Source organism: Leguminivora glycinivorella, chromosome Z (genome assembly GCF_023078275.1).
Source record: "Leguminivora glycinivorella isolate SPB_JAAS2020 chromosome Z, LegGlyc_1.1, whole genome shotgun sequence".
Lineage (NCBI taxonomy): Eukaryota > Metazoa > Arthropoda > Insecta > Lepidoptera > Tortricidae > Leguminivora > Leguminivora glycinivorella.
Genome location: NC_062998.1, coordinates 44,086,599 through 44,153,813, shown reverse-complemented (window position 1 = coordinate 44,153,813; position 67,215 = coordinate 44,086,599). Strand labels below are relative to the sequence as shown.

At 37.8% G+C, this 67,215-nt stretch overlaps 1 protein-coding gene across 1 annotated transcript; it reads left to right on the top strand.

Moving 5' to 3' along the window:
- The first annotated feature begins 26,005 nt into the window (after positions 1 to 26,005).
- Positions 26,006 to 51,262, top strand: LOC125240494 (sodium-dependent nutrient amino acid transporter 1-like). Its single transcript, XM_048148388.1, has 8 exons — positions 26,006 to 26,027; positions 37,013 to 37,185; positions 40,822 to 40,959; positions 41,286 to 41,405; positions 49,233 to 49,418; positions 50,010 to 50,153; positions 50,422 to 50,550; positions 51,095 to 51,262. The coding sequence occupies exons 1-8, from the start codon at positions 26,006 to 26,008 to the stop codon at positions 51,260 to 51,262; spliced, it is 1,080 nt and encodes a 359-aa protein (XP_048004345.1).
- The last annotated feature ends 15,953 nt before the right edge of the window (positions 51,263 to 67,215 follow it).

Below are 67,215 nucleotides of genomic sequence, written 5' to 3'. Positions count from 1 at the left end.
TGGGAAATTTATTTGAGGAAATGGAATTATTAATGATGGCCGTTACTATAGGTAGAGTAACGGGCAGGGTCATACGTAACATTTTCATTGAGATCGAATCGTCTCCACAAGCGTTTGTTTTGATTGATGAGATAATTTCCATAATATCCTTTTCTGAGCATTCGGTTAGGTCAAATTGACTGCTTCCGTATTTGTTACTAATAAAGTAGTTATACGTATCAAGATCAGTATGACCATTATAACACTTTAAGTTCTCGCGCTTTGTACACATATTTAAAGTCACACACAGGTCGAACGCGATTAATTAACATTATTTTTACCTTTTTTCCCAACGTTTCGGCCAGGTTGCACTGGTCGTGGTCGCGAAACGTTGGGAAAAAAGGTAAAAATAATGTTAATTAATCGCGTTCAACCTGTGTGTGACTTTAAATATAGTATGACCATTGCCTGGTGTATCAAGAAAAGAGTCATTGATGGTGTCTGGATTGTTGTGCTGTGGACTGTGGAATAAGAACGTTGTTTGTGTCAAATATGGTAGAACGTTTAAGGTACATCCACATTTTGTTTGGGCTCTTTATATTATTATTATTGTACGGCCATATATGCCTTAAAGGCTACATTTTTTATGAAATCATAAACCTGGATCATTTCAAAAAGGTTACCTAGGGTATTTAGATGGGATGAAATGTCTAGAAAATGGTGCGTGCCGCGTGTGATCCGTTCGAGAAGCGTTTGAGGCTGGTAAAAAAGTTAAAGCTGGAGTTATTCCAAAACATTTGTTGTGAATATAGTATATAAGTGTGCCATTCATAAAATATAATGATAGCTGTAGTAAATATTTTGTTAATTTGTTTTATTCGATATTTGTACTGTATTCGAAGTTATTGGACATGGTGTAGAACCACAACATCTTATTTAATTCGGTGTTCGGCCTTATAGCCACAGGAAGAAGGGTGCGGTTCGATTAGGTAAGTTTTAAGATTCCGTACCAAAATAGTACAAAAGGAACCTTATGGCGCGACCCGGTGTGTCTGTCAGAAATCATCTCGAGATTACCTGTCAATTGTAGCCAACCAGCGGAAAAATAAAACTAGAGTCCTTACAGTAAAATCATGTAAGTAATATAAAAATAAAATACTGGGTGTCCCTAAAACCAACGCCGTAATATATATAAATCCAGCCAATATAAAACCAAATGAAAAGGGTAGTCATAGGGCTCACGGAAAAAACTGAATTTGATGCAGAAAACAAGCCGCTTTGCACAGTGATAATACAGACCAAACCAAATGATTTCATCTGAGGAAACACAATTTTCATCAACTGGAATTCAAGATGGAGGACACTTTCCAAAATAGCGTTGGCATATTAAAAAAAAATTATAGACTTCTTAGAAGTCTCATAACGCCTGCACCGGTTTTGAAGATCGGAGTGTTTATCAGTCGTATTGAAACCTTTATTCATAAAAAAACTACATTATAAGAAAAATAAAGATGGCAGTCAAAAAAAAAAATATTTTCTCGTGAAATTTACTACCTAATAAATTGTGCTAGGGCATAGTTCAGTCTCCTTTCCTTTTATAGCACGAAATACAACTCAAGATGGTTCATCTTCTACATTAGATCCACAGTAAACAAGTTGGTTCTGGACATGCTGAAGCCAATCACGTTCATTTTTCCCCACATGATTAAATGTTTCTGCAAAGAGATAGTTAAATATATAACAAATTAGATTTATTAGAACATAACCAATAGGTATTCAGATAATTTAGGTAAGAGTACGAACCCGAAGATGTGATTCCTGTCGTTAATATCTCAGAGTCTTTGGCTGGTGCTTTGTTGTTTAACACAAAATCCGGTACCAAAGCATAATCTTCTGGTAAAAGTAGAACGCCACCGTTACTTCGGCATTCAACGTCTTTGTAATTTCTAAGAAATATCCTGTCTTGCCCTCTATTCGAACGTTGCAAGCTTGCAAGTTGAAACAAAGATATGCTTGTGTCGTGAAATGATCCGGTAGATAGATGTAGTGTTGCTTAGGTTGTGATGAATGTTATCAATGGCTAAATAATCCTTTTTGCAGATTGGAAGGATAAAAAACATTTTCTTTCTTTGACCTTTCCACTACTAAATGACAGAATGCTGAGTTTATTTATGGAAGAAACAGAAATCTTAATTTCGTGCAATTAATAAGATTAGTCCTATGTACAATGGTACAACTGGCTCACATGGATTTTTGTTACGAATACTTTGAGGCAGAATTTTACCAACAAAAACAACTCTCAGCGGCCAGTGCGCACGGCGGCAACTAATTAATCCGAACTAGGGATTGCAATCCGGTCTGATATCCAATCCGGCCGGATCCGGCCGGATTGGCCTTGAGGATGAAAAGTACCCAAATAGTAACTTTTTTTGTATGTTTTCAGCATAATATGAGAAATATGATGGTATTTTGCTTCACGATTAATAAACCAAAAGTTGAAAGCTTAGAAATCAACATTTTTACCAGGTAACAAGTAAATTTTACTAAAATAATCAGTCGCAAATAAAATTCTTTCGTTCTTTTTAAACTTTCATAGGATAACAAAATTATTTTTACTGTATTGTTTTACAGTAATACCTATAGAGCTTTTAAAATACAATTAAGAACGGACATTATAACATTACCTACATGCATTATGAGGTAACTATATAAAAAAAGATAATTATGTTTTGTGTTATTTTACAGTTAACTTTTCCCACACGCAAAGAACTAAAAAAAAACTACAGTAGCTAAATTAAAGTCATCAAGAGTAATTGACCTTAGTATTATTTGCTATTGATGAAACCACAATCTTACTGGATACCTTTTAAAAATGTTCATATTTAAGCTTTGAATTGTTTTTTTATGATTCTTGTAGCAATGTGCCCTCATACTTCTTATATCATGCTGAAAACGTTGTTGTTCTTGTAGTCCTACATCACCACAGAGATGCAAAGGGCCTTCTCAAGCTCGCGCCATGCCAGCTACCCTCGTGGCCTCGCTCCAGCTCGACCCGGTCGCTCGTAGTTCATCCTCAACGGACCGCTTCCATGAGTTTACAGGGCGCCCGGAGCCAAGGCACCTTCTAGCGGCAGGTGATTTCCAGCCGAAAGAAATGGTTGCGTTATTTCGTTAGAGGGAACTCTTGGAATTGTGTGCTACCAATGTACTTTTTGTGTCGCGATTTCTTCACTAATGGGTGTTTGCTGGCATATACTCAATAGGTCTTGATTGCGGATAGTGTTTGGCCAGAAAACGCGAAGGATCGACCTCAGTGACATGTTAACGAAAAGTTTTCTCGTATGGCCCTTTGTTACTCTCCACTATTCCACATTTTGCATCCAAGCAAACAATTGCACAGATTTCACTACAGATTCAAAGACGGAAAGTTTGACGCGTCACTTGAGCACATTATTTTACTTCCAAACGGCCTAGTAATGCAAAAAACGTACGTATTAAATTATTTTTTGATTAGAAATCAGACTGGATTGCAATCCCCTGTTGAGCTACGTTAAAATAATAGCGTAAATGTTATTTTTTGCACTATTCTAACATATTAAATTACATTACCGGATCCGGTACCGAATCCGGCAAATTTCACCGGATCCGGTAGCATGAAAAAAGCACCGGATCCGGCCGGATTACCGGATCCGCCGGACCGGATTGCAATCCCTAATCCGAACGCTTAGATATCAGTTTTTGTTATTAAGGAGGTATGGAAAATGTCCAATATTTTAAGAGGGGGAAACGTTTCAAAGTGTAGATAATAGGGGATATTACGTCTTGCCCCTTTGTCACACTTGTCAATCGCACGCAAGTCGCAAGTGTAATAGGGAAGCACCACCGTCGAGCGTGGATTCCAGTGGGCCCTCTGGAAACAACAATAACATTGTAAAAAATGTTCAAAAAATCTGTTTCAGGCAAAGTATGTATAAGTTACTCTATAGTTTATCGGGTCTGGGTTTGTATGGAACCCTCGGTGCGTGAGTATTTATTCTTTTTACGAGACTTTTCCAATCTAAGGATATATTTAGCGTAACTACTTATAGATTGATTTAAACTAATATGATTTTCACCCTGTTATTAAATCATCGGGTTCCACGAAGAATAACTTCATGTTATTTGATTAAGTCCCGTTTTAATGTAATAAGACGTAGCGTAATTTACTATAAAATGTAATATTGTCATTTAACCATGTCACAATATAATTTTTCATTTTAAATATAATTTGAATCGTATATCAGCGTCTTATAGTATTTATTCACACTTCACAGCTTGTAAAGATTCTTATCGATAATTTTTCAAAAATACATTTTTTGAGTAATTATGTGTATTTTAATTATTGCATTAATTAAATCCGATCCTATAATATTCTGCTACAAAACGGTTTGGAAAATACCGCTTACAGCGAGCTGCTGCTGCCTTTATTTATTGTAAATTTGTTTCGTTGTGGTGTAATAATAGTAGATTGTACGACAAGGGCATAAAGTGATCCATTTTACCTTTGGTCCGAAAAAACATGGTCCTCGGAGGAAATATAGACATGGTCTGACAATCATTTATTGACTTTATATGAGACCGTAATTAAGATGCCATATAAAGTTTGTTTTAGAATAAAGAATTAATAATATAATATTGTCAGTAGTAAATACTAGAGGTATGAAACTGATGTAATCTGGGGGCACGGGAGTGCCCCCTCCAAGTCGAGCATTTATTAACCTTTTAATTTTTAGGCAAATAATAACAATATTGTAATTGCAAATAGAAAACGTTATAAATTATTAAGTGCAAAGTGCTTCGTCCATTCGAAAACAGTGTGATAGCAAATTATAGAAAATAAAAGTGGCAGAACATACATCTTAGGGATCCCTACTAGGGATGACGACTATTAGAGATTAGTCTGTCTATTAGATCGTCTAAAAATACTGAACACATATTTTTCGCTTTTTGTAATTAATGAAAAAATACAAAGATATATCATCAAAGTTCCTAAAGTATCTATAGAGCATCTAAGTTCCGGAGTGGGGGCTTGTGACGTCACTTCTAAGTAAAAATTGTACCTAGGCGTGACGTATCACGCGAAACTTCAATGCACTGTACCGTCGTCATTTTTCGTTTACGAGAAAAAAGAAAATATACGTGTCTAAAATTCTTTGATAATCTAACTGATGGACTAATTAGTTTTTTTAGTCGTCTCGCCTATTGTAGAGTGGACCCACTGCTTTTGAGGTGTCCTTGCCAATGGCAGACAGAACCAGCTGTTCTTCCTCACTTATCTCAGGTATACTTATTAATCACATCTTCAGTGACAAGAGGGGCCCCATTGGCTGCCGCATTGCTTTGCCTTAGCTTTGCGGCACATATCGCGCTGATATTTACACTTAATGTATAATTGACACATGCATTATTAGGTACTTACATAATTGTTTAAAATTGATAAATCACATTCTATTCAGGAATGTTGCATTTTTTTTAAACGTAAGCTTCTACCCTCTGAATTTTTTCCATCTTCCAGCCTGTCTCGCATGGCATGTCTGTAACAAGTAAGAATGATCCGTAGGTACCCCGCAGCGATTCCCGAATGTCAAAGCAGATCTTCATTTGTGGACCTACTGCTTCTGAGGTGTCCTTGCCAATGGCAGACAGAACCAGCTGTTCTTCCTCACTTCCTCCATCATCGTCCTTGCGTTATCCCGGCATTTGCCACGCGTAGCATTTGGCGTAGGCACTAGTTTTTACGAAAGCGACTGCCATCTGACCTTCCAACCCGAAGGGTAAACTAGACCTTATTGGAATTAGTCCGGTTTCCTCACGATGTTTTCCTTCACCGAAAAGCGACTGGCAAATATTAAATGACATTTCGCACATAGATTCCGAAAAACTCATTGGTGCGAGCCGGGGTTCGAACCCGCGACCTCCGGAACGAAAGTCGCACGTACTTACTGCTAGGCTACCAGCGCTTCTTCCTCACTTATCTCAGGTATATTCATGACATATCCAGTGACAAGAAGAGCCCAGTTGGCTGCCGCATTGCTTTGCCTGGCTTTGCGGCACATGTCACGCCCACCTTTTACCCATGGTACCACAGGGGGACTACGGGTAATTTTTTTCCCCGTAGACCCACTGCTCTAGTTTTAAGTTATCTTTTTGAATACGAAACTTGCCGTGGGCCCACGGGTCATACCCGCGGATAAGTTATTTCCCCGTAGATCCACCACCACCATCAACCAATGCACATGACATGCCTCCTTCACAACTAACCAAAACTTTTTGGTTACTTATAGAATTTATTATCAGCGACGCATCAGTTTAGACGGGTTATACTTTCGACAACGAAAACTAATTTAAAATAAGTGGGTTATGTAACAAGTTGTAGAAAGGTGGGTTTAAAAAATAAACGCATACTAAATATAAACCTAAAAAAAACTTTATCAAACAAAATATTGCTTCTAGTTAGGTACCCCAACAAAAAAAATCTATTACTTATTATTATTGTAAAGTTGTTACCTAATTTAATTAACTGTTTCAAGTTATAATTAGTTATTATCGTATTTTTTCTAACGCATAACCAACTGTTATATCTCCCGCAATGAGCTCCATCTGAACTTCTCTTATAAAATCGTCATTAACAATTTCGTGGTTTGCTCTCGACTTGACTGGTGAATTATTTTTAAAAATAGTCAATTTCTCCAAATGATTTAACAGCCTCAGTATATTCGTAATTTTATTGTTTAGTTTTTTGTTAATTTTGCTGTTCCATGATTCACACACATTGTTTGTACGGTGTCTGTTTGCAAAAACACTAATCACATTTTGGATATCAGAGTCCACATAGAGCAAAAATGTTTTGATTTTATTTTTTGCTGTGCTATTAATATATGTAATGTATTCTAACTGTATGTAATCCCAGCCACCTCGAAAGTTTTCTTTGGGCAGCAGAGGCAACGCCGAGCACAAACCAACCAACCTCTTTCTGATTTAGTTTTTTTTTGCCAAATATTTGTCTAGCATTTCGCCACATAGCTTTGGACCAGTAGGCCTAGCACATGACGGCCGCGGGAGTATGTCGCCGCGAGATAGACTACCCGTCCTTATGTCATTAATACAGTTAGAAGAAGACGTGGCATCTATCTCGCGGCGACATACTCCCGCGGCCATCATGTGCTAGGCCTACTGTGATAATAATATTCCACTATTTTATCGACTACTTTTCAAATAATGTTCTTTTAATATGTATTATAATAAAATTGTACGTGTATTACGTATTCCTTTATTTATCTCTTTTCTCTAGGTAAGAGATTTAAAAAACGCATACAAAGTTAATACAAAATAGTACATTGCCATACTTATGAGTGCGGAAAAAGGAAATTTGAAACGAGTGGCGATAAACTAAAACACGAGTTACGAATTCCGTCTTCGCACGATGTTTTACTGTGCAAATTACTTTAAAACATATTATATTATATTAAGTATATTATAAAAGGCGGCAGAGAAATGAATCAACGGAATATCTGCGCCGTCAGCGCCGTGTCCAAGATCACCGCCTTCTGCAACTGAACCTTAATCGAAACGCCAATTCTCAATACGGCCTGGCGTAGCGGTTGATCTATTATCACAATGTCAGGCTTATTCACTACAAAATAAATACTACAATGGTCCTGCCAGTCAGTGCTGATTAGATAACCGACGGTACAGTCAGCAGTTTCGCCGCTTCCTCCATCAGCTGTACTCCGCGCGCAGCAAAAATCCAAGCGTACTTGAAGCCCTGGGTACATAGTAATTCCTTGTTTAGTAGAGACGGCGGGTTGATGGGATTTGATGCTGCTTAATCCTAAGCGAAAGCCTGGCAAAAGAGAGTAGAAATTAATAGGGGCGCCACCGTCTATGTAAACCGTTTTGCATATGGCAACTATTGAGTCACTTTGGTATGAGAGCAGTAAGTGTTGATAATGTTGATATGATAAAAAATAGTTCTATTTCTACTTTATTTTGCCAGGCTGTAGCTGAGCTAAGTCAGACAGCAGACAAAGGGCCCCCGCTCGGAGTATCGTTCCTAGTGCAAAGGCTATCCATGGTGACACAGGTTGAAAATGAAAATGCAACTAACATCATGGGTATGGGTAACGTACGCACCGAATGCGGCAGGCAGAGAGTGGTTTGATTTTATATATTTGTAGTAATCATTTTTTTTATCAGACTGGCTATTTAGTATTTACACTTATACTTACACTTATCATTGCCGGCAAAGCACTTGGAAAAGAAGTCGTTTATTTTGGGCCTCTTAGTTTAAATTACAGAATTATACTCTTTCTCACAAGTCCATCATGTACTTATGTCTCTAGAAGTAAAATTTAAACTATAATCGCGAGGTCGTGACGATCTTGACACTAGCGCGCAGCGAATTTTAAATGAATTACAGTCTATAAGTAGGTGCGAAATACTCGTTGGTCATCGGTTCGTCTGTTTTAACACTAATCGCCAGTGTTCAATTCAAGATAAGTGGCAGCGATTTTTACAGTCTCGCCGGTGCAAATGTTATTTTAAACTTTAAGTTCGATGAAACTATGATGTTTACTTAACCTTTGCAGAGGCGGAGCTATGAAAATCGTTGCCAAATTATCTTGGCCTGGCTCTTGGTCTAGCAGGATCTAACTAGAGGACTGTTTGATGCCTAGGGATCTTCTACAACTAAGTATTGAATCAAAGTTGAAAAAAAAGTCAAATCAAGTTTCAATTCATAGAGCTCAGGTCAATTATAATACTTACTAAATATGCTAATAGTTCCTGGCCTGTTCAAGGCAGACTTGTAACCTATGGATTATATTATTAAGCATTGCCTTGGTCTGGATAATATGAGATGAGTAATATGTGCAACCAAATTATTGCCCACGGAATATAACAGTTTTGTTCAAATGTGTGCGAAGAGTGGTCCTGTCCAATTTCAACAATTTAGTCTCATACTTGAGGCGAATATTGTAATATACTTCGATGATGCTCTTCATTAGAAGATATCTGTGACTTTCCAATGGGTCTTGATCCAGAATGTGTGTTTCAGATTGTCGAACAAAGTGTGATTAATATTTCGGAGAACATGGAGTACATTTTTCGCGAACAGAAAGTCGTCCATTTTTTTACCTTTCATATTTTTTCTAAAACGGTTTTCAGCGTTGCAGCAAAGTGCAATGACGTCATTCGATGGGTACGGTAAATAGCCATCGTTCGTTGTAGAATAATCTCTTTTGACGATTAAGCATTTCGTAAGAATATCCGAGTCAGATCTATTGGATAATAAACTTTACGTACATGTGTCGCAATTAACTTTTTTTGCTAATTATATTTTTGGCTACATTGCCAGATATATAGGAAACAATCATCATAGTTACTTGCGACGTTGCTGACGTATGGTCAACGAGTACGTTTTCTTCACGAATGTCAGTGTTCATGTCCGAGTTATGGTCATCTTCAACTTGAAGTGGGCTGTTTTTTTGGGATAATTCAATAAATATTTTGTTATAATTTGTGAATCCGTTTATTCTGTCAATAGTTGGTAGTGTACTAGCCGACAGGATGGTTATTTTTTCTAGTTCCAGGAAATTGCTACTTTCGCTTATTTTTATTTCAGTGCGACAAAAGCAACCTTTTGTAAGCAGCGATGAAATTCCTTACAGTGGGATTATTATTAAATCCCCCCTTTGATCTGATGGCGCCAAAAAATGTTTTCAAATGGTCTTGCGATAATTTGTATGTCGGTAGAAATTTCAAGTGACATTTTTCTATATAACTCGCATAGAGCCATTTGAGCGATATGATGTTGTTTACAAAGCCCAAAAAAGTCAAAAAACCTAGACGTCTTTGGGTATTTGTCATCAGTGTTCCATTTTCATTATTTAAAGAAAGGAGATAGTCGTACAATTCATCTAGTTTGTTAAACACGTCTTCTTTATTACCAGAGCAGAGAGGTTTTTAGGGTTCCGTACCAAAAAGGTACAACAGGAACCCTTATGGTGCGACTCTGTCCGTCTGTCTGTCCGTCTGTCACATTCCTAAATATCTCGAGAACTACTAATGCTATCAACTTGAAATTTGGAATAGTTGTGAACATTGTAAACCTCTACAAACGGAAAGTATAATTTTTTTAAATATATTAATTTTAATTGTAGAAAATGGCCAAAATGAAAGGGGGGCAAACTGTAAATTTCTAGTTACTAGGTCAAGTGGGGTATCGTTGGAAAGAGCTCAAATTGAACGTAAATAAGCTACTTTTTATAATTTTTTTTGTTGTGGAAAAAAAATGAATTTTGAAGGAAAATGTAAAAAAAAATACCGTTCCCCCCCCCCTTATCTCCGAAGTTTACCAACGAAAAAACCGGCCAAGTGCGAGTCGGACTCGCCCACCGAGGGTTCCGTACCTACAAAACTATTAGGTACTTTTACGTTACTCACATAAGTCTAAAGACTGGGCTAGGCTAGAAGTATAGGTTCTCTAATGAGCATAATTGTGTTTAGCGCCACCTCTCGACGAATTCGCGAACTAATTAGCACAGCTTGCGTGAGGTCTTTTATAATGTTAACCAAATTCAACATTTTTTATTTTATTTTAAAGTAGGTGTTTTATGTAAAATTTCGTAGCTATAAATTTTAACACCTTTATTCATAAACGTACACTAAAGTTATCCAGCCCATAAAGTTCGTTTGTCCCTTTCTATCACACCAATACGTCGGAAAGGGACAACCGAACTTTATCGGCTTGATAACTTAGTGTACGTTTATGAATAACGGGGTGAGTATTACCGTACTGTAAAAATGTAATGTATACGGATTAATGAATTTAATATAGATAGGTAATTATTGATATGTGGCAAAACGAAGGAAATTGTTTACACAATAAGTATCTAATGATTTTAGGTACTTATTTTAAAAACTCTAAAAATGTCTATTGAGTTTCTGTCGCAGACCACCATGTGGCTTCTGCATATTCTGCGCTGTGATAGAGTTGCCATAGTAGGTATGTATATATTGTATAATAGGCAATAAGAGGCAAAAAACATATTGTGCTAAAATATTTAAAATACCTACAGTCATTTCCGAAACGTGTGAATTCACGTCAATACTTTCTTTTATCAGTATTACACGGAGTAGGTAAACGTTTCGTGGCAGCGGCAGCGCACACTGCAGAGAGCGCACGTGGACACCGGCGCGGCGCCACAGAATATATAATAGCACAAGTAAAGAAGGCCCACTGCTTTGATGTTTCCGAAATGCCGCCTTTTTAAATACCTACAATATTCTTACAAAGAAACGAGCCGCACGTGCGCGGCGTCCGGTGATAGGGTTACCAATGGATCCAAACGAATTAATACTCACATTAAATGTTATATTATTATATTCAAGTCTTGAGTATTTTCTAGGTATATACGCTGTATTTATATATTTTTGTTCAAGGTTCCAACATCACAAGCCTTATTGAACTTTTCCGTGGGACTTAATCAGTAGTAGATCTGTATAAGAATATCTTTTGGTATTTATTTTATTCAATATGTCTATTTAATTAAGTATTATTAGCCATTCCACCCGCGGACAACGCTTAAAAAACCTCGCGACGTAAAGTAACAATAGAAAGTGCGAACGTGCATTCCGTGAGAATGTGCGCCACCCCTGAGTAGGCCGCGAACTCGCGGCCACAGCTCGCGGCCGCCAGGATATACTTGTAGCGCGGCGCGGCCCGTCACACGCGCCCGGCGGCGTTTGGATGTGAGCCGCATGGCATGTGCCGCTGTGCCACACGCTGTCGGTCGCGGGTGCGTGGGTTTTCTGACCCTTGGTCACCCGTCGTCGGCGACGGGACTCAGAAGCTCTGGGTGGCTAGCCGAATGGCACAATCGCTCACGAAACGCTCACGAAACGAAGCGCTAGTAGATATCTATCTCTATCGCGCTTGCGTATTGGCGCGACAGAGCCAGCGGCGTATCGCTTTCGTTTGGCGTCGGAGAAATGCCATTCGGCTACGGGGCCAGGTAGACTGATTTTTGAACTGTTGTGTTGTGCTCTGATCAAAATGAATGCAAAAATACTTACATTGTAATTCTTAGAGGAAGAAGATTATACGCGACTTAATCCGTCCATATAAATATTGATATTACCCAAAAAAAAGAGACAGTCAAACGATATTTTTGTATGAAACCGGCAAAAAGAAAGTGAAATTTTTAACTTGGTACTCAAACACTTGCATTGTAGTAAAGAAAAAATTACATCATATATTCGATTAAGTATATCGAAAATAGTTCACAGAAGTACAATTCATCCATTGAATTACTATGTACTAACATACTAGAAATTACACCCCAAACAAAGTCTGTGCTCCGGCCGGCAGCGCGCGGCGCATGCGTGGGGACTGGGGAGGTACCGTGTCATAGAGTAAGACTTGACCAATGACCACCTAGACGCGACACTCTTAGTGTAGACCTTTTTTTATACTTTTTGTAAAATACTAACCCCCTTATTCATAAACGCACACTAAAGTTATCAAGCCGATAAAGTTCGTTTGTCCCTTTTCGGCGTATTGGTGTGATAGAAAGGGACAAACGAACTTTATCGGCTTGATAACTTTAGTGAACGTTTATAAATAAGGGGGTAAGTAGTTTAATTTTAGCACTATCATACATTGTGCTATGTTTAAGTTCTACTAAGTCAAACAAAAATACATTATTGATTTTTTTCATATACCTACTTTAATTGCCCTTGAAGAAAATCATTATTGTATGAAAATATCGATTACAACTCGTGTTAGAACTGTGTAGTATTCATAAGTATAACGTGAAATAAATTTAACATTTCTCTTTTATATATTACAAACAGAATATAATCACAATTACTATACTTCATTACCTACATGTCAAGTCTGTGCGATTATGATGCGATTAATCTATGATTTCGTTCAACAAAATGGCAGCGATAGCTTCGCGTTTGAGGAGCGCGTCCCTTCATTGAAATAATTACTTAAATAAAGCTCGATTAACATAGCGTGTATACTAACCGATGAAATGTGACACGTCAGTTTTATTCAATTTTCTCGTATGGCTTAAACAGCATCTTGTTGCGCAGGAAGGCATTTTTACATTTTATTTGTGTGCAGGCAGAAACATAAGTCCAATGGACTTATGTTTGTAGCGCAAACGTTTTGCTCGCAGTGTCCTCTCTAGTATTACCTCAATGAGTTCATCATAATCTTTAGTGAAGTCAGTCATTTTCCATATCAAGACGCCACCCGCCGTCCGTTGCTATTGTACAAAACGAATACAGACCGTCGCGTGCGGCGTGTGACCTTCGCCCGTCGAACCACCCGCCGCCGGCGACGTTTCAAAGAAACCACCCTCAAACATTTCCGAACAAAACATTCGAACGTCGTCAGTCGCGGACCCGCGTAATTAAAACCACAACACGTTCTATGAACATTGGTCAAGTGCGAGTCGGTTTTCGACTTTTCCATACAAAGAACTCATGAGCGCCTGAACGACTGTGATGGCAAAGTTAACTTTTCGCACTTTCAAGACTTTACGTATATATCTCGGAAACCATAAGAGATAGAGCAAAATGGACTACAGATTTGGGCTGTCGTTGGCACAAATTCTTTGTTTTCGTCAACAGAGACCTTTTTTTGGACCGATTTGAACAAAATTTTGCTCAGTCCACTTACAAACGGTCTTAAGCGCCTCCTTTTTAGTAGAAACTTAAGTCATTTTGGCAAATGAAAAAAAAAAATTGAACAATTTCTAAAAAGAAAAAGACAGAAATGAATTTCTTTCTACCTGTCCATCACGCTTACAAAATTTTAAGACGTTTAGTACTGCTTGCAGCGTCAGTGAGTGAAAATCTTAATTTGAGTTTTTTCTCGTAAGTCCGACTTACGCTTGACTGTAGATTTCTAATAGGTTTTCCTGTAATCTACAGGTAGAGGGCTATCTCGTGTATTTTTTTGAAAATTTTACGCTAAGTAGTTTCGGAGATAAGGGGGGGAATGGTCATTTTTTGTCTATTTTCTTAAATTACTTCTAAAGTACCAAAATTAAAAATTAAAAAAAAATATATTTCAAATGCTCATGAAATGCTCTTTCATTTGATATATAACACAATATAGTTTTAATAACTTTGATTTTTAATTTTCAAGTTTACCCCCCAAAAGTGACCCCTATGATTAAATTTCATTTAATTAAATTACATTTCCGTCTTTGGGCCACAGGTTTACATATGTGTACCAAATTTCAAGTAAATCGGTCCAGTAGTTTCGGAGAAATCGGCTGTAACAGAGGGACAGACAGACACACGAGTGATCCTATAAGGGTTCCGTTTTTCCTCTTTGAGGTACGGAACCCTAAAAGTATGAAAATTTTAGTAATCATTGGTTTTATGCTAAATATTACAGGAAAAATATAATCGTGTTTGTATTTTGAATACTTTTTTTTTATTCACAAAAAACTTTTCAGATTTTTACTTTCAATTTACCCACCCATGCGGATGCATATCGTACTTCAAATTAATACGAGATGTTACGTAAACCATCTTCTGTCCAATAAAGTTAAAACTGTTTAAATCGGTTAACATTATAAAGAATTATCCCTGAAAAACCAGGTCGCGCAAATTAGTTAGCAAATTGACCGGGAGATGGCGCTATACACAATAATACTCATTAGTGCCTATACTTTTGTCTTCTAGTCAAGTCATTAGAGTTATATGAAAATATGAGATTATTTTTACTAGGTAGTTTGAAAGAAAGTTTGTACGGAACCCTCGGTGGGCGAGTCCAACTCGCACTTGGCCGGTTTTTTTTTAAATTTGAAGTTGTTCAAATTTCGGGAATTGAAAATGTCGAAAATTTCACGGTGGCTGTAGAATTTTGAAATTCAGGGATATTCAGGTCCTTGTCGCAAATGTCAATGGCAACACCGAAAGATCTGCTTAGGAGCTAGGCAGCTAGCCTTACTTTAATTTTCTGTCTTAAAGTCAATGTGCCGAGCGGACAATTTGTTGGCGAGATGTAAACCTTCACGCTGTTGTAGGAGATGCAAGTGTTCAATATATTTGTATTCAATTTTATATCCCGAGCTGTCATAAAAATCTGCGCAATCCGCAAAACAGTTTTTCACCAGTTTCAACAGGTGACATGGATCGAAAAATATGCAGTATCTTTTGTTATCATACCAAAAATAAGGTCGGTATGGGGGTGCAGTGACTGATCCACCAAGCAATTTTACCATGTTGAGATTTGATGCAATCCCATCGAAAGTTATCCCGATGACGTCACAATTTGTATCGTTTAATAAATCTAGGTATGTTTTCATTACTTTCAGTAGTCTAGCTTTTTCTAAAGCCGTGAAGCTTTTTGCTGGGAAGAAACTAACAGGCAACTTCCAATAGCCATTTACAGCTATTACCGTGAAAACAAGAATTTCTTTTGCTACTTCTATCTCATCACCATGTAAGTCATTTCCGATATTAACATAGCCTAATGATTTTTACCAACTATTTCTGGTTGTTCTCTTATTTTTATTTCATCAAATGTAAGATTTACAATAACCGGTCCGTGTTTTGAAAGCTCTGTTATGGTGTTAAAAGATTCTTTAGTAAATCCTGGTTCACAGTTTAATCGGGAATACCACTTCCTTAATGTGCTAATATGTGGTAAGCACAGGTCGAATTTGTCTCTTAATATATACAGATAGCTCTTTGGGCTGTAAAAATGCAAGGTCAAGGCCAGTTTTTTCAAATCGTCGTCATAATTTGCTGTGTGATTGAGGGGCCCACCTGTTGCTCTGCCATTTACTCTATCAATCAGTTTTTGGAGTAAATTATTTCGGCAGGCGACTTCCACTTCACTGAGGTGATTTTGTAGGGGAGAGCTGATAAAGTGATTTGGGAGATTTAATATTGTTTTTCTACTCCAGCACTTAAATCTGTCAATTAGATTATTGTCAGCGGTATCCAAATTAAGTTCATTTGAGTAACGATGAGAAAGTCTATTTGTCTATAGGTTCATAGGATTACTGCTAGCAGTAATCATATGAATATAGGAGTTCTGTTAATTTTTTTTTAAAAGCACAACTTCCATTTATCAGGTATGTTTTCATTTACAGTAATAAGTAACTTTTAATAAATAATATAATATTTAGGTTCATAATTTAAATCAAGATGAAAAAATAAACTTAAATGCGTTTTACATATTAGATATTGCAAAACAAAGGTAAAAATCATAAGTTTATCCAATAATTTTACATTCGACATTTAAATATTCTTGAACGCAACCACATTTTTCGTAATTGAAAACCGGCTTATTTTCTATTTCTCTTGTCTATGGTATGTTTGACATTTGTAAACTTATCACGAAACTATTTGAACTATTTCGGTGGTGTGTAGTTTGTTTTAATTCGACGTTATTGTGCAAAAACATAAGTAATTATGAGTGATTCTGGTGAAAAATTCACTTCCGAAGAAATCAAGGCTATGGGCGCTCAAAGTGACTGACAATTTGTTACATGAAAAGTCAGATAAAGCGTACCAAAAATGTTATGATTGTTTTGACATGGAAATTGCAAAAAAATGTTTCAACTTTCTCTGAAACGGCGTTGTTGGCATATTTTGAAGAATTGTGCAACAAGTTCTCGCCATCAACATTGTGGACAGAATACTCAATGCTACGACGATCCACACAAATATTCCCATTCATTACATGAAGTAAGTAACTAACCCATTTTATTATTCTCGAATAGGTATGTATGTGGCAGTCGTAGAAAAAGTATAGTATACAATCGTAACATTATGAAGGCTATAAAAGTCTCGTACCTTACTTAGGCCACTCGGCAAGCCTTCGTGGCCTAACCGCGGTACTCAACTTTTATAGCCTTCATAACGTTACCGTTATATAATATACTATTTGCACCGCCGCGCGCCTGCCGTCCTATGAAAACTGAATAAACTATTGTGTAATAAGTTATTTTTTATATTTTCTTATTGATTGGGTTTTGTATCAGCTGTACATAAATATTGTAGGTTATTAAAGTTACATACTGTACACCTATTTTTTACTAATTTTGCACGAAAACTATATTGGGCGGGTTGTACATATTATATAACTGTGTGAGCTTGACAGCAGTACTTATGGTGTTATGCCTTGCTTGAAATGAAAAATATCGAAGAAATTAGAGGTAGTGTAGGTCAGGAAACTGCTACCAATTTTTAGTAGGTACTTGTAATATGTTGTTAGGTATGGTAATGGGTAAAACTGTCTGTAGACAGTGGCGCCGGCCATCTACTTCAGCGGAAGGTTGTCATAAAAATACTTACCATAGTTACCATTTGTGCATTAATGGAGTGGTAGTGCTTCCGACAGTACAGGTGCTCTTCTTGCGGACTGAATATTTTGAAATGACTACAATCCATGCATCCAATCACTCCCGGGATACTATATTTACTGTAAAAACTGTAACGACATTGTTTATGGCTATGAGGGAATTTTAATAAGGTTAGTATTTCAATCTAATATTCAAAGGTGTATGTGAAGTCCCCAATCCGCAATGGGCTAGCGTGGGGACTATACCTCGAGACCTCTTATGCGTGAGAGGAGGCCTGTGCCCAGCAGTGGGACGTATATAGGCTCAATTATTTATTAGTTCAAATGTAGTACATAATGTAGTTACAGATACGTATGAACGTAGGTCCTATTATCGTTTCACTGTTCTTACTATTACCCGGACTGCGCTTCCTTAGGTGCAGGCTGGCTGGCCTTTTATTTTATACCTTTGTTTAATGGCGTCCCGTTCTTCGCGAGTAGAAGGGAATTTAATATATTGGTTGAGGACACTCGGGCGATTTAAAGCATTGGTCACCTCCTCTAAGTACACACTGACAGCTTCTTGAGACACATGGTGTGCCTTCCCTGTTGCCCTCTGGTCGCAACCATGCGCGTAAAATATCAACGCAGATAAAACCTGCAAAAGTTGCAAATTTCAAGGGACACACGTTACAATTCTTTTAATCCTGTTTCCTTGAGAATCTGGCACAACTTTGTAAAAAGTTGGCCTCGCTCGTGGATTCCAGCGGGTCGCCGATTAGGCTTGTGTCGTTCACGAACTATGAACTGTTAGGAATAAAATCCCATCAATGACCGAAATGAACTGAATCTTTCCGTGGTCTGAGAATCGGTCTTTGCTCATTTAGTTCAGTATAGGATCGACGAGCGCGAGCGGTTTAGATCGAGAACGAATGTGTGACTGCGCCGACCGAGAGCGAGAGCTACTTAGCAGAGCAACAAAAAAAGTCAAGTTTTCATATTAAACTTCGGTTACTTACAACCTTTCGGCCCGGAATGTTACTATCTGTGGACTATTCGTATAATTTTGACACTATTCGGTCCCATTCGTTCTGATCTTTCCGACCGCAGTGATCGCTGGTCTGGCTGAACTAAATGAGCAAAAGACCTAAAAGAGCGAACTAGTTCATGGGAGCGATTGAACGAGATCGGAGCGCTCCGATCAACGAACGAAACGGCACAAGCCTATCGCCGATCATGTCCCTTATACTTGCTTGGAATGATGCTTGCTCCCGTCTCTCGTCTTGATGGGCGGCTGTGGCAAGCATACTCCAAGCAAGATAATTTCTACTGGATGCCATAATAAATATTAGGTAGGATCACGGAGATATTGATCACGGATTAATTAATAATGATAAATTGATTAAATTGTATTTTTGATGACATTTGTCAAGTCTTGACAGCACCGAGTAAGCGGGCCTACCACTAATACCGAAGTTATCGAAATGTGAACATGCGTCTCTTTTACTCTTATTAGTAACTAAAGTGAAAGAGGAAGAATCCCGTAATGCGTATATTTCGGAATTCGCAGTAGACCCTAATGTTGACAGATTTCGATAGGTAAATTACATTTACTTGTGATTTTAGTTCCATCGCGTAAACCCCAGAGGCGAGAGATAGAAGCAGCTTCTTTGGCGTGAAGTTAGGCACTATATATTGTAAACAAACGTAAACTCATTCACTTTCTGAGTAAAGTAATACGACTCTCACTTGGGCCGCCCATGGTAACCGTACTAATTATTCATGAATTACTTCCTTTAAAGTCACAATTCGTTTTTTCATACGATTATTTCGTGCTCTTAAGCTCTTTAAGGTTTTATTTTTTGTTTGTATTTTTTTTTAAGTTTTTTACATTTGTCTTGTAATTTTGATTTTGTTGGCGATCCAGGTGTGGTACCTGAAGGTCCAGGCTTCGGCTCAACGGGAAATTTTGATGTTCCAGGTGTAGTTATATGTGATAGGTACAGTCAAGTGTAAAAATATGGGTGCGTACAACTTATCAAAAATATGTCCCATAGCACTTTATGTCGGCGGAATAAGGTCTCGGTACATATTTTTGAGCGGATAAAATCGATACGTATTTTTGCACTTGACTGTACCTAATAGGTACCTAACTACAATAATATACATTATGTGGTTTTCCGTATTACCTTATGAAATTTCTAGCGAAAATTGCAAATTAGGGGGCGGTATGAAGCAGCGTTACAAATACGTTGGCAGTGAATGCATCACTTTACTAACCTTTCCATTGGAAAAAAACAGGCCAAGTGCGAGTCGGACTCGCCCACCGAGGGTTCCGTACAAACTTTCAATAGTTGAATCATCAAATTTTAATTCATATAACTCTACAGACTTCACTAAATTCCTCAAGACTCAATTTCCCACATAACAAGTAATATTTAATATACAATTTTATTACATACTAAACAACGTCCAAAGAAAATCAAGACAATTCGACTTCAATAGTTTACGTTACAACATTGTCGTCAGGACGCACTGTGGAACGAAATCCGGCTCTCGAAGACATAGGAATCGAAGTTGTTATTTTTAACCGACTTCAAAAGCAAGAAATAAACTTTAAAAAAAAATCGCCTTAAAAAAATAAGCGCGTTAGAAAACACGGACAAACTAAAAATACTTCTACTTTCAAAAAATACGTTTATTCCCCAAAGCCAGCGTCCGCCGGCTTCCCGCGCATGCGCGCAGTATCGAAAAAACTGAAAACGCATTGTTTGGCTCTGTAACCATGGCAACGCATTGTTATAACGATACTGCGCGCGTGCGCGGGAAGGCTTTGGGCAGCTGAGCTGACAGTGCAAACCTTTGCGTCAAAATACAGGAAACAGTGTGAATTTCACGAAAGTTATTCAAAAAAGCTATTAAGAACTAAGTGCATGGTCGTAGAAAAAGTATTGTATGCAACGGTGTTTAACTGCGTCAAAAAATACTCGTGGCGTCTTAATAACAATTTTCGGCTTCGCCTCAAATTGTTACCCACGCCACTCGTCTTTTTTGACCTACTTTAAACCCCTGTTGCATAAAATACTATTAAGCTATTAATTTGACAAAATATCGTTACAGTATTTTATGCAACTGGCGTTTAAAAGAGATCAAAAAAGGCGAGTGGCGTGGGTTGTTATGTTAATAAAGACGCCACGAGTCTTTGACTCAGTTAAACACCGTTTCAGACAATACTTTTTCCATGCACTTTTTTCATGCAGATTTTAATAGTTTTCTAGAATACACTTCGTGAAATTCACACTGTTTCCTGTATTTTGACGCTACTCGCTTGCACTACCAGCGCCCCAAAGCCAGCAGCGCAGAAATGTTATTATAACAATGCGTTGCCATAGTTACAAAGCCAAACAATGCCTGATAGAAGTTGCATTTCAGTGACTTTATAATCCTACTAGGTCATTATGATTAGATTAGATTAGATTAGATTTCTTTATTTCATGATAAAAATTACACTATAAATTTGCTACATGTCAAAATTATGTTTATCTTCTCATCATGATCGTCAAAAATTACATAATAAATTCCAAATAAAAATAATTGTGTCTCCCAAATGAGGATCGTCATTTACAAAGAAAGAAAATACACATGCCAATGATGCCAAGCTAAATAAAATTAATAAATTAAGTTACAATATCATGAAATTATCACGAAGCAAGAAAATATTATATAACAGAGAAATATAGGTATAATTATATCATCGGTCATTAAAAATTCAAATCCATGTACTCATTTACAGAGTACATGGGGTTATCTAACAAAAGGTTTCTCAATTTGCGCTTAAATGCTTCGTCACATGGCTCATTTCTCAGATCGGCAGGTAAGTGCTCATAGTAAGTAGGGCCGATGACTCGAGGGTTCTTTCTTGAAAGTGCCATGCGACGGGGGACTGTTCTCAGACGGCCTGTAGATCGAAGCTGTTTGCCCGGAAAGTCTATGCGTGCAAATTGGGATATATTATGTCTAACATACAGCAGTACGTCGAACAGATATTGTGAGTAGTGCGTCATTATACGTTGAGAACCGAAGAGCTCTCTACAAGGGTACCTGTCTTTTACACCGGCAAGTGTACGTATTGCGCGTTTCTGCATTATAAGGACTCTTTTTGCATCAGTAGAATTGCCCCAAAGCAGTGAGCCGTATGCCATGATAGAATGGAAATGCGCAAAGTACACCTGCTTTAAGGCTTCTGCCGAAATAAGAGGCCTCAGTTTTCTCAACGCAAACGACGCACCACCCAACCGATCACAAAGATTGTCTACATGAGATAAAGGTTGAATAAAAATATAGGTAAAAGTGTATAAATAAATTTATTGTCTTATTAGGACACACAATACGTGGCGCATCGCATCGCCATGACACCCAGAGTGATAGAGTGAGATAGCAAGAATACCTATCTCACATGCATAGACAAACACATATAGAAACTTATTACATTGTTTATCACACCCCCTTTCTATGTAATAATGTTTACTAACTAACAAAAAACAATACCATTATACCTTTAACTTAAAAGCAATTAACAACTTGACACATTCTCAAAATAAAGAGCACAAAAAAACAAAATTAGTTATTCAGGCCACACATCTTCACAAATTTTGACAACATGTTATTTTTCAGGCACTTCGTGAACATGTCTGCAACCTGATCCTCCGTTTTTACATATTTAACAACAACCTTATTATTTTCTATTATTTCCCTAATAAAATGGTGTTTAATATCAATGTGTTTCAATCTTTTTACACTGTTTGTATGAGCCACTTTAATCGAAGACTGGTTGTCACAATAAATCACAACTGGAGACACATTTCTGAAATTTAGATCATGACAGATATTAATCAGCCAGCAGGCTTCAGTACCAGCCATCGTCAGTGATACATACTCACTCTCCGTAGATGAAATGCTTACTGTGCTTTGCTTTTTCGAGCACCAAGATATTAAACAATTACAAAAGCTAAAGCAAAACCCAGTTGTCGACTTTCTATCTCGAAGATCTCCTCCCCAATCTGAATCGCAAAACCCTACAAGCATTTCATCATTGCATTTAAACACCAATTTATAATCCAATGTGTGTTTGATGTATCGCAATACTCTTTTTAAAGCTGTTAGCAACATTTCACTAGCCGAGTCTTGGTACCTGCTTAGTATAGACATAGCAGCACAAATATCAGGCCTAGTACCTAAAGCCGCATACATCAAGCACCCAATGATTTGTCTGCAAATATTTACAGTACTACTGTTACATTTTTCACCTTCAAGCACTTGAGTGTTGAAATTATAGTCCATGGGGGTACTAACAGGTTTGCAATCATACATATTAAACCTTTTTAAAACTTTTTCAAGATATTTCTTTTGACATAGTTCAGTAACTCCAGTCTCTAAATTTTGGTTGACATTTATTCCCAAAAAATCTGACACTAAGTCCAAATCTTTCATTTCAAACTCCTTTTTCAAAACTGTTTTTAACCCCATGACCTGTTCCTCATCAGTACCAAAAATCAAAATATCATCAACATATATCAGTAAATACATTTGTTTCTGACCTTCACATTTGGAATAAAGACAGCAATCAGCCTGAGATCTCTTAAACCCTTCCTTAATCATGACAGAATTGAATTTGTTATTCCAATATTTGGGTGATTTCTTTAAGCCATACAATGACTTGTTTCATTTCACAATATTTTTATTATCTTCAAATGCACCCTCTGGCAATCTAATATAAACATCTTCCTCAATTTCCCCATACAAAAATGCCCCTGTCACATCCATTTGATGGACCGGCAGACCTAGTTTAGTGGCTGCTGCCACGAACAGTCTGAAAGTTGCGAGCTTGGCAACTGGTGCATAAATGTCATTCAAATCGATATCATCATTCTGTTCGAAGCCGCGAGCTACTAATCTAGCTTTATATTGACATGATCCATTATTTGTTTTTATTTTAAAAACCCACTTACTACTAATCACTTTGTCTCTAACCTTTTGATCACAGACTGTCCAAGTGTTATTGTCTTTCAGGGTTTGCAGCTCCCTTTGCATTGCACTTTTCCACTCTGACACATTTGCACTATTAATTGCCAGTTTTAGGTTCATCACTATCACTCATCACATTATTACAATTACACAAGACAGAAGGCTTCTTGACTCGCTTTCCCCGACCTAAAGGTTCCTCAACTTCTCTTGTCTGGACGTGGTCATCACAGTTGTCAACCTGGACAGAACTGTCCTCAGCCTCATCATAGATAGAGTCTGAATGGTTTTTTGAGCTATCTTGAGTATCATCAGCATTTTGTACCTGACAGCTGGAGTCATTTGTCCCATCTTGACCCTGCAGTTGAGTCTCTTCATCATCTTGGCTAAGCACTTCACATGGTATCATTAAACTATTTGGGATAAGTGAACTTTTCTTTACATTGCCTTCAGTCACAAAAACAATATCTCTTTTTGTTTCAACATCATTCTTCTCGGGAAAATAAATCCTATACCCTTTAGTGGTTTCTGCATATCCAACTAAAAAGCCTTTTTCTCCCTTAGCGTCCCACTTGTGTCTCTTGACCTTCGGAATATGGGCGTACACTGGTGTTCCGAACACTTTAAGGAGATTTATGTCATAACTTTTGCCTGTCCATAACTCGTATGGAGACTGTTCTTGAACTGAGCTTTTCCCGGTTCTATTTAACACGTAGGCAGCTGTGTTAACAGCTTCCGCCCACAGACTAATTGGTAAGTCTTTCGATAGCAACATTGTCCTGCCAGCTTCCACTAAAATGCGATTTTCAATTTCAATTTTGCCATTCTGTTCCGCTGTATATGGTATCGAAGTCTGGTGTATTATTCCCTTTGCAGAAAGGAACTCTTTCACATCTCTATTTAGAAATTCTGTTCCACAGTCACTTCTGAAAATCTTCACCCTGTTACCAGTCTCAGTTTCTGCTTGATTAATGAAGTTTTTGACGCACGCCTTTATCTCATCCTTGCCTTTTATGAAATACACTTTCCTGTACTTAGAGTAGTCATCTTTAAATACTACGTAATATCTGGATCCTCCAATTGACGGTTCTTCCATTGGCCCACAAGTGTCCACGTGAATGATCTCACATGTTCTTGTGCTCGCATTTTCGCTGGCTGGGTAGGGCAAGCGGTGAATTTTGCCCTTTAAGCAGCCCTCACATGTATCGATTTGGGTTTTATTTACTTCGATATTGTATTTCTTGAGCACATCTTTCACATACGTCATATTTTGGTGAGCTAACTTTTCGTGCCACTCGTGTAAATCAGCGTATTTAGAACCAGCTACATTGGCTGTACATGTATGTAAAAACCGAAAATTAAAATAATACATGCGTCCACTTCTTTCGGCAATAGCCATCAATTTATTATCTTTATAAAACTTGCTTTCATTTTCGCCGGTAACAACAACATAACCTTTTGACGTAGCACAGAAAACAGAAAACAGGTTGGTTTTCAATTCCGGAACGTGAAGTACGTTCTCTATGTCAGTCTCGATCCAGTCTGTTCCGTTCCAGACTTGCACTGCCATCTGTCCTATACCGTGCACACGAACTTTCGCGTTGTTTCCTACAACTACGAATTTATTGTTAACGCGCGAATACGACGAAAACAGTTCAATGTCACGACACATATGCTCGCTCGCACCTTGGTCGACGAGAAATTTGGTGGTTTGGTAATCTTCACTGTCCATACTATCGACCACAAAAGCATTTCTTTCTTTGCTTTTTCTATAATGACACTGGCTTTTTAAATGTCCCGGCTTATTACAAAAGTAACATTTCAAAACTTGTCGACTATCCTTGTGATGCATATTCTCATTCTTATTGTACCTGCATTCACTTTGGTAATGTCCGACGCGGTTGCAAGAAAAGCACTTAATTGACTTATTTTCCACTTTCTTTGCCACGAAAGCTGACGTCGACGGCAAATTCTTATCTTTTTCTTTTATTCTCTCTTCTTCAATCTGAAGTCTGGCCGCTAAGTTATCATACGTCTGCTTCTCCTCGGGAGCAGACTCCCATGCCGAAACAAAATGATTATAGGCTTCAGGCAACGACATGAGTATCTTAGTTATTACGAATTTATCAGATATGGTTTCGCCAAGCTGTTTCAGCTGGTTCTTCATCTCCTGTATTTTTGATAAAAAGACGGCCATTTGCACACCCTCTTCAAATTTGTACTGGAAGAAGCGCTGTTGAATTATGTGTATAGAAGTTTCAGACTTCTGTTCATACACACTCTGCAGTTTTTTCCACATTTCTGCTGACGTTTCACAAGCCAATATGTGTAACATGACTTCTTCCGTCATTCTTGTCACCATGAGCGCCTGAGCTTTCGCATCTTGCGACTCCCAACGTGCTCGTAGCTTTTCATCTTCTGGCTTCACGGTCGTCCCGTCTACTACTTTAGACAGACCCTGCCCTTTCAGTGACACCGAAGTTTGGAATTTCCACACATTCCAATTTTTGGAACCTTCCAGTTTAATTGCAGTACCTACTGCTCCTGCACTCTGTGAAGAGATCTTCTCTTCTTCCATCCTGTAGGCCCTCCTTCCTTGGTCGAATACTTCGACCAAGTATTCCCTTCCCGGTGCGAAAATTCAAGATGGTCGCCGCCCCGCAAACCGGTATTTTTGAAAATGTTTTGGCGCTACAGTTTTCCCCCTTTTAACCTATATTTTCTTTTCTTTATTTAGTTAGGTGCCTGGGCCCATAACCAGATAAAGGTTGAATAAAAATATAGGTAAAAGTGTATAAATAAATTTATTGTCTTATTAGGACACACAATACGTGGCGCATCGCATCGCCATGACACCCAGAGTGATAGAGTGAGATAGCAAGAATACCTATCTCACATGCATAGACAAACACATATAGAAACTTATTACATTGTTTATCACAACATGGCACTTCCAATTTAGAGTATTGTCGATCAGGAACCCTAGAAACTTACTCTCTTCGCACATGGTCATTGGAAAGTTAGCCATGCAAGGTGGTGGTTGAACCTTTCGACCAGAGAATAACATAACATTCGATTTGGAATAGTTAAGTAACAGTCCATTTGCTGATAACCATGACTGCAATTGGTGGCAAGCGTCATTAATGTTTATTGCCAGCTGGTCATAAGAACTTGCACTAACCAATACAGTCGTGTCATCCGCAAACAATACAGGCAAGCCAGCTTCAATGTTCGACGGTAGGTCATTTACAAATAACAAAAACAAGGCATTTCCAAGGGACGAACCCTGTGGAATACCTATATTTATGCTACCTATGTCAGACTGAATTGACTTGCCGTCAGTGAGTATTTTCACGACTTGTTTGCGGTCTGACAAAAAAGAGGTAAACAGCTCATGAGCTGTACTATCCATTCCGTACATCTTCAATTTCTTCAGCAGTAATTCATGACTAATGACGTCGAATGCTTTTGACAAGTCACACAGTATTGCGGCAATCTTATCCTTATCGTCTAAACCTGTCATGATAGAATCGAATATCCTATACGTCGCGGTGGTTGTCGACATTTTTTGTCGGTATGCGAACTGGTTTTCCGTAAGTAGGTTATTCGATTCTAAATGAGTCATAAGGTGAGACGACAGGATTGATTCTACCATGGTGGGTACTATTGTAATAGGCCTATAGTTGTTGACGTCACACCTGTCGCCCTTACCCTTGAAGACTGGACAGACTCTCGTGTTTTTCAGCACATCTGGATACGTACCAGTTTCAAAGATAATGTTTATGAGGACGACAAGTATGTCGGCAACAACCGGCCACAAACATAGAATAATTTTTGGTGAAATGTCAAAAGCATCAACGGTATTCTCCTTTTTCAACATGAAATGCAAGGTTCTGGTCAATAAATCACGGGTGACGACTGGCAGAGTGTAAGAGGGTATATCAACAGTTTCTAAATGCCTCTTAAGATAGTGTGTTGATTGCTGCGTGTCATTCTGTATGGCGTGATTGCTCCCTATACCTAGAAAGTGTGTGTTAAACGTGTTTGGCAGCTCAGTACTCTTCACATCCATGTTGGTGTTCGGATCGCGTAAACAAATGTGAGTCGATCTTACTTTTGTGCCTATTTCCTCATTAACAATCTTCCAAATTTCCTTCGTTTTATTGCTGCTAGAAGCCAACCCACTCTCAGTGTGATCTCGACGAGCTTGTAACGTAGTGGTCTTAATTATGGAAGAGTAGTGTTCAATACAGTCAGTCAATATGGGATTGTTAGGGTACTGGCGTCTAATTTCGTGAAGGTCATTGTGTTTGCACATTAAGTCTGCCAAATCGTCATTTAACCATGGTACAGTGTTATGTTTTTTATTAGTAGAGGAGTGGAATGAGAATTTGTATGGGGGGGGTCATAATAATTCCCACAGAACCGAAGTTTGGTTTTTTTAGTTCTTTGTGTGTGTCTTTTTGACATACTAAAAATATAGTAAAATATATTTATGCAAAATGCGTTTTTTCGACCGCCAAAAGTTGTATGAAAAATTACTATGGAAAAAAAATCCTAAAATTTAAAAATCGTCTCTGGTATCAACTTATGGGGAATTAGGGGGCAAATTTTTTTATAGCGTTGATGTTTAGCAAAAATATAAATATTTTTCACTATTTTGGTAAAATAAAAAATGATAAAAATCATAAATTTGATGAAAGGAAGTAATTAAAACATAAATTTCAGCAATGTAATTTTTTTCATATGCCCCACACCATGGTAAATACGGGTACGATCCGCCTGGTGATTAACAGTTACGGTAGCCTATGACGCCTGCCAATCTAGAGCCTCCACATGCGCGTTGCTGGCCCTTTAGGGTACCTTTCCACTAGAGATGCGCAACGTGATAGTGTTTGATATCCACCAATCATGTTCACTGTTCACAAAGCGTAGCGCTAGTAGGAACGGGTTCGACTAAGCTGATTGTGGATATCAGAAGCATCCATAACACATCTCTGGTGGAAAGACACCCTTAACAGTCCTCAGATAGCTTGCAGGATAACGCGCGACCTCGGGAGAAAAATCCTCCTAAGCCTACATCGAAAACAGATGCCTTAATCTCGCTGTCCAAGGCTCTAAGTCACGCGGCCCCGGTAGCCCAAAGCGCTGGCTGGACGTCGTGGGAGCGGACATACAAGAGAACAATCTCACGTCTAAGTATGCTGGAGACCGGGCAAAGTGGAGAAGACTGACCGCTAGGCCGGGAAAACGCTAGGTTGAAGAAGAAGAAGCCGCAGTGTGCGACCATATACGGGTCCAGGGTGTGTGGATGCGCAGATTTATGACTAGAAAAACCGATGATTATTAGGTTTTGGTTTTCTCTCGTGTTCGATATAATGCTTTACGACAGTTTTTTTATGGGATGCGACAATTTATATACTTATATTGAACCCCACCAAAATACAAGTTCATGGTAAATACGGTTACCCAATAGGAGGATTTTTCTCCCGCGGACACGCGTTATCCTGCGAGGTAGCTGAGGACTGTTAAGGGTGCCTTTCCACCAGAGATGTGTTATGGATGCTTCTGATATCCACAATCAGCTTAGTCGAACCCGTTCCTACTAGCGCTACGCTTTGTGAACAGTGAACATGATTGGTGGATATCAAACACTATCACGTTGCGCATCTCTAGTGGAAAGGTACCCTAAAGGGCCAGCAACGCGCATGTGGAGGCTCTAGATTGGCTGGCGTCATAGGCTACCGTAACTGCTAATCACCAGGCGGATCGTACCCGTATTTACCATGGTGTGGGACATATGAAAAAAATTACATTGCTGAAATTTATGTTTTAATTACTTCCTTTCATCAAATTTATGATTTTTATCATTTTTTATTTTACCAAAATAGTGAAAAATATTTATATTTTTGCTAAACATCAACGCTATAAAAAAAATTGCCGCCTAATTCCCCATAAGTTGATACCAGAAACGATTTTTAAATTTTAGGATTTTTTTTCCATAGTAATTTTTCATACAACTTTTGGCGGTCGAAAAAACGCATTTTGCATAAATATATTTTACTATATTTTTAGTATGTCAAAAAGACACACACAAAGAACTAAAAAAACCAAACTTCGGTTCTGTGGTAATTATTATGACCCCCAAGGCTATATCTCCTCTACTATATATCTAACCCTCTTAATTGGAAAATGAATGTTCATATAGTATGTCAGTATATTAAATAATTTAGTAAATTTAAAGTTAATGTCAAGGTCAATATTATAAATAAAATTAAAATCATAATTATCAATGTCAGTATAAAACGAATGAAATGCATTTGCATTAAAAAAGCGGCGCTCAATCATACGGCGCTCAATCATCAGACTTTTCCGAAATTGCATAAGTCATGGTTTTATATTTGTTTCGCTTTAGAGATTGCAAACTGATTGATTTGACTTTATTGTCATAATGTTTTTTATAATATGAGGCAGCATTTAACCACGTTTCCCACTTAGTTATTACCGGTCTGGGTGGAAGAGGAATATTTCCACACACTTGCCGAAATAATGTTGTCCTTGAAATTATTTTCAAATATTCGAATGTACTTATTTATTTTGCTACCCTTACTGAGTGCCATGGACTTTGAAAGTTGATATCGATGTTTACTGATGAGTTCAGGTCGCATCATAAGTCGGCACATGGTCGGCACCAGGATAATCTACCCTGGGTTGTTTGTGTTTTCATCTCTTTTGCAACATTAGACTACCAGGTGGCTCTGTTGCTGTATTCTCTGGCATTGCTTCTGTTTCAGGGCCGATCCAGCCAGGAGATTGTTTTTAAATGGATCTCAAATTTATTGCGCTTATTTTGGTCTAACGGTACTCTATACTTGGTCTGGCCGCACCTTTATTTTTTTTAATTTGTGACGTTAGAAGTCAATGACAGATTCAACAGACAAGAGATTGAATGTAACGCCAAACATTAAAATTACAAATAAATCAAGTATAATGTATTTACTATTTTTGAGATGATTTATCAATTTTAAAAACATTGAAAAATGCGCAGGACAAGTAGTTGCCGGTCTGGGAGCAGACTCTTCAGCGATGAAGTAAGTTAATTAAAATATGTACATGTATATTCGAGTAAACATAAATACCTATCCAATTTGTCACCAGATCAGGCCTGTGCATAAAGAGAAGTTATGTTAGGTATATGTTACGAGTATAATATGTTGGTTGCATTATGCTCATACCGGTATTTAACGATTTATCCCTTTCCACAAAGACTAAAAAATTATGTAATGGCTGTAAAACAAGTGGTCATTGGTCATAGAATGGACTTTTGTAATAAAGGTCTAAAGCAATAATACTTTTATTGTTGAACTTTTAAACTACGAACATGATTTGTTGAACCAAGCTTTAACTACTAAGTTAACTCTCATCATCGTAACTGACGCACCTTCGATATGATATTATTATTATGTGTAGATAGGTAAATTTTGTGTTAAACGAATGAGGATTTGTTATTTAATCAAATATTCACGACATAATTGCTATCATATTATGTCGTTCGAGCAAAACATATGTAAATTAAGCTTATTGTTATTGCTAACTAAGAAATTGTCCAAAAACCTTTTTAGTATAGTAACTTTTACTTACTTTTTACTTTAGCTATGTCGAAGTAAAATCTACTTTGTTTCAGGCATTAGACAGGACTTACCATTTCAAATGGAGAAGCATACGAAATATGTTGTATTTAACTTTTACATATAGCTCCCATCCGCCGTTTTATTACCTGTTTAATGTTATAATCAGTAAACCAGGTGTAATATAATATTATTTATAAATTAATTTCATTACCTATACATAGATATCCAATATACATAATTATGTATGTATATTTGTATTAAGTCTTGTGTTTTGGAAGTTGGAAGTGTGTATGCGCGGGCAATGTGAACGATGCGTGATGGTTGCTGCTCCATTTGAAACTATAAGAAAAATATCTTTTCTCAAACATGGTATGAAATATTGGTGTTATGTGCCTTACAATTAGCTGAGAAGTAGGTATGACGTTCCAGGTGCGGCTAGGACAAGAGGTCGATATTGGAATTTCATACAAACCTAGCAGGCTTTTTTAATTTCCAGTCATATGGCCGCTGTACACATGTGGCTAACGGTTCCACCAACCCTTGGTGGAACCCCTTGGCCAAGCGTGTAGAGGGCTACTTGGCCGTATGTTGACAGTTGGCGCAAACGCTGGCCGGCCAACCGACTGGTGTCGGTTTTTTGTCCACACATCAAAGGATCTTGGCACACATGACCAACTGTGTTCACACGTTGGCGCCTCATTCAGTTTGTCGTCATCCGTCCGAGAGGACACCAGTGAAATATTTACGAATATAATAAGTTTATCTATGCCAATAATAGTGTTGATTTTAGGAAATAAAATAAACTTGCAAATGTTTAATGTATTGCCTAAAAAAGATAAATGTGCTTATCAGAATATTCAAAAAATTGTTAATATTTCAAATAATTTAATTTTACTACGGGGTTATTATTTTTTAATTAAATTTTGCTGACAACGTAAATGACCTAGAATTTCCTAGCCTTTTCCATTCCACGTCCATCTTTCATGAAGAGCCAATGCCAAGTGATTGATTCGCCAATGTGTAAGCAGCGGCTCTTATCTTGGCCAAGGGGTTCCACCAAGGGTTGGTGGAACCGTTGGCCACATGTGTACAGCGGCCAATAGATATGTGTGACATAACATCTAGGTATTGAGCCATTAAAAAGAAAACTATAATGGGCTTTACAAACGTGCCGACTGCAAGTGGTAGGTGGGCCTATGCAATATTTAAGTTTTAGTGCGTATTGATACTTAATTGTGTTTTTTTTATTTCTGTTTTTTTATTGATATGTACGAGGTTAAGAGGGCTTTCATGTGGAAAATAGTGAAATCGTAAGCAAGCGTTTAATCATAGGTGCCGTGTGTATTATCAAGTGAAAGGGGCTTTGCGAGTAGTTTACAAATATATATAACATATTATAGCACCTTTTCTACTTGGGCTAACAAATTATAAGAAAATGTCGAGAAGTGGTAATAATTGTGCCAGTGGAGGATAAGTTTTCAAAAAATTGCCAAAAATATACAATAGAAATTTTGAATCACTAAGGCATAACAGCAATTCAACCCCTAACCTCGTGGATCCCTGACAAAATTTTGTGCTTTTGGATTTGGAACTTTCTTTTATTCTTAAAGCCGCTGTACACATGGTCCCAACGGTTGGGCCAACCCGTGGACCAGCCCCTTGGAAAAGCGTGTAGAGGGCAACTTGGCCGTATGTTGGCAGTTGGCGCAAACGCTGGCCGGCCAACCGACTGGTGTCTGTTTTTTGTCCACACATCAAAGGATCTTGGCACACATGGCCAACGGTGTTCACACGTTGGCGCCTCATTCAGTTTGTCGTCATCCGTCCGAGAGGACACCAGTGAAAGATTTACGAATATAATAAGTTAATGCCTATAATAATCTATGCCAATAATAGTGTTAATTTTAGGAAATAAAATACCCAATGTTTAATGTAATTACCTAAAAAAGATAAATGTGCCTACCTATCAGAATACTCAAAAAATTGTTAATATTTCAGATGATTAATTTTATTATGAGGTTATTATATATAAATTAATTTTTGCTGCCAACTTAAATTACCTAGAATTAATTACCTAGACTTTTCCATACTACATCCATCTTTTATGAAGAGCCAATGCCAAGTGATTGGTTCACCAATATGTAAACAGCTTTTCCAAGGGGCTTGGTCCAAGGGCTGGCCCATCCATTGGACCCATGTGTACAGCGGCCATTAAAGTTCAAACCTTAAGGAGGATAAATGCATGACCTTGATAAAGGTTCCATTTAGCATTACGTCTAGTTAGATTAACGTCAGCTTATTTAAAGCATATAGGTTCAATCTAATCAATTGTTTAAATAAATAGTTGGTAATTGCATCTAATTAATGATTTTTTATCTGATACAAAATCAGTCGTAACTCTGAAAGGGATTCAGTGGTAGAGGCATAGGGACTTTTGATCAGGACGGAAAAATCTATATATCTAAATCTCAGAATATTTAACTGAAACTACATTTTCCATACTTTTGGTACGTGGTCCTTTGAATTTTGACATGCTGTCAATAGAGTAAAAAATGCATGATGCATATATGGTTTACTGACGATTCGCCAAAAAACGTTTCCCAAAGTTTCACATCCCAAACTATTATTCCCAAATTATCATTTCCCAAATAAAGGTTTGGCAAAACAACTTATCGCAAATTGACATTTAGCAAAACTTTTTTTGGCAAGTATTTGTTTCCCAAAATATTTACTTGGTCAAATTTCATTTTACCAAATATTATTTAGTCAAAGGTATTGTTAGGCAAAATTTCCATTTCCCAATATATTGTAATTAAATGGCGCACTAGAAATTTGTTTGTTGATTTTATACTTTGTGTCCAAGATTTGTGTGAAATAATGTGTATGTCGTACTTTTTTTCCTCCTGCTGCAAATGTCAAGGATGATATTTTCACTTACATGTCTGGTTACATTTTATTAAAAAGAAACCTTAATTTATGTTTTCAAGACCATTATGTTCTATTAATTTTTAAGTACTTTAAAAAGCCATTTCCAGTTTGCTCACTGTCAACCTAACACGCTCCTCCTCGCTTCGCTCGTCGTCGCACCTAAACTGACCCTGTCGCACACGAGTTTTCTGTTACAATACTAATAAAATTATTACATTACATTTATGCCTTGTAATATTTATTGTCAAACGTGGTTTTGCATGGTGTAATTTGTAGAAACATTTTTTGACAAAAAAATAGTTATAAACATTAAATAAATGTCATATACAAAGAAAAAGTGACCAAGGCCTCCAGTGTTCCGAGCTGGAATCGAACCAGCGTACTCCGCTTACCGGGAGAATGCCTGAACCACTCGGCCATCGGTGCACGAAGGCAAGGGTCGAAATTTCCAAGTATATGACATTCCCGAAGGCTCGTGGCGCCCTCTGGCGTGGCGTGGAAAAAAATAGTTGACAAAATAATTTTGTCCAGTAATTAATTTGACAAAAATAAAGTTGAGCAAACTTTTCTTGTCCAACTGAAGCCTTGGGAATAAAACTGAAATTATCATTTGACAATTTTAAGTTAAATTTGGCAAAAAAATCTTCGGTAAATTAAATTAATCCCGTAGAAATGAAAATGCAAATGCCTAAATATTTTCGAAATATGCGATGTGAAATTTTGACCAAACATGTTTTTGGGATATAAGTTTTGCTATTAAAAACGTTTGCGAAATAAAGTTTTGTCTAAATAAAATTTGACTAAGTAAAATTGTGCCAAATGATAATTTGACCAAACAAATTCATTGCGAAACATACCTTTGCCAAACAATACTTTGGGAAATGAAACTATTGCGATATGATTATTGGGAAATGAAATTTGACGAAACGTTTTTTGGCGAAACGGCAGGACACCTGCATATATATATGTCGCAGTAAGATAGATAAAGCCGTTATATAGTTATAACCCTAGGGATATAATTATATTTCGTAACATAGTTAAACGAAAGCGATTAATTGCTATCTTACTAGGAATATAACTATAATACGTTACTAGTTTAGTCATATAGTTATATGACTGGATTCAGTTTAGTGAAATGATTGTAGGCAGGAGTGCGGCGGTGTGGCGGAGGTATAGTTATAACCCTAGGGATATAATTATATGCCGTAACATAGCTAAACAAAAGCGATTACCATCTTACTAGGAATACAATTATAATACGGTATTTAGAATTGCAAACGGGACTTAATCGCGTATTACTATGTATTAAGTCCCGTTTGCAATTTTAAATATGTGTAAAAATCGTGAAATTTGAAATCAGTGTTTTATAATACGTATAGCGGGACGATTTGAAATAACAACACCGTCACTGACGTTAGAACAAAGTTTTTTTTGTATCGAACATAGTACACAAGGTTTGGTAACTAAACAAACGAATCCAAGCTATATTCGTTAAAACGTAACAGTTAGGGCATGCTCCCGGTATTTCCCGGTTCTTGATTTCCCGGGAAATCCCGGTAATTTTATGGTGGCGAAAGAACCGGGACAAAAATTTAGGATCCGGTGCTCCAAGTTCTTTTCAAAATATCCGATATATTAATTTTTTTAAATTGTATCTGCATTTGGATTTGTGCGATGGCAGTTTTAATTTAATCTGACAAGATAAACATGATATTTATCGCAAATAGTGCAATTTGCAGCACTACACTGCTACAATTATACTACTGAACTTATTCCTGTAATATAACTATATTACTTAACTAGAGACGTATTATAATTATATCCCTAGACTAAGTTTAATCCAGTGATATAATTATATAACTAAACTAGTAACGTATTATAATTACATTCCTAGTAAGATGGTAAGGAATCGCTTTCGTTTAGCTATGTTACGGCATATAATTATATCCCTAGGGTTATAACTATACCTCCGCCGCACCGCCGCACTCCTGGATACAATCATTTCACTAAACTTAATCCAGTCATATAATTATATGACTAAACTAGTAACGTATTATAGTTATATTCCTAGTAAGATAGCAATTAATCGCTTTCGTTTAACTATGTTACGACATATAATTATATCCCTAGGGTTATAACTATATAACGGTTTTATCTATTTTACTGCGACATATACATCACTATGCATTTAAGGGTTAAGTAAACGTTGCAGATTAATTTCGTACCAAAAATAACTTCGATGTTATGTAGATTATCATTATTATCAAAGCAATTGTCACTTAATTTTAGGTAATTTCTGAAAAAATGTCTTTCCCTCATTTACTCTATTTCAAAAACTTATGGCCAAAAAGTGGTCTGAGAAGATTGGAATACAGGATAAACGACTATACGTAATAATTATAAATTTACCAGTTTCAGTATTTTCAGAGTTTTACGCGGGTTTTCCTAAACGTGCATCAGAAAAAATCATAATTAATTTTGTGAGTTAGTTTTCAAAGATAAGATATCCTAATTGAGACTTGAACTAAATATATCCTAGATAACGGAAAGTGTAATATTTCTAAAACTATCAATTTCGCGTTATTTTGACTTTTTTGTTGAAAGCAGCCTCAGTAAAAGGGCAACGAAAATTTGAATATTTTTGCGCTACGATGCACCGTTTAGGAGATAAATTAAAGTTTTTATTTTCAGTAGACTTTTATTTATAGGTATTAATTCCATACCATGTTTGAGAAAAACACTATACACACATCCTCCTTGCGTTATCCCGGCATTTGCCACGGCTCATGGGAGCCTGGGGTCCGCTTTAACAACTAATCCCAAGATTTGGCGTAGGCACTAGTTTTATGAAAGCGACTGCCATCTGACCTTCCAACCCGAAGGTAACTAGGCCTTATTGGAATTAGTCCGGTTTCCTCGCGATGTTTTACTACCACTATGCCATACCTCGGCGGGAAATATGGGGTTGCTGGCCGAATACATATAGACAGACGAGCGAACCGTCGGCCTTTTGTCCCGGCCTCTGTAGTAATATACTATTATTCACGTGGTGAAAAACTTACTCCGATTACTTATTATTATATTTTATTTTCAGTGACGATATTTCATTTTACAGCCTTTGCACTACTGATTGGCATGACATATTTGTGTGCGGAACTATTTATAAGACAGTACACGCAACGTTTAGATTGGGATCAAAACTTATGTCCAGTTTTGAAAGGCATAACAGTGTCGTTAATTTTGCAATATACCTTATTTTGTTTACTGGTAAGGGTTTTTTTATGTTATGAAAATTTTAATAAATATACTTGTAATATTTTTTTTTTATGTATGAGGAGGTAGCGTAGTGACCCAGTTATTGGAAGGTGTGGTAACAAGTAATAGGCTACTAGACTCGTATCGAATTTGGCACAACATTATATGATTAGGTAGCTATTTCTGTGACGCGAAATTCCGCAGAAATGCAATCTATCTCTATCGCTCTTGCGTATTGGCGCGACAGAGCCAGACTGCATTTCTGCGGCTGCCAATACGCAAGAGCGATAGAGATAGATGGCTACGAAAGAGATATTATCTAAGCAAATGTAAAATATAGTATAAAAAATAAAAATAAATATATAAGAATAGTCCTTAAGATACGCAGGTGATGGTGCACGTTATATGGCCAGCAGCTTCGCTAGCACACCAATATGGGCGACCTGCACTCGCCATGCCAATGACTCTCTGAGCACTATTTGCATGAGCTCTAGGGACGTCTTGCAACATTGTGCAACGCCAAGCCCCAGAGAACTCCTTCAAGTAAATGTGACGTCCATACACATATTTTACACGTAAGTTGATTTCACTTAAACTAATGCTAATGCTTGAATATAAACTATCATGACTTAATTTAATGATTATACGAGTAGGTGGTAGGTACCTAATTTACAAAAAAGTGTTAAAAAATCTGGAATATTATATACTTATAAAAATAGCATATGTCGCTGTAGTTATCCATGTTACTGTACAACTTATGATTTGACAGGAAATATATGAAAAGTAATTTAAGAGGCGCTTGGACGTGGAGATTTTTCGTCGTTGCTGTAATGTGGGCACTTAATTTTTGCCTCACGACAATATCAGACAGCGTGGTTTTGAAGGTAGAGTCTGAAAAAGTTAACTGCGTACAGTGTGCAGTGGGTAGTTGTGTATAGAGGTAGATACTATCATTATGTTATGACTATGAGTAAGTTTAGAAATTATTGAGTACTTTATTTTCTCTATCAGAAACGCCAGGTCATGTGAAATCCTAATTGAAGGCAAAAATGTAAAATCTAATAAAATAATGCGTTTTTGAAAAAAGAAAGAAATCAGGAAGGGAGCGGGTGATGCTAAATGTGTAAAGTCGCCGTCAACAGAATTTGCGAACAATGTAAACAAACCTTGTGTTCAAAATTCCTTTAATTTCCATTCTGACTTCAAATACTGGCTTAAAAATGTTTTATTCAGTCAATTCATAACACACCATGATCCTAGACCATTAAAACAATAAAAGAGTGGTGGAATATGGATATTGTATTGTATTTATTGTCTACATGTACAGTACAGTGATGCATCAAGTTACATGGTGTTGGGAATAATGTCTAGAGATAGTACATGTTACCCTGTGAGGGCATTACAATGTCTTATATCTATACTTATGAACTATGGTATTTCATATCAATTAATTAGGTAAATGGTTATTTATTAATTACAAATATTATTGCTAGTCTCATGCATATTATTATTATATAGTCAATTTTTAATTCATTCAATTTAAATGTTGATCATTTAGGAATTCATCTATGCTATAATAGCATTTTTCAATCAGTAAGTCTACTAGCTTTTTTTTGAATACACTGTCTTTGATCTCAGTCGACATACTGTGGTGTAATTTATTATATATTTTTATAGTACATGGGGGCTGTTTTTATACATGGCTAGTTTGCAAGTTGGTAAAGCTAGTAAATTTTTACATCTTGTGTTGCTGGCTACTAGATCCTTGCGCATTTCATATAGGTGTAAGTGTTTCCTTACAAACATGGCTGTTTCCAGGATGTACATATTATAGATAGTAAAGTAAAGTGAGCAATTTAAAACATTCTGGTACATGTATGTTTGCCAGAATGCGAATGCATTTCTTTTGCATTATAAAGAGATCGTCGACATCCACGCTGGCTCCCCATAGTGGTATGCCATATCTTAGCCACGAATAGGCATATGCGCAGTATACGGAAAAGGCGCATTGCAGGTCAGTAGTTCGTTTTATTGAACATAATGCATATATAAATTTAGCGAGTTTTGTTTTTATATTACTATTTACTAATGTGGTCTTTCCAGTTTAGATGTGTGTCTATTGTAAGGCCGATAAGAGTAAATTCGTTAACTATATCGATAGGATAATTATTTCTAGATAAATTTATATTTAAAGGTTTCTTTTGAAATGGTTTAAATTGGATGACCTTTGTTTTTTTATAATTTATTTCAAGGTTATGATCACTTAGCCAGCTCGAAACAGACTCTAATATGGCTTTTAGGCGAGTATTACAATCCTGGTCATTAGTAGTATCGAAAAATATGGATATATCATCTGCAAACACTACACATTTATCATTTATGGCCTTTGGTAGATCGTTTATTTACGCAATAAATAGTATTTCAACCATTCAGTTTGTTTATATTGTTCGCAATTTCTATTGACGGCGACTTTAGTCATTTAGCATCGCCTGCTGTCTTCCCCAACCCTAGCGTCGTAGAGACATGTGATTCAAAATATTAGATTATAGTAAGATACTGTGGTTAAATAATGATTTCTTTTTTAGCGAGCCCGAAAGCGTCTACATTAAAAAAAGATTCAAAAATATTTTAACATGGCGTTAATCGAGCGCGTCAGATATTGGTAGTCTCAGTCACGTCACATATCCCTGCTATCAAGGGTATGTTAAGCTATTGGTTTATATAAGAAGGGTGATCAATTGATCATACAAAATAAAATAAAAAATACTCGAGCGCGTCAGACATTCAAAGAGAAAGTTACGGTGCTCTCACACTGGACTGTTATAAATGTTAACATGGTGTGACAGGAACAGTATTATTTTGCTAATAGTTTTTTTTTCAACACAAACTTTCCTTAAATTCTTAAGGTTGATTTTTATACTCGTATATGTGTTAGAAAATACTGTTAGGAATTGATAATTGTCATTTCCTGACCATTCCCACCGGCCGTAACTTTTAACAGACGCTTGAAAATCTCTAACTTATCCTAATTTTGCAAGCTACGGCCGGCGGAAATAATCAGGAAATGACAATTATCAATTCCTAACAGTATTTTCTAATACATTATTCAAAAATCAGTCTTGAGAATTTAAGGAAAGTTAGTGTTTAAAAAAAAACCTTAGCAGGAAAGTGGCCGACGGGCCGAACTAGCTAGTATGTAGTCATTAAACGTCGACACAAACTACATTATCCCAAAGTTTCATCTTTGTTAAGAAGAGGAGAAGGTCTGGCGGCTCTGGGCTCTGAGTCTAGTAGGAAGAAAGTATCCCCCTTGTTTTGATCTGACGCGCTCGAGTAACCAAAAATATCCCCTCATTGATGGCTCTCTTACTGAAGCTTTCACGTATTATGCTTGATAGGTACTTCTGAATAATAATATCATTGCTTAATTTCAGGTTTACAAATATTTAGTTCTGGTGAAACATGTCACCAGTGTTATAACTTTAATATATCTAGCAATATCTACCGACAGAGTAAAGGAAGCTTTTTATGAAATGATGAATATTAATTCAAACTATTCAATTGTGAGTCCACCATCATAATCAAATCCACGTACGACTACTTTATACTTATACGTTAATATACTTACACTAACTGTGATATTTTCAGAGTGAAACAATAATGTATGTCTCATTGGTTTATGGTATTGGCATGATCGGCGTCCAGGATTTTGGCAGTATCTCGCCTTTCACAATGACTGACAACGCCGTAATAATATTTACTGTCTTGTTTATTCTTCTTTCTGCAGTAAGAACTATGATTGTGAATATACTTTTATTGGAATTAAAAGGCTGCGTGAACTTTAAAAGTGGCAATGTTGAATCATGGCATTATATATATTTTGTTTTGTTGCCATTAGCGACAGAGTTCTTATTTGGCCAAAAATTAATGAATATAGCTTTATACATGCACGTGCTGATGGCAGAACTTCCGTGTTTGGTAAGTGTGTAGTTTATTTTCGAATAGTTGTATCGACATAATATGACTATTGTAGCAGTTTTCACACGGTTGTATACGACGAACCTTTTAGAAAAGTTGATTTTATTATGAATAAGTCAAATATTTGATTTCAGGTGTTGTATTCATTAACAGTAACTAGATTAATACATAGTGAATTTCCATCAATGAAGTTCATTTACATTCAGGGACTAATTTGCATTTTTGGGTTTATATTGTCGGTTCCAATTTTATTGGTAAGTTGTTTTTCTTACTTACTTCTTACCTTTACCAGACCAGGTTTTTGCATCATAGCCAGCATTTATCTATTTACATAGGGGTAAGTCCAAGTGATTCAGATGAATATGAAGTGTTGATGGATAGTCTTTGACACTTGACAACTATAATATTTCATTACAGTTCACTGTGAGTCAACTAAAATAATTTCAAAAATAGGATGTCATACAAGTTTTATACTAATTTTCGATACATGGCAAATTTATCTGCATCTGAAACACATTTTTTTATCTGTCACTTTATTGGCCAATCAGAGACAGTTATTACAAATTGGTTGTCAGGAAATTAAATTTTGATACAGCGGCGACCGTCGCTATTAACAATAACTTGAATGATGATATTGTTCGTCTATTGATAATGAAGATGGTGACTCATAGAAAATATTGTATACAATAGTGATATAATCAAGCTTTTCACTCTCGTACCGTACTATTAGGCCAGTCAGCAAGCTTAGTGGCCTAAACATGGTACTCGACTGAAAAGCTCTCTATTATATCACGATTGTATAAAATACTATTGAATTTCGCCTTAGTTCGGAAATAAAAAGAAAAAAATAACTTATTGTTTTTAAGTAAAAACATGTATTTTGGTGGCATACCCAAATACCTATACGCGACCAAATACTATGGCGGCTTAAATATATGGGTTATCGGTCCTACATCCAATGTCGGATCTAATACTGAGAAAACGCACTAAGAGGGAACAGTGGTTCTATGGATGTCAAGGTGTATTTTACCAGAAAGTATAGACATTGATATAATGTGGATCCCTATTTAGCACACTCAACGAAGCCTACCTCATCGGAAATAATTCGTGTATAAGCGAATTTTGGTATAATTGTAGGGAATGGTGTCTTAATCCACATACTCAAAGTACTCGGGGGTGGGGGTGGAGATAACGGGTGGAAGGGGGTGTAAAGGTCCCTTATTTTAGTTTTTCGTGAATACCTCTTAAACTGTGCCACGTAGCAAAAAATGTTCTAAGACACAAGTAATCTTCAGAAAATTCTCTACAAAAAAAGTATATACACTTTTTATCTGGGATCAATAGTTCATGAAATATGGAAAGGAAAAGATAGACAGAAAAGATTTTTTTTATAATGCAAGTGTGATGAAAAACACTGTGTGTAACTCGGGAAGTATGAATATTACTAACTCGAGTCTTTAAATCGCTCCGGCAAGCCAACTTACTCTCGTTAGTATTATTCAACTTCCTCCCCTTGTTGCACAATGTACTATTGTTGTCCATCTTTTCCCCTCCATATTTCATGTACTATTGATCCCAGATAAAAAGTGTACATACTTTTTTTAACCGTCGCCTCAGATCTCTCAAGAAGGACGATTCTCAAGTCGTCTGTATGTTTTTTTTTTATGTTTGTTCCTCGATATCTCCGTCATTACTGGACCGATTTTGAAAATTTTTTTTTCATTGAATGTATATGCATACAGATTAGTCCCATTTTTCTCAAGACCCAGTTCTGATGATGGGATCCTGGAGAAATCGAGGGAACTTCTCAAATCTGAAAGACATACATATGGCGATTTTTGCGTTTTTAAAGGAACAGCATGCATTTACGTACGGAACAGTGACATTTGGTGCAGTGAACTCCTGATGATGGTCAGAACGTAACTCCTCAAATCTGAACGGTACGCTTATAGTGACTTTGGTATTTTTATAAAAACAGCATGCACTTACGTCCAGAACAGTGAAATTTGGTGCAGTGGAACTCCTGATGATGGTCAGAACGGAACTGCTCAAATCTGAACGGCACGCTTATAGTGACTTTGGTATTTTCATAAGAACAGCATGCACTTTCGTCCGGAATAGTGACATTTGGTGCAGTGGAACTGCAGATGATTGACAGAACCGAACTCCTCAAATCTGAACGGCACGCTTATAGTGACTTTGGTATTTTTATAAGAACAGCATGCACTTACGTCCAGAATAGTGACATTTGGTGCAGTGGAACTGCGGATGATGGTCAGAACCAAATTCCTCAAATCTAAACGGCACACTTATTTTTATAAGAACAGCATACATTTAAGTTCAGAACAGTAACATTTATTTAGTTACATTTGTTAAGCATATTGACTTTTCAAGTCAAATTTTGTCAAGCTTCGATTTCTTATAATCGGATTCATGAGGAATTGAGGAAACTCTTCAAACCTTACCGGTATACGTATATTGATTTTTGTTGCCATCAAATAATTAAAGAATTAAAAGCAGTTTAAAAAAATACCTACACATTTCTACATAATCCAATATTCGCAAGTAGCTTTCACCAGAACCCCAAAGGCGGCGGTTTTTTTTTCTTAAAAATTATGTAGAGAATTTTATGAAGATTACTTGTGTCTTAGAACATTTTTTGCTACGTGAGACAGTTTAAGAGGTATTCACGAAAAACTAAAAAAAGGGACCTTTACACCCCCCTCCACCCGTTATCTCCACCCCCACCCCCGTGTACTTTGAGTATGTGAATTAAGACACCATTCTCTACAATTATGCCAAAATTCGCTTATACACTTGTAACGGTCGGTCACACTTGAACGTACTTTGAAATAAATATGTGTAATTAAGACACCATTCTCTGTTAGTGAAGTACATAACTCTATGCCAAAATTCGCTTATACGAAGCCTCCGCGCCACCGCAGCGCTGTCCGCGCTCCAATCAGCGGCCTACCGCGCCAGCTGTTACACCACTGAGTAGGCCACCGCCAGCGAAACCGATGGCTCCTGTCCAGCTGAATGTAAAAAAGCCCCAGACGCGTAGCGACAATGACGGATGGCAAACTTTCAGACAGAAATCAAATCCACCGAAACGAGCCGTCATAACCGGCAAGGGTTGTATAGATGACGAATTAAAGACCGTTGAGCGAGTGCGTAAACTACACGCTTGCTTTTTCAAGCCCGACACGACGCCGGAGTCTATTATACATTTTATGAATAAAAAACAACCAGGCGACTATCATGCCAATAAATTAAAATTGTCACATAAACATTACGCATCCTTCTCAATTACAGTGCCGTGCAGCTTATTTGAGTATTTTATGCTGGCGGAGAATTGGCCACTCGGTACCGAAGTTAGCGAGTGGTTTCGGCACGGCGCCGGGCGCGCGGGGGCCGCGTCCAGCCGCCGGCGTCGCGACGCCGACACCGACGCCACCGCCGCCGCCGCCGTCGTCGTCGAGCAGAAATCAGACCGCCGACAATAACAGAGACCACTTAATCTTATGCCACCAGAACATTAGGTGTTTAAATAACAAAACCAAAAAGTTAGAAGTGCTACTAACAAAGGAGTTATTTTGTGATTTGCTTATTATCTCCGAACATTGGCTTCAGAGCCAGGAATTGGTATCGGTAACACTTAATAACTTTAACTTAATTTCCCATTTCTGTAGGTCAGCGGTGGGCCACGGTGGAAGTTGCATATACGTTCGTACCGGCATTAAGGTAGTAAACAAACAAGACTATTGTGATTTAGCGATAGAACAACTATTTGACGTCTGTGCCGTACAACTTGTCACAGAAAATATATTGATAGTAGGGATATATCACTCGAATCAAACTGACGATATGGCTTATTTGAAACAATTTGATAAATTACTCACTAAAATATGTAATGATGACCTTGACACAGTCATTATGGGTGACATCAACATTAATTTGTTCAAAAATTCGAAATCGCAAAAAGAATTAGTCGACACTTTATCTAGACATAATTTCTATCAGTTGGTCGATTTCGCGACGCGGGTGGCGGGTGATTCCGCAACGCTACTGGACCATGTCTACACCAACCTCCCCCAACAGCGCGTGGCGAGCGTCGCGAGCGCCGCGACGCACCTCAGCGACCACGACGCGCAGTGTGTGCGATTGACGCGTACCTCGGCACCTTTGCCGAAGTTTGTGGAACGACGGTCGATTACCAACGCTAATAAAAATAATTTTGTATCTGCACTCGAATCTATAGACTGGCCTGAGGTGGTAGAACGGTCCGGGAGCGATTGTAACGTACTTGCAATATCATTATTAAACATTATAGTCAACAAGTTTAACATATGTTTTCCCATTAAAAAACAACCTTATTTAAAAAATTGCAATACCTGGATTGACAACGATCTCTTAAATTGTAAAAACCTACTCTTTGATATACTGCATATGAAAACAATATTCCCGGACAACGCAGAGCTCATCAGTACCGCCGAACTTTACTCTAAAAAATATAATGCAATGCTCAAGGACAAACGAACAAAATACTACTCTGATATGATCCGCGACCACACAAACAAATCTAAATGTATGTGGAATATAATATCTACGGAACTAGGAAGGCGAGACCGCGCGAGGGTTGACTTTACAGATTTGCTGCGGGACACCGACGGGAAGGAGTTCGTTTCTAAGGAAGCATTGGTCGATGCGATGAACATAGAATTCACGACGGCCGCCAGCAGGTGCGGCGCGCCGCCGGCTGACGTGACGCGCGCGCGCGCCGCGCTGCTGGCCGCCGCGCCTGAGGCTAACTCTTTTCACTCCAGGAGAAATAGTGTTACTATTAAACAAACACATATCTCCAAAAAACAGTGCAGACGTCTACGGCCTATCACCTAACCTACTTCGATCAGTCGCCCAACCTATCGCACCAATAGTAGCCTACCTATTTAACGCCTGTATCAAGGAAGGTACGTACCCTACGCCCCTGAAAAGAGTTAAAATATCACCTCTTTATAAAGGTAAAGGGAAGAAGTCCGATATGAAATCGTACAGACCGATATCCCTGGTCCCTGCCATCAGTAAAGTGCTAGAGGTAGGTTTAAATAAAAGACTCCTTTCTTTTATCGAGCAACGCAATATAATGACGGAGAGACAGTATGCATATAGGGGCGGGCGTGCCACCACCGACCTGGTGCGCGAAGTGCTGTGGCGCGTGCTGAGCGCGCGCGAGGCTGGCCAGCAGGTAGCACTGCTATGCTGCGACCTCTCGCGCGCGTTCGACACCGCAGACCACCAGCTTATAGCCAACAAACTGAGGTTCTACGGTGTCCGCGGTCCGGTCCTGTCCCTACTTACATCTTTCATGTCACAGCGCTCGCAAGTCGTCGTTGCAGTTAACGGGAGCATCAAATCATGTGAGATGACGAATGAGATCGGCGTACCACAGGGCTCGTGTCTGTCGAATACATTGTTTAGTCTACTACTCAATGACCTGCCTACTGCAATATCCGATGCGGAGATTTACATGTATGCTGACGACGTGGCGGCCATAGTCACTGCGCCGACCACACGAGAACTGGAATGCAAATTAAACTCCGTAGTACGGAGGCTTGAGGCATGGTTTCGGCAGAACGGCTTGGCCTTGAATAGAGACAAAACGTGTTACCTCTCATTCCAGCTCAACGGCATGGCACCACCGTCGTACTCAGTCAATGCTGAACAAACTGCGTTACAAATGGTACAATCGGCGAAACTACTAGGTTTCCAGATTGATAGCGGTCTCACATGGGACCATCATATAGACGGCATGTGCTCTAGGCTTGGGCGTGCATGTTTCGCACTGGGTCGTCTCGCAGGCACCGCTTCTCGCAGCGTCGTGTTGTCATGTTACTTCGCGACCATCCATAGCCTCATCACCTACGGCGTTGAGCACTGGGCGCGGGCTGCTGACGCCGATCGCGTCTTCAGGATGCAGAAAAAGGCGATTCGGGCCATCGCGGGCGTGCCTGGGGACACTTCGTGCAGAGAGTTATTCCGAGAGTTGAACATCTTACCACTTGCCTGCGAATACATCTTCCAAATAGCTCTCTTTACACATAAAAAGGTAGAGACTATTTATTCGTCATGTCTTCGAGACATTAGGTACGGCGTCCCCCAAGGGAGTATTTTAGGTCCCCTTTTATTTATAATATATATCAATGACCTCCCGCGAGTAACAACGCATCCAACAATTTTATTTGCAGATGACAGTACAATTATTTTCTCTGATAGTCCACCAGATACTATAGAATCTGATATCAATACAACTTTAGAGTCCACTATCGAATGGCTTGACAGAAATAACCTTCATATTAACCTGGCCAAAACATATATAATGAATTTTAAACAGAGATGTAAAAATCTATTGGTTCCAGTAGCAAAATTTAACAACTACATAATCTCAGAAACGGACCATACAAAATTTCTCGGTTTAACATTAGACAATAATCTTTCCTGGAAACTTCAAACCGAAAATGTCTGCAAAAAGTTGAGCCAATATTCGTACACTTTGTTTATGCTGCGTAAAATAGTGAATCAATCAACAGCTTTGACAGCTTATCATGCATACGTTTCCTCAACGCTCAGATATGGCGTTATTTTTTGGGGAAACTCTACTAATCGTGAACTCGTATTTCGAGCACAGAAAAGGTGTTTACGATCTTTGTGCGGACTACAATATTTAGAACCATGTAAACCCTTCTTTACTGATTTGAAAATTCTTACATTTCCTTGCCTATACATATTCGAAATCGCTTTATTTGTTAAAAGTAATCCACACCTCTTCAAATATTTCTCTAGTGAGAGACGATGTGATAAAGTGATAGGTATGCCATCAAAGACCAAATTACTTTCAAAAAGTATTATAGGAATGGCACCAAAAATTTTCAACAAATTACCAAAGACAATTCGAGGTAAAGAGGGTCTGAATGAATTTAAACAAGCTTTGAAAATGTACCTGATAGAAAAAGCCTACTATTCGATCAATGAATTTATTAATGAATGTAATGAATGATTGCACAATCTTATGTCTCTATTGTTATTATTATTTTATTTTCAATTTAAATACTGTTATTGCTTGACATGATTATATAAAGTTACTTTTGATATTTCCAATTTGTTTATTAGTCAGTTTAGTTTAATTTTATGCATGTAAATGTGTTTAGCATAAGTATTTTTTATATCGTACGCCGAAAGGCACACCATGGTCGGACTTATAATGTAAACTGACACCTATTGTAATGTATGTAACCCATGATGACGAAATAAATGAATTGAATTGAATTGAATTGAAAAACTGCGAAACGTTTAGACGCCGGGGTGTGAACATATCCCGCGCAATGCGTAGCAACAAACTCGCTCATCAACTCGTCACCCCCGCTCATAAACTACGAAAATCGGAAAGGTCGGTATACATCTCGGGCGCGTCAATATATAACAGACTACCTAACCAAATAACAAATAATGCAACTTCTACGGTGGTCTTCAAAGCTAGATTACGGAAGTGGCTTCTCTGTCATAGTTTTTATTCCGTAAATGAGTTTTACGAACTGCCTACTGTATAATTTCTATTCAATTATTACTGTGTATGTGAATCAAATACTTCATTAATGTAATGTCCAATGTATTTTTAAACAATTATAATCAAATGTTTATACCTGACATCAACTGACATGTAACTTGGCGTTATCAATAAACTATTGTATTGTATTGTATTGTATTGTATTTCCCCCGACAGGCAGTTAAGTGTTCGTTGGGCGTGCTAATTTCAATATTCAAATAAATATCAAGTGCGCGTTTATGCGGCGGCTACCTATGTGTACAAGATTTATTTTAGTTGACAAAGCTACCGCTTTTTTCAAATATGCTATTAGTGCTCTTACTATCTATATTCATCTTTAATTTACTATGTATTTAAGATAAAATAATCCGGTTATACCGAACCTAAGTAATAATTACACATATCTGTTTTCTTTACAGTATTTTATTTAAATATACGAAATAATTTCATCATTATTTTCTAGGTTGATCAGTATCTTGAGAAAATAAGAACCGGATTAGTTAATGGATTGCATATTACGATACTGTTTTTGGGAGGGTTGAGAATGGCTATTATCATGTGGATATACGGAGTTAAAAAATTCTCAACAGATATACACTTTTGGCTTGGGTTTAGCCCGACAAAGTTCTGGACTGTGTGCTGGTCTATTCTTCCAGCGATGTTGTGGGTTAGTTTTCCGTAACTATCGTTTTAATATGTATCCGCCTCTAATTTTATGAGCATTTTTAACATTAAAGAGTCTTTTGGTACCTATATATTTATTAAAAAGTAATTTATTTTAGTCTTTTTTTAATCTAGAGCATCATGTTTAAATTGAAAATATTTTATTCTTTGTTCGCCGTCTTTATGATGTCATGTCACATCATCTATCCCTATATTTTTTGCGCTTGTTATCTCATAATAGGCATAAATATATATTATTCATAGTTGTCAGAAGATAATACTGTTATGCATTTATACCATTTATACCAATATCCAAGACGACATGAGCTAAATCGATAATCAACTTCATATCATCATCCTCCTTGCGATATCCCGGCATTTTCCGCGGCTCATGGGAACCTGGGTCCGCTGTGACAACTAATCCCGAGATTTGGCGTAGGCACTAGTTTTAACGAAAGCGACTGCCATCTGACCTTCCAACCCAGAGGGTAACAAGGTCTTATTGGAATTAGTCCGGTTTCATAGCAAAAGAGATTTACCTACCCGAGTTTGAAGTTAACCGATAGGTAGGTACATATTTTTTTACATTTTACAGATAGCTTTTAGTTGCTTAATGTACGAACTTGCACAGGGGGAATGTGACGTCGTAGCACGTTGTACATTGGCATGGTTCCTGATTTCAGCTGGCATGACGTTTGCCTTTCAGACAAGGATTCTAGTAATTTACGCCATGAAAAATGTATGTACTCGTACTTGGTATTTATATTTGGTAAAATTAACCGAAATTACATGCTATTAGAATGGAACAGCTACAAATACGAAAAATCTAACAGGAATGAAACGCTACCTGATAAACAACTCATTTAGTGGGTTGTTTACAGTTTTTTAAAATTAGTACCTAAAAGTGCAGTGTAGAAAAGATATCCTCATTTCTATGTCAATTTTGCGTTTTGTATCAGCACAAAGGCAATAAAATCGTAAATATACAAATGTTACAAATTTCGCAGAATTTAATGGGAGCCTTTCGAAATAATAAGAAGTATGGACCGTTTGATAAGCGTGATCGTATGCGACGGCGGCAGTATGACGTGTCTATAGATGATCGGCAATGTTTTCACGACTGTCTAGCCTTGGATGTAAGTACCTATCTCTGGTCTATCAGCTGCAAAAGTGCATGGAGAAATTATGAATGAATTCATTGATAAGTTCGCCATCCACTTTTGCAGCTTATAGTACCTATGTCTTAAGTTTGCGTTCGCTTTTTCCTTTACCTACTAATAAAATGGGTATCATATTGGATCGTTCCATTCGTTCCAAATTTATTTCAACCCTCAATAGGGTCCCACAGATGAAAAGGTTAACTAAACAAAAGTGATAGCCGGAACTAATTATAGAACTTACTGATAGAGAATGTATATGGTACACTGTTTCTTTGTCCAATAAAAACTAAATAATTAATTGGCACAGGAAAACTTAAACACTGAAATTAAATTATAAAAAATAATGCCTTTTTTGCCGAATTCCTTCTCGTACGTTGCAGTTTACAATTTATAATTGGAATGTTATTCATTCAGTAGAATTTTTCTACAACGGGATACGGAAGGCTAAAATAAAATGGTATTAGCCGTCATTAATTTATCAGTTTAATAAGTTCCTTATATTATTAATGTGTGGTTTTAGGAAGACACCGAGTGTAATCATATGCCGCTAATGAATATGGCAGAAGGCCTTTCAAGTGTTGACTCGCAAATCACACTTATGCAAATGTACGAGTCCGCACCATCAAGAGCGGAAAGTGTTATTACTATTCTAGAAATGAAACCTGAGACAAAGGAGAAGCAGGCTTAACGATTACATTAAAAAATGCCACCATTCGAGAACGAACAAACTTACGCGTTTTAATGTAATATGTAGTTAAAACGTGGAGAAGCGGAAGCCACCACTTTCACACGACAGATTCGTGTGCGGTACGATGTGCTCTGTATATTCGTTTGGAGATATCTATTTGATGACTCTTGTCTATGTTTCTTCAAAATTATGTTCGGCGGTTCACAACAAAACACGAGGAGGCGAAGTTACTGTTTCATACCACGGGTTTATTTCATTCTGATCCAAATTATACTGTACTAAGTTGTACCTGCAGCGCCGGGCGTTAACCGATGGTACTGTAACTGATAACAGCAGCGTACACGTTAATTAAACACTGAAACTTTATTTGTGTTAGTGATATAAGCATCATTACAACTAGAGTATTTATGCTAGGTACTATGAATGCACCCAAAAATTGTAATTTAGTTCACACAATAGTTATCTGTATGGGTGTTGTAAGCATGATTTCTTTTGTAAATAAAATGTATTTATAATTATTTTTCGTCCCATCATTTGTCAGTCTCACATACTGTACGTATTGTACAGTAAACGGCCATAAATAATGCACATCGCTCTTTGGAAAGATACAATTAACGTCACATAAGCAAGAAAGAGACAACGCTCTATGCAACCGATGCGCATTCTTTATGGCCGTTTTCTTTACACCGTGTTTTGCAATGTGAATGTCCCATTTTCTCTTATTGTGTAGCTCTTTTCTCTTCTTTTCAAATAGAAAACTGTTCAAAGAACTTTGACATTCATCTGCCATCATCAAATTCATCATCATCATTAAACACAGGTAACTCATGCATCATGATCACAGGATCATGACATTCATGATGGATGTATCTGCGTCGAAATATTGGGAGCTCGACAAAAATTACAAAGGTAATCAAAGTTTATCTTAAAATGGATGGTTTCCATTTTTTCCACATTTCATTGATTTTGACGTTTTATGTCAGAAATGCACAATACCAGATTGGCGTAATGCCAGATTCTCATAATGACTGATTCGCAAAAAGTCAGATTCTCTGAACGTTGGTTGGCCGACTGTATTTAGTGGTTAAAGAGAAAGCGCCTAAATGGGCTAAAAAAATATCGTCTTTAAACTGACCAAAAAAAAAATAAACGAAAGTTTCTGCTTCTCTATCTTAAAATACATCCTATACAGTATAGAAATCCTAATAGTTGTACAGAATAACTAATATTCAATTAATGTTTTTTTAAGAAATCCGTTCCTGTTTTCCCTTTTTTTTCTGTTTTACTGACATTGTTTGTATTATTTATCACCAAACGGGTTCTTTGAGTTCGGCGTGCACAACATTGAATGTTTTTGGACCAAATGTATGTATATGTATTTTGGAAGTAACTTAAATTATAAAATTCTTCATTTCATCAGTCAATGTATATAACGGAAAGAAAAGACTTCGATAGCTAAGGGACAGGTAAAATAGGGAACAACACAAACAATTTAGGCTTCGCTTAGCGCTTTTATTCCAGGACTGACGGTAAAAAAGCAATGTCAAAAAATGTAAACAAACAAATCAAATTTAAAATATGAATAAACTTAAAAACTATCATAGACAAATAAAAAGTATGTACATAAAAAAGGTATGTATCAAAACTATCTACAATATCCCATCCCCTAGTGCGCAAAAGCACACAAATTAGCCAGACTAGAAGGGAAGCCCAGCTTAGGCTTCTAATCTGACCAATTTCTTTGAGGGCCGGCGGAGAATTCCTCCCTTTGTGGCTACGTCCACCACCCTGACCACTCCATCCCTGCCAGGGAACACCTGCATAACGCGTCCACGTGGCCAAGTTCCCCTTGGTAGATTTTGGTCTACAATCACGACTATGTCGCCAATCGTTAGATCGCGTTCCCTATTCTCCGCTATCTGGCGGGGTTGCATGGTAGGTAGAATTTCTTTCACCCATCTTTTCCAAAAGTGGTCCGCCAACCTCAAAGCCTTCCTCCAGTCCGCACGTCTGAAGAGGTCCTGGTCATTGAGAGTTGCAGGAATAACCTGGTTTGAGGACGACCCGATAAGAAAATGGAAGGGCGTCAGGGCTTCCTGATCTTCAGGGCCAACAGGAACGTGGGCTAGAAGCCGGGAATTTACAATTGCCTCCGCTTGTAGGAGGAGAGTCATTAAGATTTCTGGGTTTGGCTCTCTTTCGTGTAGAGTGACATTCAGTGCAACTTTGACGGTGCGAATTAATCTTTCCCAGCATCCACCGAAAAAAGGTGCGGCGGCAGGAATAAAGCTCCATTTTATTCCTTTATTGGCAACGAAATCGTTGATCTCCGGTCGATAAAACTCTTGTAAGATTCGGTTAGCACCAACAAAACTTGTACCGTTGTCTGAAAATATTGTATCGGGAGCACCTCTTCTCGCAATGAAGCGTCGTAAGCTCATTATTGCAGAGTCAGCAGAAAGAGAATGTACAAGTTCCAGGTGTATGGCTCTGGATGTCATGCAGGTATACAGGGCTACATAACGCTTCTCTTGTCTTCGACCAATCTTGGTATTTATTGGGCCGAAATAATCCAATCCAGTGAAGGTAAATGGTCGACGGTGGTGAGCAAGGCGCTGGGGAGGAAGGTTTCCCGTCATTGGGTTCATCGGCTTTGCTCTCTTGATGCGGCAGAACAAACACTTACTGGCAACGCTTCGAACAGTACTGCGTAGATGAAGAAGCCAGTATTTTTGTCGAATTTCATTGACCACCATTTCATTATTTGCATGACCAGCCCTGCGATGGTAGAAATTCACCAACAAGCGCACTACTGGATGCCGTCCATCTAGAATTATTGGGAACTTTAGCTCTGAACTGACGTCTTGTACGGCAACAATTCTGCCAGCTAGGTGTAATAAATCGTCTGGTCCCTTCTGGGAGAAAGCTTCGCCAGACGACTACTCTTTGGCAACAAGTATCCACGTTCTATTGTTTGGATTTCGTCATTAAATGATTCAAACTGTTCTTTCTTCAGAACGTGCCTTTCTGCGGCTTCCATAAGTTCTGCTGTCAGGGGCGTTAGAGTGGTGGACGTAGGTGTGATCGTACGTCGAGGCCTAACATCGGTGTTAGGAGTAACGCGACCTAAAACTGAGCGAAATTTGGAAGCAGCTTGCAAAACACGAGCAGTAGTACGAAGTAAACGTAGCCAATCACTAAAATGATTAAAATCCGCTGTGATTGCCAGATGACCAACCACAAGTCCAGAAGTTGACTTACGTTCTTCCTGTACTATAGGCTGACCAGCTGGTTCAACAGGCCAATTTTGTGGTGAATTTAAAAGAAAAGAGGAACCGGTAAACCATCGATGGTTAGCATTCAGATGAAGAGGTTTAATCCTGGTGGCGTCGTCTGCAACGTTCAAATCAGTTGGGACCCATCTCCAATCTTTTACGCATGTATTCTCAGTAATTTCCCCGACACGATGGGCTACAAATGGTTTGAACGTTCGTGCATCACTTCTGAGCCAACCAAGGACAGTTTTTGAGTCTGTCCACAAAAAAGTTTGTGTAGGTTTATTTTTATGAAAGTCCGTAATAGTGACAGCAAGGTGAGAGGCTATTAAAGCGCCCTGCAATTCTAGACGTGGAATTGAAGTGGGCTTCAGAGGTGAGACCCTCGTCTTACTGGTGATGAGCGCGAGCTTGTCTGTACCATCCGCATATAACCCGCCACCCGCCAGTAAGCGACGGCGGCAAAGGCAAGCTCGCTTGCGTCCGCGAAAATATTCAATTCCCTGTGTAGAGACTCACCGTTGAGTTTGGCGTACCATCGTGGAATTCTAATTGTGGACACGTCGACAGTTCCTTAAACCATTCGTTCCACTCAATGATTTGTGTCGGTGGAAATGGTGTGTCCCAATCAATATTGGATCTCCACGCCTTTTGAAGTAGTATACGACCTTTGACCACTATTGGGCCCAGCAAACCTAGAGGGTCATAAGCAGGGAGCGTACTTTTCATGCCGATGACATTAATCTGACGTCACGCTCCGTATAGGGTGATCCCAAATAATTTTATTGTAAATTATTAATCATTAGTCGTCAATCATTTTAATCGTGTACAAATTACTTCAAATACAGTAGTCCATTTACATGTGGCATAAATAATACCTACTTGAAATGTGAAACGTGAATAAAATTTACATAAATACATAAATTTACATAAATTACATAAATTTAATTAAATAGTATTTATTAACAACACATTACAATAAATACGTAGAATAGAGAATTTCTCTCTAACGTAAAGCACACCATCCTTCTTGCATTCATTACCATGCAAAGAAATTCATAACTTAAAATGATTGATGACTATCCATACAACCATTTCAGTCGCAAAATCTTCAAATCAGTAACTAACTGTCAAATGTGACATAACGCGTAGTAACGTCGTGCAAACAATGCGACCGTATTGATACAATAACAAAATGTAGTCGTCGTGTGCACTCGTTACGGTAACAAAATGTGTACGAATTTGTGGCTGTCAATGTCACTGTCAGAATGACTTTTAACGACACTTTATTAGTCGACGTTTGCACACATAACGGTAACAACATGTGGATGAATTTGTGGCTGTCAGAACGGTTTCTGACAGTGACATTGACAGAATTTGTACACACATGTGTAGGTCTGATTACCGAACTGCTCCTAAACCACTGTATCCGCAAATGACAATCTGAAATACGAAGGTTTCTCAAACTGTCTTGTGAAGTTGTGGACTGGTTGCTTTGAATTATTTAAATATGAGCGAATTAAATAATAATAAACGACGACGACCATTTAAGCACTCTTCGACATTTTATAGAAATGTGGGAAAGTTAAGAAAAGTGCAGAATGATAATACAAATAGATAAGCACTTTATAGTTACTTAATGTATTAAATATATAATTTTTAATTCTTATTGATAAAAATGAAGTGTAGTGTTGCTTTACACAATAAAAGTAGGAATCAAATGAAATAGAGTATTTACTGTGATATTAATAAAATTTCTGTTGCGCAATGATAGTTTTTTTCAGTACAGATGCTGCTTTTTCTAACGCAGTAGTGCGAGCAAATCAAGCAATGATTCATTTCTTGTCTGGTCGAAACTCTTAGCTTAGATTTAGGTACTGAAAATCGTCGTACGATACACGTGCGAAAAGGACATTCACAACTCGTGTCGAAGTAAAACACTCCCTTCGTTCGTGTATTAATTTATCGCTACTCGTATCGATTTTCCTCTTTTCCGCACTCGTATCTACAAGTATTTTGTTTGGGTTACAAAAAAACACATTATTTACTCTACTACGTTTTATTTATGTCTCTTTAACATTACAAATTTGTAGACACTTATCTATACAAAAATCTTGACTTAAGAAGTACAGATCGCTGAAATTAATGTTGATAGTAATATTAATGACGACTACTTCAACAAGTGTCAATTGTGAAATGCCGCAAAATACTAGTTGCTCTATAGAAGACCATAATTATATGATCCCCGATCCTTTACAACCCAGCAGCTCGATACGCACGTTACAATTTTTTTTTAATCTTCTTTAGTGAGGGCTACTGAGTACGACGGCATATTTAATTGTTTATAAAGTTTGGGATACCTGGAAAAAATTAATACATGAAGCCATTTTGAAAATATAATAAATATTCACTGATTTCGGTCACGCGTGTACGCTGCGACCAGTTTGCGACCGTTTGTCGACCGTTTGGTGACCGTTTGGCGACTGTTTTTTCATGGAATATTACCGTCTTAATCCATATTTTAACAACTTTATTGGTTTTCTAGGCATTATTTTTATTATTTCAGTATAGTATATGCACCGGAGCACTAAAACTTCACCAATCAATATACATAACACGCAAACACCGAGTAGTCAATAATATTATTACTGGTTAAACTGAGGTAAATTGATGGCGCGTTGATAAATTTAGACTTATTTTATGAAATCACTCGAGCAATTTAATTGGCCATGGTAATTAGCCCACATTATATTACAAATGCAAACAATATTTTATCTTTAACAAATTCTTACGCCATTACCCATATAACCATAATCGGTCGCCGTTCCTACGCAAATCCTCCTATTTTGTGTACACACAGGTCTTCGGGTCTCAATGCTTAGTCGCAGTACGGTCGACGTTTAGTCGCGGCGACCCAAATGGGGACGATTGGTAACAGGCACAAATGGTCACAGAAGTGACAGAAGTGTGCACTACGCGTGCACACATTGTTACCGTTTGGCGACTACTTTCCCAAAATCATTCGTTCATTTCATTCTTTTCAAATGGCGACTGTCAGAGACGTCAAAGTAAAAAAAAAAAAATCATTTGACATTAAAATGTAATGGCGTAAGAATTTGTTAAAGATAAATATTGTTTGCATTTGTAATATAATGTGGGCTAATTACCATGGCCAATTAAATTGCTCGAGTGATTTCATAAAATAATACTAAATTTATCAACGCGCTATCAATTTACCTCAGTTTAACCAGTAATAATATTATTGACTACTCGGTGTTTGCGTGTTATGTATTATATTGATTGGTGAAGTTTTAGTGCTCCGGTGCATATACTATACTGAAATAATAAAAATAATGCCTAGAAAACCAATAAAGTTGTTAAAATATGGATTAAGACGGTAATATTCCATGTAAAAAACAGTCGCCAAACGGTCACCAAACGGTCGTCAAACGGTCGCAAAATGGTCGCAGCTTACACGCGTGACCGAAAGCAGTGAATATTTATTGGATTTTCAAAATGGCTAATGTATTCATTTTTTCCAGGTATCCTCAAACTTTATAAACAATTAAATATGCCGTCGTACTCAGTTGTCCTCACTAAAGAAGATTAAAAAAAAATTGTAACGTGCGTACCGAGCTGCTGGGTTGTAAAGGATCGGGGATCATATTATTATGGTCTTCTATAGAGCAACTAGTATTTTGCGGCATTTCACAATTGACACTTGACTTGTTGAAGTAGTCGTCATTAATATTACTATCAACATTAATTTCAGCGATCTGTACTTCTTTTGTCAAGATTTTTGTATAGATAAGTGTCCACAAATTTGTAATGTTAAAGAGACATAAATAAAACGTAGTAGAGTAAATAATGTGTTTTTTTTTGTAACCCAAACAAAATACTTGTAGATACGAGTGCGGAAAAGAGGAAAATCGATACAAGTAGCGATAAATTAATACACGAACGAAGGGAGCTTTTTAAATCGACACAAGTTGTGAATGTCCTTTTCGCACGTGTATCGTACGACGATTTTCAGTACCTAAATCTAAGCTAAGAGTTTCGACCAGACAAGAAATGAATCATTGCTTGATTTGCTCGCACTACTGCGTTAAAAAAAGCAGCATCTGTACTGAAAAAAACTATCATTGAGCAACAGAAATTCTATTAATATCACAGTAAATACTCTATTTCATTTGATTCCTACTTTTATTGTGTAAAGCAACACTACACTTCATTTTTATCAATAAGAATTAAAAATTATATATTTAATACATTAAGTAACTATAAAGTGCTTATCTATTTGTATAATCATTCTGCACTTTTCTTAACTTTCCTACATTGCTATAAAATGTCGAAGAGTGCTTAAATGGTCGTCGTTGTATATTATTATTTAATTCGCTCATATTTAAATGATTCAAAGCAACCAGTCCACAACTTCACAAGACAGTTTGAGAAACCTTCGTATTTCAGATTGTCATTTGCGGATACAGTGGTTTAGGAGCAGTTCGGTAATCAGACCTACACATGTGTGTACAAATTCTGTCAATGTCACTGTCAGAAACCGTTCTGACAGTGACAATGGCAGCCACAAATTCGTCCACATGTTGTTACCGTTATGTGTGCAAACGTCGACTAATAAAGTGTCGTTAAAAGTCATTCTGTCAGTGACATTGACAGCCACAAATTCGTACACATTTTGTTACCGTAACGAGTGCACACGACGACTACATTTTGTTATTGTATCAATACGGTCGCATTGTTTGCACGACGTTACCACGCGTTATGTCACATTTGACAGTTAGTTACTGATTTGAAGATTTTGCGACTGATATGGTTGTATGGGTACATTTTAATGTCAAATGATTTTATTTCTTTTTTACTTTGACGTCTCTGACAGTCGCCATTTGAAAAGAATGAAATGAACGAATGATTTTGGGAAAGTAGTCGCCAAACGGTAACAATGTGTGCACGCGTAGTGCACACTTCTGTCACTTCTGTGACCATTTGTGCCTGTTACCAATCGTCCCCATTTGGGTCGCCGCGACTAAACGTCGACCGTACTGCGACTAAGCATTGAGACCCGAAGACCTGTGTGTACACAAAATAGGAGGATTTGCGTAGGAACGGCGACCGATTATGGTTATATGGGATAATGATTAATAATTTACAATAAAACAATTTGTGATCACCCTATATGGAGCGTGACGTCAAATTGATGTCATCGGCACGAAAAGTACGCTCCCTGGTCATCATAAGTCATAAACTGTCATGAGGTGGGATAACACCTTGCATTTATTAAAACTGCCTTGTAGTGTAAGACTTTCTAAATCTGTCCTAAAACCAATAGTGTCCGATATAGGATCCCATGAAACACCTAAAGCTTTGACGTTACTTGATTGATTACCAAGTGACATTTCACTAAGCTGGGCGGCGCGCAGTTCGGTCGGCACGAGACGCAAAGCTTCTGAATCATTAGAAATCCAGCCACACATTTCGAAACACGCGTTAAGATGGATGGTCACTACATCGGATACCATCTGTGCAGCTTCGGTAACATCGTCCAGGCTATCCAAGAAATCATCCATGTAAGAGCTGTGAATACTAGCGTTGGCTGCCGCTGGATACGAATCTTGGTGTGACATAGCGTTTTTATGTGTTATGTATAAGTAGCGCAGTAAAAGGACTGGACGATGCTCCAAAAATGACAGCTGTCATCCGATATTCTTTTACGGATGTTGTAGTTCTCGACTGAACGTCGCGCCATAAAAAACGTATTGCGTCGCGATCCTGTTCACGGATTCGTATTTGAGGAAACATTTCTTTAATATCAGCGGTTATTGCTACAGCGCCCTCTCTGAACCGAAATAAAATACCTAATAAATTTTCTAAAAGATTAGGCCCTTGGAGCAATAACGAATTCAATGAAACGCCTTGATTAACTGCAGCTGCGTCGTGTACGACTCGAAGCTTACGTTTTTGTGGATGGTACACGCCAAAATGAGGCAAATACCAAAAAGGACCAAAATATAACGGAAAGAAAAGACTTCGATAGCTAAGGGACAGGTAAAATAGGGAACAACACAAACAATTTAGGCTTCGCTTAGCGCTTTTATTCCAGGACTGACGGTAAAAAAGCAATGTCAAAAAATGTAAACAAACAAATCAAATTTAAAATATGAATACTCTTAAAAACTATCATAGACAAATAAAAAGTATGTACATAAATAATTTTTAAGAAAAAAAAAACCGCTTTCCTTTGGGGTTTTGGTGATAAACACTTTCAAATGTTGGATTATGTTATCAATTCGTCTGTATATTTTTTAATGTTTGTTATTCGATATCTCCGTCATTTCTGAACCAATTTTGAAATTTGGATGATTCTGAAGTACTTACAGATGATAATGATTATCAAAACGGAACTCTAACCAGGGGCGGCTCACTCTTCATCAGCAGTTCCACTGCACCAAATGTCACTGTTCTGGACGTAAGTGCATGCTGTTCTTATAAAAATACCAAAGTTACTATAAGTGTGCCGTTCAGATTTGAGGAGTTCCGTTCTGACCATCATCAGCAGTTCCACTGCACCAAATGTCACTGTTCTGGACGTAAGTGTAAGCTGTTCTTATAAAAATACCAAAGTCACTATAAGTGTGCCGTTCAGTTTTGAGGACTTCCATTCTGACCATCATCAGGAGTTCCACTGCACCAAATGTCACTGTTCCGTACGTAAATGCATGCTGTTCCTTTAAAAACACAAAAATCACCATATGTATGCCTTTCAGATTTGAGGAGTTCCCTCGATTTCTCCAGGATCCCATCATCAGAACTGGGTTCTGAGAAAAATGGGACCAATCTGTATGCATATACATTCAATCAAAAAAAAATATTTCAAAATCGGTCCAGTAACGACGGAGATATCGAGGAACAAACATTAAAAAAAATAAAAAAAAAACAAAAAAATAAATACAAACGAATTGAGAACCCCTTCCTTTGAGATTTGGAAGGCGGTTAAAAAGGTATGTATCAAAACTATCTACAATAATGTATTTGCAAAAGTTGCGTTTTTCCAACTTTCGTCAATACGATTTGGCGGTAACAGAGGCATATATTAAATTTGTTGTTATTCTACTTAGTTAATCTTTTACCGTCTTTTGTCTTATCTATCACATTTTTCTCGCTGTAATTTTGAAGAATTGTCTGAGGTAGCTTTTGCATAGTGAAATAGCCAAATAAAATAAGTTTACGTTAGGGAATACAGTACTTACGGCATTCATTACAGCGAGCTCATAAGTAATCGTATTGAAATGATGAGAGTAGTTTTTCAAGCATATCTTGTATTTTCTTATACACAGAATGCAGGCTTTTTGGTTCACGTTGGCAATAATAGTATTTTTTCTACTCCCGAACTATTATTCGTCATTAACAGGGTCGTGCATAGATCGTTAAAACCCTACATAAAAGTTGCCCGCCCCCGCCCGGCGTCCCGCGCACCCACGCATACGATATAGCTCTTAAAGTATTGTTAGGTAGCCTTTAAGGGATATAGCGTGGGTGCGCGGATCAAAAGACGAGTGGCGTGGGTAACAATTTGAGGCGAAGCCGACAATTGTTATTAAGACGCCACGAGTATTTTTGACTCAGTTAAACACCGTAGTTTACCAATAGTTTTCTAGAATAACTTTCGAGAAATTCGCACTGTTCCCTGTATTTTGACTTGTCCTCTGTAACCCTGCACTCACCCTGTCGCTCGCACTCCCCCGCGCCGCCGCAACCCCCGGCGCCCCGCGCACCCACGCTATATCCCTTAAAGGCTACCTAACAATATTTTAAGAGCTATATTTACGTTAGTAACTTATTATTAATCTGTGGCTATATCGTATGCGCGGGTGCGCGGGACGCCGGGCGGGGGCGGGCATCTTTTATGTAGGGTTTTAACAATCTATGCTCGACCCTTTAAATGACGAATAACAGTTCGGGAGTAGAAAAAAAAAACCGGCCAAGTGCGAGTCGGACTCGCGCACCGAGGGTTCCGTACAAACCTGCAAGGTTTACAAAGTTCGTTCATTACGACAATCGAGTCATAATATATATTTTGTAATGTAACTAAAAATTTAAGGTTTTCGGAATTTTTCCTTTATGTGTGCTATAAAACGTTGCTTCATGCCAAATTTCAAGATTCTAGGTCGACTGGAAGTACCCTTTAGGTTTTGATTCCCTTGCGAGTACTTGCGAGTTTCAAAATATGCAGCTTAAATTGCTGTTTCTTTTGATTGCGTTGACATAGAAGTTTGATTTTGTTACAGCTTAAAGGTATTATAGACCTGAGTATTTGGTATGAATTTCAATTTAATACCTCTACGCGTTTATGAGGAAATGGGTAGTAAGGTTAAAATTATTAGAAAAAAATATATTATGTGAGGTAACTAAAAATTTATGGTTTTCGTAATTTTTCCTTTATCTATGCTATAAGACGTTGCTTCGTACCAAATTTCAAGATTCTGAGTTCACGGGAAGCACCCTGTAGGTTTTGATTCCCTTGCAAGTGTCGAAAATTTGCGGCATAAACGGCTCTATAAATTTCAGCTTCATACCTCCACGCGTTCCTGAGAAAAAGGGTCTTGACAGACGGACGGACGGACAGACGGACAACAAAGTGATCCTATAAGGGTTCCGTTTTTTCCTTTTGAGGTACGGAACCCTAAAAATGGTATATGGCATACGAAGAAACCAATCATTATCATTAGACTACCATGATATGTAATTTGTACGAAAGGCAAAAACTAGTAGCTTGATAAACTTTGTCAAAATTCTGAAATTAAACCACTAATACACATATGACTATTTCATTAAGTACTGAGTTATATCGAACTTCAACAAGCTAATGCACGAATATGGTAAGTGCTACAAAAAAAATGCATATAACCTTTTTTGTCTAAAATTTAATAAGAATTAATTCTTTCATAGACACTTTTTCCCTAACTCTGATGCTATTCTGAAAAATGAAGAAAAACCGTAAAACGGGACCTCTCGTGCTAAAAGGAGGTGTTGCGTCAGGGGGACGGTAGGGGACGCTAGTGTGCGCAAAGCACCTTACCCTAAGGTCCCATACTGCATTAAAATTTTGCTGGATTTAATTTTTTTTAATTTCCCATACATTCGAACACAACTTGACCGAATCAAATGTCAACAGATTCGAATTTATTATGAAATATTAAATATCGTAACTACTTTTAAAAAATCTCGTATCTCACGCTGTTCCTCAAAGTTAAAACGCAGTAAGTCTATATGCATTCCATACATACTTACTACAATTTTCTTTTCATTGTGTTGACGCCTAGCGTATGTGTGCCATGCATGAGACACACACACGCACACAGCGAGAGCAGCGAACGGCGGGCGCGGCGCGCGCCCCACTCTTCCATGCATCCAGCAACGCATACATACATTATCATGTAGTTATTTTTTTATTACTTATTAAAAAGTATTTAATTCGGAACCTCCTGCATTATTTCTCCACCTGAAGTCCACCGCCCGCATCTAGAAGACGCTCCAGTTTCTTCACATTGACAGACGAAGACACAAGTTTTTTTTAAAGTAGTGACGATATATATGTTTTCCCCTCACTAGCTCGGAAACACGTGTTTTGCCCTTTAATACCAGCGGGTAAAAACGCATTTTATCCACTAGTGGGTAAAGTAATTTGACCTTGAATAAAGTCAAATTAACTGCTTTAAAATTGATAAAAGTAGGTGAATCTAGTAATAAAGATGATTTACCACCTGTGGAACTACTGGAAGTAGTGATAAACGCATTTTTTTGCGTTGTAGTTTCCTCGCTATAGTGAGGGGAAAAGTTTTGTGTTACACTCGGGTGCAAATGTATTTTACTTCTCGTGTATTAAAAAACTCGCAAGTTCAGGATTCTATTCTCGAACCACTCGCTTCGCTCGTGGTTCAACTATAGAATCCTTTCACTTGCTCGTTTTTCAATTCTACAGTCGGCGTTAAAATACAACTTTGCCCCCTTGTATAACAAATAACTATTGTCCCATTGACTCGCTTAGAAGTATCTATAAGGTGTGTTATTACTTACTATACTTAAACAAAAGGACAGTTTCAAAACAATATATTTGCTGAATTGAATAATATATTGCATACAAAGCAATCTTAGTAAGAAAGAAAAAAAAATAGATGTAGCATGGAGAAACTGCCCTTTGCGAAATAATTGTTTTCCTTTTAACGTCACCTTATTACAAAATATTAACAAACACTCCACCTGTAGTTCAAGTCACATAAAGAGGAAAATCAATTATATAAATAACTTGTAAAATGGCGAGAATCACCAGATTATTACATTATTTTTAGAAAAATCTTGGATGGAAATATCGCTGTGTTTTTAGGTATGGGGTGTAATTACGACAATTTGATATTTTTATTTGGTCTGTAAAAAAGACATGTGATACATTATTACATTTAGATGTAATAGCAAGTGTATCACGCGCGGCAACGCGCGGTCATGTTCACAACGCTATTCGTTTTGTTATAATCTTTATCCGCGTGGCGAGAAAACCGCGCGTCGCCGCGCGTCCATCTGAACTTAGCCTAAGGTTGATAATGTTGATATCCCGGTAAAGGGAAAAATATTTTTTAAGAGCAGTTTCACCATGCTTAGTGGCCATTTATAACCCTTTCGATTTGACATAAAAGGTACAAGACATTGCCGTAATATCGAACTAAGTTTATTAGAGTGAATACATAGAGAAAGTACATACTTACGTACTTAAATGGTAGGGTACTGGCGCCTAAGATGATTGGGCTTACAAAGTGTCTATGTTAGTACCACAAACAAAACAACAAGTTTATACACTCAGCGTCAAAAAAAATCGCACATGTCAATCGGTTTCATTCAAGCGGTTATAACCCTTATATAATATGAGGAAAAGTATGACTATGTGACCTTATTTGAAAGGTGATCTAACGCTCTATTGGAAAATACTATAAAATTCATGACATTTCTCACAAAAAAAAAAGAAAATTATCAGGAAAAAGGAATCAACGTGTATTCAGGTTAAAATAATAAAAAAAATCAAACCTAATAAATTCAACAAATATCTAAAAAAAATTACTTAAACCTAAACATAAAACATAGTGTTTCCTCCTCTGGCTCATCGTGTAGCTTTCAGGCGGTCAGTTATGGACCTGATTAGTGTCACGATCCGTTTTTGAGGAATGTTGTCCCAATCCTCAATAACTGCGGCTTCCAGCTCGTCGAGGGTGGCTGCAGTAGGATCCCGCGACCGAACAAGCCGTTTTAACTCATCCCAAAGATGCTCGATGGGGTTCAGGTTGGGGCTCGTTGGTAGCCACTCCATTACCGTGATTCCGACCTCATGCAGGGAGCCCCGCACTATCAAGGCAGTATGGCAACGGGCGTTGACGTGCATAAATTGGAAGTCAGCTCCAACAAACCCAGCGTACGGGACCACATGTTTTTCCAAGATCTCCATAATGTAACTTCCAGCAGTCAAGGACCCCTCAAAACGAACATAGCCAGTGCGGGAAACGCAGACGAGATCGAAACGAAATGCCACCCCTGAACATGCACGAGCCCCTCCCGTAACTGACTGTTTCTTCGATGTATATAGACTGGTGTGAACTGCTCTCCTTGCCTCCTGTGAATGAACCCCCTCGCCTCGTCAGGAACAAGACTTTCCTCCATTGCTGCAATGTCCAATCCTCGAGCACTCGGGAAAATTGCCTTCTGGCAATTCGATGCTCTGGCTTCAATTGGCAGCCCGTGGCAGCTTTTCGGGGTAATATTATCTTCTCCCGCTATCTTTTTCTGAATCGTGGAGGCACTCACTGCAGTTCTTTGAGCTGTTCTAAGTAGTATCTGCAGCTCAGCAGCGGTCAGAAAGCGGTTCCACAAAGAGGCCAAAACAATGTACCGGTCGTCTCTAGCGGTGGCGCAACGTCTTCTCCTAGATCCAGGCCTCCTGAAGTAGCCACTAATCTCCAGGAACCGCAACAAGACTCGTCTCACCCAGAAACAGCTTATGTTTAGGCGTTCAGCATTTTGATACTGCCGTAGTCCGTTTAGGAGCAGTACCACCACTTGAGCTGCTTTTTCTGGTGTTTTATCCATATTCTGAAGGCTTTTTCTTTCTGAAGGTGTTCGGTAATGTCGTCGGTGACCTTTGGAGTGCAAATTACCCTTATGTCACCTTTACACCCTCTTTTAAACCCGTCTAGGGTAGCACATAGTACAAGCTTTGCTTAGTTTGGAGCTAAGTGATCTGTGTAAAGTGTCCCCAATATATATTTATTTATTTATTTTATTTACATCTAGAGACCCTTTAAAATTGCATCAAAACCCCTTTTTTTAAACCACCGTAGATTGGCGATTATTGTTTTTAAGAAAGTTGTACACTCTTTTTCTTAAAGGGCTTTAATTGTACTTTAAAATGATACCAATATTGATAGATTACAGTCAATAAGATTAATAGAGCTATATTTGCTTGAAACGAATTTTACGATTTTTTTGACGCTGAGTGTATTAAAAAAAGAGACAAATAAAAGAGGTCTTAGGCACCGGTACATGATATTGTTACGTAGCAGTGGGTACAATGCAGTGAGATCATACTGCCGCGCGCATCTGTGGCCGCGCGTAAAAGACTACTGG

Bases quoted from the DNA above. Each gene is read 5' to 3' on its own strand.
- LOC125240494 (XM_048148388.1), top strand. From the start codon at position 26,006: ATGGTCGCCGCCCCGCAAACCG. The intron at 37,186-40,821 runs GTAAGGGTTTTT...TGATATTTTCAG, and splicing joins ATACCTTATTTTGTTTACTG to AGTGAAACAATAATGTATGT. The intron at 41,406-49,232 runs GTAAGTTGTTTT...CAGTATCTTGAG, and splicing joins TGTCGGTTCCAATTTTATTG to AAAATAAGAACCGGATTAGT.